Here is a 66,068-nt window from a genome sequence, read left to right as displayed (position 1 = left end):
CTTGAGAGAAAATCCTTACAGCTTGGAGGTAGCCTAAGATTTCTTATGTAGGACATCAAAAGATTGAGCCATGGGGCTGGAGAGATGGCTCAGTAGCTAGGAATACTAGCTACTCTTCCAAAAGATCTGGGTTAGATTGCCAGCACCCACGTGGTTGCTCACAACCATCTGTAACTTTAGTTCAAGGAAATCTAATGCCTTATTCTGGCCTCTAAGAGCAATTCACACATGTGGTGCACAGATAGATGTGCAGGCAGAGCACTCATATATAGACTGGAGAGATGGCTCAGTGGTTAAGAGTACTAACTGCTCTTCCAGAGGTCCTGAGTTCAAATCCCACCAACCACATGGTGGTTCACAACCGTCTGTGATGAGATCTGATGCCCTCTTCTGGTGTGTCTGAAGATAGCTATAGTGTACTCATACATAATAAGTAAATCTTTAAAAAGACACTCATATACATAAAGCAAGATATTCTTAAAAGATTGGGTCATAAAAATAGATAAATTAAATTATTTCTATGCTGGTCTGATGCTATAGTAAGCACCATAACCAAAAGCAGTTTAGGAAGGAAAGGGTTTATTTCATCTTAAGCTTTAGTTCACCATGCAGGGAAATCAGGGTAGGATTTGGAGGCAGGAACCTGGAGGCAAGAATTGAAGCAGAGGTTATGGAAGAATGCCAGTTACTGGCTAGCTCATCATGGTTTGCTGAGCCTGCTTTCTTATGAAACTCAGGACCATCTGCTCAGGGATGCCCCCACCCACAACAGGATGGATCTTCCCACATTAATTAACAAGAAAGAAAAGGCTCCAAAGACATAGTCACAGACCGGGCGGCAGGAGTCAATTCTTCAGATGACATTTTCCAGCTGTGTCAACTTGACAGCTGAAGGTAAGTATGATATTATCCAAATGAAAAAAAAAAGAATGTACTCTTTAAACAATCAAGGGCAAACTGGGAGGGGGATAATGACTGGACTACAATAAAAATATTAAAAAAATAGATAGATAGATAGATAGATAGATAGATAGATAGATAGATAGATAGATAGATAGATAAACAAAGAAACAGAGAGACATAAAGGTGTCGTATATACATGAAAAGATATTCAATACCACTCACCATCAGGAAATTTAAAGCCATGAGATCCGATTGATACCTGTCAGAATTAAGAAGAGAAAAATCACAATGGCAAATACTAACAAGGGTATGGGGTCACCAAAGCTCTGCTCTCTCTAGCTGCTATTGAGGTACAACCCACTGGAACACTGGAACTACTCTGACTATTCCGTTACACTGGAACACTGGAATTACTCTGACTATTCTGTTACACTGGAACACTGGAATTACTCTGACTATTCCATTACACTGGAACACTGGAACTGCTCTGACTATTCCGTTACACTGGAACACTGGAACTACTCTGACTATTCTGTTACACTGGAACACTGGAACTACTCTGACTATTCTGTTACACTGGAACACTGGAACTACTCTGACTATTCTGTTACACTGGAACACTGGAACTACTCTGACTATTCTGTTACACTGGAACACTGGAATTGCTCTGACTATTCCGTTACACTGGAACACTGGAACTACTCTGACTATTCCGTTACACTGGAACACTGGAATTACTCTGACTATTCCGTTACACTGGAACACTGGAATTACTCTGACTATTCCGTTACACTGGAACACTGGAATTGCTCTGACTATTCTGTTACACTGGAACACTGGAACTACTCTGACTATTCTGTTACACTGGAACACTGGAATTACTCTGACTATTCTGTTACACTGGAACACTGGAATTACTCTGACTATTCTGTTACACTGGAACACTGGAACTACTCTGACTATTCTGTTACACTGGAACACTGGAACTGCTCTGACTATTCCGTTACACTGGAACACTGGAACTACTCTGACTATTCTGTTACACTGGAACACTGGAACTACTCTGACTATTCTGTTACACTGGAACACTGGAATTACTCTGACTATTCTGTTACACTGGAACACTGGAATTACTCTGACTATTCTGTTACACTGGAACACTGGAATTACTCTGACTATTTCGTTACACTGGAACACTGGAACTACTCTGACTATTCCGTTACACTGGAACACTGGAATTGCTCTGACTATTCTGTTACACTGGAACACTGGAATTACTCTGACTATTCTGTTACACTGGAACACTGGAATTGCTCTGACAATATTCCGTTACACTGGAACACTGGAACTACTCCCGTCATTCCATTGCACTTATATTTACTAACAGAGATGAGAGGAGAACATATATCCACAAAGTAAACACATATAGTAGTTTTATTTTTTTTTTATAAATTTTATTTATTTATTTATTTATTTATTTATTTATTTATTTATTTATACGAGTACACTGTAGCTGTCTTCAGACACACCAGAAGAGGGCATCGGATCCCATTACCCATGTGGTTGCTGGGAATTGAACTCAGGACCTCTGGAAGAGCAGTCAGTGCTCTTAACCGCTGAGCCATCTCTCCAGCCCCAGTAGTTTTATTAATAAAAAAAAAAAACAGTGGAAACAACCTAAATGTCAGTCAAGAGGTGAGTAAAGAAATGGAGTCTATTGTGGAAAATTATTCAGTAGTACAAAGAAAGAAACTGCATGTACCAGCACAGACTTATCTCAGAAGGGTTGTGCTGAAGAAATGAGTCTAGCATGAAAGAACGAGAGACACTGTGAAAATCACTCAAGGCTCAGAGTTCTGTAATGATAGGAAGAAAACTGACAGAGCCAAGGAGGGTGAGTGTTAGCAATAAGAGAGGTGCTGTCAAACTGTGCTGATGTGAGCAGTGCACATCTAATGAGAGCTCACAGAAGTACTGTCAGACTGTGTGTGTCAAATGGAACAAGTATCAGAAATTACACATAAAAGCCATTGACAGAAAGAGATAGGTAGAAGGCTGGTAGGTAGGTGGTGGATATATACTGTGATGGTTTGTATATGCTTGGCCCAGGGAGGGGCACTGTTAGGTGTGGCCTTGTTGGAGTGGGTGTGTCACTGTAGATGTGGACTTTTTTTTTCTTTTTTTCGGAGCTGGGGACCGAACCCAGGGCCTTGTGCTTGCTAGGCAAGCGCTCTACCACTGAGCTAAATCCCCACCCCTAGATGTGGACTTTAAGACCATCTTCCTGGCTGCCTAGAAGCCAGTCTTCTCCTGTTTGCCTTCAGAACAAGATGTAGAACTCTCAGCTCTTCCTACATCATGCCTGCCTGGATGTTGCCATGTTCCCACCTTGATGATAATGGACTGAACCTCTGAATCTGTAAGCCAGCCCCAATTAAATGTTGTCCTCGTAAGAATTGCCTTGGTCATGGTATCTGTTCACAGCCATAGAGCCCTAAGACACATACATATGTGATAGATAGATAGATAGATAGATAGATAGATGAATAGGTGTGGATGATATAGGTAATGATTGTTGACAGATTTAATAGGTGACATGAATAAGCAGATGATAGATAATATATAGATGAGATAATGGATAAATAGATGATAAATTGATGATAGCCACCCCACATTATTAGATAGCCATTATAGTAACATTCCATCTCCAAATACCGTACTCTATATTACTATCTGGTAACTACAGAATTATGGTACAACTTGTCTCAGAAATATATTACCAACAACAGTACTGGGGGTCCTTCTCAGCGTCATGGACAAACATGGGGTTGTCAGGGAAAAGTCTATTTCCTGACACTTTCAGCTCCACATAGATGCCAGTGATCCTTGGTATGAGATTCCCATCACTTGACTCTTCGAGTCTCTCTGCTTTATCTGTACATCTTTCTCTTCCATTGGTGTCGAATCTCTTCTACTAAGGATTCACATGAGTGCAAGTGGTCCATCCAGATAACCCAAGTGATACATCCTCCCTTTACAGAGATCATACAGGCTCTAATTCCAGACAGGATAACTTTTACAGGTGCCATAATGAGGCTGTCGTGTCTAGGGACATTAATGATGCTAACAAGTGAACCTAGGGGGAAAATCCAAGCAGAGCTGCTATAGAAGAGCATGGACATGGTGCTTTCCCCCCTGAGTCACATGCAGTCAACAAATGGCAGGTGACCACAATCCGAGAGCATCTGTAAAGAAGAGACCAAAGTTAACATAAACAAGGAAGAGATCAAATTTGGAAACCTAAGGAAAATTACCAGTGCATACAGCTAGCAGAAAACAAACAAGCAAACAGGGAAATGAATACAACAAACAAAACCACATCAAGGAAATAGCCCAAAGACAAGGGAAGTGACCAAGGTCCAAGCAACACCCTGGGCAGGGATATAAAGGCCCAGGCTCAGGAGGCTCCACATCTGCACACCTTCCTCTCCACCTTCTCCTCTGACCTACTCCATTCTCAACCAAACACCAGAACCATGACCTGCTGTGGCTGCTCAGGAGGCTGTGGCTCCAGCTGTGGGGGCTGTGGCTCCAGCTGTGGGGGCTGTGGCTCCAGCTGTGGAGGCTGTGGCTCCTGCTGCTGCAAGCCTGTGTGCTGTTGTGTGCCTGTCTGTTCCTGCTCCAGCTGTGGGGGCTGCAAGGGAGGCTGTGGCTCCTGTGGGGGCTGTGGCTCCTGTGGAGGCTGCAAGGGAGGCTGTGGCTCCTGTGGGGGCTCTAAGGGAGGCTGTGGCTCCTGTGGGGGCTGCAAGGGAGGCTGTGGCTCCTGTGGGGGCTGTGGCTCCTGTGGAGGCTGTGGCTCCTGTGGAGGCTGCAAGGGAGGCTGTGGCTCCTGTGGTGGCTGCAAGGGAGGCTGTGGCTCCTGTGGGGGCTGCAAGGGAGGCTGTGGCTCCTGTGGGGGCTGTAGCTCCTGTGGGGGCTGCAAGGGAGGCTGCTGTCAGTCCAGCTGCTGCAAACCCTGCTGCTGTCAGTCCAGCTGTTGCAAGCCCTGTTGCTCTTCAGGCTGTGGGTCTTCCTGCTGTCAGTCCAGCTGCTGCAAGCCCTGCTGCTGCCAGTCCAGCTGCTGTAAGCTCTGCTGCTCCTCAGGCTGTGGGTCTTCCTGCTGTCAGTCCAGCTGCTGCAAGCCCTGCTGCTGCCAGTCCAGCTGCTGTAAGCCCTGCTGCTCCTCAGGCTGTGGGTCTTCTTGCTGTCAGTCCAGCTGCTGCAAGCCCTGCTGCTGCCAGTCCAGCTGCTGCAAGCCCTGCTGCCCCTCAGGCTGTGGGTCTTCTTGCTGTCAGTCCAGCTGCTGTGTTCCTGTGTGCTGCCAGTGCAAGATCTGAGATATCGGACAATCTAGTCATCAGCTGAGTTCTTCCATTCTCTTCATTGGGGTAGGGTGGGTTAGGGTTGGCTGTTTTCACTGTTCACAGAGCACTCCCTCGGATATCACCCCTCTGAGATGCTCTTTCTCAGAGATGTCTTCTCTACTACTCAGCCAAGGAGGTTATTGGCCACAGGGACTTTCTGACTTCCTTAACCAGAGTCCACATCTCCCAGATGTTCGACATTCATGGCCTTCAGCGCCTGGTGAAGGACACCTATGCCTGGATTCTTAACAGGAAGAAGCCACGTGCTGGTCACACCGCCACTTCCTCCTGCCAGCACAGTCCACGCTGGTTCCTCCCTCAGGTCATTTTCATACCTGTCTCCTAGAACACATTAATATTTTCCTTCAATAAAGTCATCTCTTCATGGCAAAATAATCCTGCCTTCAGTGTAATACTTTCCTGTCCTTCTCTGTGTACTGAGGGATGGCAAGTTCACTGTCAGGAGGCTCCTGTGAGACTTAGGAGAAGGTCTCTGTGGCCTCCAGGAGGGAGCAGGCTTGTTTAGCCTTTGATGCATGGAAGAGGCTCCTCACAAACAGGTAGGTGATGTGTGTGTGAAAGAACACACAGCCTTTTGCATCTCAGAGCTACTTCCAATGTGCTCCTGACAGGACTCCTCTGAGTCTCATAGCCCTGGACTCAGGTTACTCTGTACTTTGCAGAGGAAATATGTAAGGGTAGACATTATTTACTCACTCTGAGGGAGGCTGAGACCGCCTTTGGATGGTATGTCTGGGGTCCCCCAACACCCTACTTGGACCATCAAGGTTTTGTGAAACATGATCCCTGCTGCTTCCTTCCCTGGAAGTGCCAGTCAGGAAAGATTCAACTGGATGAGCCATGCTGATCACACTGGACAAGAGATACAAGAGGCCAGAGGGTAGGTTCAGATTCCCTTCTGGAATGTACAGGATAAGAGTCAGAGGCGGGCACCAGAGGAGAAAAGCGATGACCACGGTCGTTGTGGTAGATTCTGGCCAGTGACCGTTGCTGGGGGGTGGCACAGGCCAGGAAGGACCTGGATCAGATTGGACCCATACATTGTAGAACAGATCAACAGCTGATCTATCCTAGATCCTGAGTGAGGAGGGTCAGAGGCTGAGCTCTCCACCCAGTACAGAGGCCTCAAGGTATGTAAAGAAAACACCAGAACCCTGCTTAGAGCATTGACCACTGCAGATGTTCTCATGGGGCAACAGGTGGGGGAAAGGACACACAAGGAGCTCTCCATGCTCATGGCTGGCAGCAGACAGAAAGCCACTGTGTCAGAGAGGAGATTGGCTTCAGAATCACACCAGCATGCCACACCACCTCATGATGGTGTCTAGCCATGTCCTCCAGCAGGACCCAATGGTACAGAAGAGACTGAGGAAGTCAGCAGAGGATGTTAGTCAGATGTGGCCAGGCTAAGGATGTAGGTCACATAGGAGCTGCTGCAGACATAGAAACAGAGAAGCCAGCAGACTATATTGCTATCTACTTTCCCCAAAGATGGCCACCACCATCGTGAAGGGCAAGACCATTTGCTTAAACCTCAACCACTCACACCTTTGACTGTCCACCTCCATGAATCCTAGTGTTTCTGTGTCATTGTCCAAGCCTGTCTCCCAGGGGAGGGGAGGGATGAGCTCAGCCACATAGATTCCCCAGCCATCTGGGCACATCTATGAAGACAAAGGCTTGGGGCTTACCTGGCTGCTACCCTCGATCCACAGGGCTTCTAGCCCCGTCCTGAGTTTAGTGGGGACCCTTCAGGTGGAGTCCAGAAGGGGAACAGGCAGTCTTTGGGTCCCTGCTTTCCAGATCCTCAGCAGCCGTGACTGGTCTGGGTCTCTGAATATTTTTCTCTTTGATGCTCACAGCCAGTGTGTATCCCTGCAGCTAGACCCTCTTTGGGACTCACTAAAAGAAAGATTTAGAGTCCACTAAGATTTTTTCAATTGGTAGAATGCTTGAATTACAAACATGAGGACCTGAGTTCAATCTCAGAACCCATGTATAAAAGCCAGGCTGAACAGATGGCGCTGAGCGCTGGTCCTACACAAGACTGAAGTTTAGTTTCCAGCTCCCATGCAGGAGGCTCACAGCCACCTCAACCCCAGCTCCAAGGGAGCTAGCAGCCATATTCACATATAGAGCCACACGTACATGGCACACACACACACATATAAATTAAAGCCACACACATACTCACATGGCTTTCTCTCTCTCTCTCTCTCTCTCTCTCTCTCTCTCTCTCTCTCTCTCTCTCTCTGGCACACACACACACACACACACACACACACACACACACACACACAAAATAAAATATTAACTTTTAAAGTGAGGTGGCATGGTAGCATGTGCTTGTAATTCCAGAGCTAGGAAGGTTGAGAAAAAAGAGGAGCCCTGGGACTCACTGATCAGTCAGCCTAGCCTGGTCAGAGAGTTCCCTGTCTCAAAACCCAAGATGGACAACAACTCCTGAGGAATGACAGCTTAGGCCTGCAGAGAGAGAGGGGGGGGGGGAGGGAGGGAGGGGGAGGGGAGGGGGAGGGAGAGGGAGAGGGAGAGGGAGAGGGAGAGGGAGAGGGAGAGAGAACAGGACAGTGAATTCTATGATTCTTTGAGGACAAAGAGAGAAGATACAGTCAGAGGGCCAGCAAGAGAGGACTTGGAAGGTGCCAGCCCTGAAGCATCTCCATCTTGACCCTCCAGTCTCAGGTACATGGGATAATGGACTCTGATCTTAAAGCTGTGTTGGTTGCTACAGTAGCTCGAGCCAATACCATGGGTGTGAGAAGAGCTAGACAGACCCACCTGGGAGAAGTCAGAATGGTGGGGTCAACCTGGTCCTATAATGCAAAGTTGCGAGGCTGTGTTTGCAGAAGTTTCTGAAACCCTGAGCTGATTTAAAAAAAAAAACTGTTTCATTCAGGAAATTGCCACAGGTGAGCTTGGGGTCTGAAGCTTGGGTGGATTCACCTCTCAGTCGTTGAGAGCATGTCTGAGGCTGTGTATGAATCTCCTCCTTGCCTGAAATGCACGGCCCTGTAGGTCGCTGGTTCTATTGAAATGACCTAGTTTTCCCACCCTCCCCTGCAGCCTATGCCCTCTTATCTGAGATTACTGAGGGCTGCAGATCCAGCTGAGATGTAATCTGGTCACATGACCGGGCACAGGGCTGGAGACAGAGTATTCTTGGACACAATATCATCAGCGTGTCAGAACTGTGGTGGCACTGGCTGGAGAAGGTGAAATAGGACTTGACATCCCCCCAGGACACCAGGAAGGTACAGCTAGGCTGTGTCCCCTACCCCTGCAAGAAGACAGTCTCAGGGAGGAAAGGCGATGCCTCCTCCGCCGAGGTAGCCTTGATAGGTTCTCAGTCAGTCGGTCCAGACCGAAGCTCACCACGGAGTCCCACCACAGAGCTGTACTATTAGGTGGCATCTCTGTCCCCATAGAGACCCCACCCCTGGAAATGCCACTTCCCTGGTGGGATGGAACCTGGCTCTCCAAGGCAGACATAGCAGAATGAGTGCTGAGACTGAGAAGCCCTCAGTGAAGTTCGAATAGAGACTCCGTAAACAAGCAGGAAAGCTCCACCCAGACCGAGGGTTGCTCTGGACCAGACGTGAGCCTCCAACTCCCTTTTATTGTTTTCTTTTCTGAAGCAAGATCCCGAATAACCTAGGCCGGCCTTGAGCTGACTGGGTAACCGAAGAAGACCAGGAACTCTCAACCCCCACTGTATCCACCTCTCAAGTGCTAGGATTTCAGGTATGCACCACTGCACCTGCTCTATGCAGTGATGGGCTTGAACTCTGCACTTCGTACAAGGCAAGCAAGCACTCTACCAACTGAGCCATCGTCTCCCTTCATCCTTATTTGAGTGGAGACACACAGGGTATCATGGGAACAGCTCAGCCACATCCAGCACATCTCTAGTATTTTGCAGCCAACCCCCTGCAGCACCCCTAACTATTCCATCATTTCTAAACTCTACCTCTGCCAACAGCCTCTCTTCATCCTCCTGCACCCGCCATTATGCTTCCTGTCTCTGGGCTTTTCCTACTTCAGAAAGACTATGTGAGTGGAACCACAGCTGTGGCCTTCTATGCCTAGCTACTCCCACTGAGCACCGTGTAGTGGGTTTTTTTAATGGGGGATGGGGTCGTTTTGTTTTGTGTTTTAAGATAAGGTTTGGCTATGTGTCCAAGCTGGCCTTGAATTTGCAATCATCCTGCCTCAGCCTCCCAAGTGCTGGAATCCTGAGTGTCGCTTGGTTATCTTTTCAAGCCCATTACCTTACTCTTTGTGGAGAATCTCTCCACAGAGATCAGATCGTGTCCCCACTCCAATTCAGTTGCTAGGTTAAAAACTGCCTCAGCCCTTTGTAATCCAGTATAATCCAGTATAAAGGCGATACACCCCTTTTAATGCCAGCACTCAGGAGGCAGAGGCAGGAGTTCAAAATGAGCCTAGTCTACATAAGGAGCTCCTAGGACAGCAAGGACTACATTGAGAAAACTGCCTCAAAAAACAAAACAAAAAGCCTAACAGTCGTGTGGCTGGATGTAGGCATCTCAAGATTGGCCTCTAGCTTACCGTGTGGCCCAGGATAGATTTGAACTCATAACCCTTCTGCCTCTACCTTCGTAAGTACTGGAATTACAAGTATGTACTACCAAGCTCAGATTTCATGAAATTCCAGAAAAATATATCTCAAGATTGAGATAAAAAGGATAGAGAAAAGGAAGCTGGAGAGATGGCTCAGTTGATAAGGTGCATGCCTTATATGCACGAGGACCTGAGTTCAGATCCCCAGAAACTAAGCGAAAAGCTGGGCATGGGGCTCACATCTGTAATCCGAGCCCTGGAAGGACAGAGACAGAACCCAGAGCTCACCAGTCAGTCGATCTAGCTAAATCCATGCGTTCCCAGCACAGTGGAAAGCCCTGTCTCAAAAAATAAGGTACACAGACCTCTGACCTTCACAGGAATATTCACAGATACACACAGGAACCCCAACATACATGTGCATATACGTTCCCACACACCACACATGAAAAGAAAAACAAATGAATAGAATCATATCACCCTTCTACCCGGAGGACCTTGGCATCCTAGTCCTGCGGCAGCCACGGCTTTGGTGAATTCCTATCCTCATGTCAGGGGTTCCTATGGGTATTTCTGCCAGGGGTTGGGTCTTGATGCAGTCCTTGATGTCTTTGGGTCTCCCTGAGCTTCCTTGTGGGCCGCTCACAAGACAGGGTTCAGATCCTTATCGGAACCCTCACTTCTCACACTCCCTTGTCTTACTCTTAATGTCTGCATCAATGTCTCCCCAAAGCCAAGAAGGCGTTCCAGAAGACGTCTTAGTCTCTGCACAAGTACCCATCTCCCAACCTGACATCCACACCAGCCTCAGAAGCTGGAGATTTTTCAAATGGGATCAAGTATTCAGGGAGTTCAGATGGGCTGACATGCATAAAATAAAGAGTGCTTGCCTAGTCGCACAAACCCCTGGGTTTCATCTGCAGCGTGCTATAAACCTGATATATATTTTTAGCACCCATCTAGTCCAACACTTGGGGAGTGAGGACTGGAGGATCAGAAGTTTAAGGTCATCCTCAGCTCCATAACAATTTAAGACCCTCAAGAAAAAACTAAAAACTATAATCTTTAGATATTTCTGTAAGTGCACCTCCCCGCCTCCCCCAGAGTTCACTGTGTCTGGGGGATTTCTCTGGGCTCCACTGGGGCAAACTGTTGGATTTGGTCAGTCCACCCTACTTAGTTTGCACATGATCAGTGAAAGACACTGTCGTTTGTTTGTTGCTTTTTTGTTGTTTTGTTTGTTTGTTTGTTTGTTTCTTTGTTTGTTTGTTTGTTTGTTTGTTGAGACAGGGTTTCTCTCTGTAGCTGTCCTGGAATTCGCTCTATAGGTCAGCTGGCCTCGAACTCAGAGATCCACCTGCTTTGCCTCCCAAGTGCTGGACTAAAAGGTATTCGCCACCGCCACTTGGCAAAAGACAATTTTATTCCCGAGAATTTTAACCTGACAATCAGTCAGTCGATTCGTTTACTGTAATTAAGTCCCTGTCCAAATCAACAGAGAGATAAGTACGTTCAGGAATCTGGTCACTGGAAAGCATAGGGTTTTTCTCAGCACACACCGCAGCTGGAGATGGCATGCGCCACCTAGTGGAGAAGATGGGAAGCACATGCCGTCACTGCAACCCTTCCGCTGAGGAAGCAGAGATAGGGGAGGCTTTGTTTCAGCGACTTCGATCAAAGCTGTTGGCGAGAAATGTAAAGAAAATACACAGTCTCTTCTATCAGAAATGGTAGCGATGAGATGACTTGGGGAATGTATCTATTGTCTCTTGAGTATGTTCCTTGGAAAAAGCCTTTCTCCAGCATTTAAGACAAAGATCTGTCTTACATAAAGAAAGCAAGTAAGAGAATATATCTTGTTCAATCAGGTCCTCTTCCTCTGCCACTAATGAGGATTTACTCTGGAGGCTACAAGAGCAACGGTCTGAAGGAACTGGCTTGAATGACTTGGGAGTTTGAAGATGGGAGAGGAGAGCTGACAACTTTTGATTTTCATCCCAGATGTTCTGACTATTTCTATGACAGAGAGAATGAAACCAAACTGCTTTACCTCTGGGACTGAGTCTTCCCTTAATGGAGGAGTAGATTTGAAAATGCTCCCTGCAGAAGCAAATAGAAAACTGCAAAGCAAACAAAGAAACAACTACTTAAGAGGCTTGGTTTTCACAGCTTGCAGTCCAGCACACTGGGGAATCGTAAATGTGCAAATTCATGAAGACTGCTAAGTGTAGATTTCATCTTGGTTGACTTTAGGAGGAAACTGAAGCCCAGAGAGAACAACCCCCTCTAGTAGAGAGGGGCTGCCGCAGGTGTGCACCCACACCCCAAGGTTGACTTGGTTTTGCACCTCTGCCCCTGTATTTACTCAGTTATGACCTGCACAGGTTGTTAACTTGGTTATAGACCTGGACACCTGGGTATGTATTCACACCCTGAAGTGCTTCTTTAATTCAAATGAGCCTGTCCTTTTCCACTTTCATCCCCAAATTGCTTTGCATCCCTTAAAACCTAATGTCAAGGGCTGGAGAGATGGCTCAGCAGTTAAGAGCACCGACTGCTTTTCCAGAGGTCCTGAGTTCAAATCCTCAGCACCCACATGGTGGCTCACAGCCATCTGTCATGGAATCCGATGCCTTTTTCTGGTGTGTCTGAAGATAGTATATAAAACAAATGAATAAATCTTAAAACAAAACAGCCGATGTCTGTGTAGCCTCTTTGGTTTTCATCTGTCTCTTAGGAAGTTGATAATGTGATACCAGCAAGAGAGGACACTTGAAAACAATATCTGATGCTCTATGATTTAGAGCAATCTCCAGAAAGATGCCCTGAAGTCTGTTGGGTGAAGCAGCAGGCCTAAAATTCTATAGGCTGCATCCTCTTCTCTGGGCCCAGCATGAGATGATTCTATCACAGTCAGTAGAACATCTCTATTCTCCCCTCTTTGGGACTTTCTAGATGATAGCAAGCCTGCTCACCCTAGAGGTTCTGATGTCTGTCAAATCTGCTCACCTAGATATGCTTTTCTTTTCTTAAGATGTATTTATTATATATGAGTACACCATAGCATCCTCAGACACACCAGAAGAGGGCATCGGATTCCATTACAGATGGCTGGAAGCCATCATGTAGTTTCTGGGATTTGAACTCAGGACCTCTGGAAGAGAAGTCAGTGCTCTTCACCACTAAGCCATCTCTCCAGCCCTCACCTAGGTGTTCTGTGTCCACAGGATCTGAGTCTTGTGGGTTATGCCCTGATCAACTTATTTGCTTTTTGCCCCTAATACCTGACCAAATACATTTTTGTGTTTCTGATTTAATTTTTCAACCTGCTTTCCCGGGGTAGTTGTCTTGATATTTCTTCTGCTTAACGAGTTCATTGCTTGTGAATTTGACCTCATTCAAGTTTTCCAGACATAGGCATGTTCTATCCCCTTTCCTTTTTTTTTTTTTTTTTTTCTTAAAAAAGCCAAAGAGGTAGTCTAGCACTCATGAAGCCTTGGGTTTCATCTCAAGCAAAACACACACACACAGAGACACACACACACACACACACACACACACATGCACACACACATACACACACGTGCACACACATGCACACATGTGCACACACACAGAGACACACACATACACACACGTGCACACACGTGCACACGCAGAATTTGACAGAGGAACTTCAAGACAGAATAACGTCTGAAGTGTGGTTAGTGTTATAAGCTAATACTACCCCCTCCTGTCATTCAGAACTCAGAAGACTCAGGCCAGGTCACTGAGAACTGTAACTATCACAGGACACTGACAAGGGAGCCATTAGGATCTACAGCTGCTGTCACTTCAGCCCCTGCTTTTGATATTGCAAAGGTATCATGGCCCAATCTCCCCCATAGGCATGTTCTGGTGACTAATGTCATGTTATGTTATTTACAGACACATAGGTCCAAGCCCAGGCTCCACCTCCATGAAGCAGCTACACACGGTTACACTGGTACCTGAAACACAAACACAAAATGTGCTAGACTGTTCTCTATAGGAACACCATCTGTGAGCAGCTGTCTCTTGCTATGATTTCTGTTCTAGTTGCATTTCTATTGCTGGGATAAAAACACACCGAACAAAAGAAATGTGGGGGGGCTGGAGAGATGGCTCAGTGGTTAAGAGCACTGACTGCTCTTCCAAGAGGTCCTGAGTTCAAATCCCAGCAACCACATGGTGGCTCACAACCATCCATAATGGGATCTGATACTCTCTTCTGGTGTGTCTGAAGACAGCTACAGTGTACTTATATATAATAAATAAATAAATCTTTAAAAAAAAAAGAAATGTGGGAGAGGAAAGGGTTTATTCATCTTATGATTCCAGGTTACACTCTGTCATTGAGATCAAGGCAGGAACTCGAACTGCTAATTAACACTCAAGAGAAGAGAGAAACAAATGCACTGTGCTGCTTGCTTGCTTGCCTGCCTGCCTTCCTGCCTTCCTGCCTTCCTGCCTTCCTGCCTTCCTGCTAGCTAGTTTTCTTCACTCCTCATACAATTCAGGGACTACCCTAGGGAATGATGCCGCCCACAATGGGCTGAGTCTTTCTACATCAGTTAACAATCAAGACAATTCCCTATAGACACATATGCCCACAGGCCAACCAGATCTAGATAATTCCTCACTGAGCCTGTCTTGCTGTGTGATTCTAAGCTGTGTCAAGTAGACAATTAAGCTAGCCAGCACACCCACCCTGGCTTGGTTCCCATGAGAGGGCTGTGCCCACGCCTGTTGGACACCTACCAGACTGAAGGAAATGGCAACTGTACTCTAGTTTCTGGGCTTCAAAAGAAATTTCCCCTCCACTACTTCCTTCATGTGACTGTTACTAGTCCCTTCTAATCTTCCCTCTGTCCTGTCAACCACAGCCCTCTGCAGCACTGCCTTCTGGCTTGGCTCTTGCCTTCCTACACTTCATGAAGTATTTCCCCTGCCTAGTAGGTCTAAAATTCCTGGCTTCTATCAACATTGTCCCTGCATCGTCTCTCTTTTCTGGCATAGACATCCTTGCCCATATCATAGCCCCCCCCATCATCTGACTGGCCCCTGTCTGCCTATGGATGAGACTGGTTGCTAAACATTGCTTCCTGAGCTTCACCCTACGGCCGCTTTGTCTTGATACTGCTAGAGCACACAGAGGGTGATCAGTGTGACACTATGAGTGGCCCCACTGTGACACCCAACACTTCTTGTTCTCTCTCACTGTCCTTGTATTTCCTTCTCCTGTTCCTTCTCACAGGTGTTAGCATGGTTTCTACTTACACAGGGAGAACACCCATCTTGCACTGCTATGTCACTGTGAACTATTCTGTAGCTGGACCTGACCATGGTTTCCTCTGTTTAGAAACCTTATTGACATTTGCAGGCCACCAAGAATGTGGCAGCCCACAAGAAGCTCTGTGAGTTGCTCTAGGAAATTTTACAAGGAAGGTGCAAAAGAATGGATTCAGATTCTTTTTTTTAAAAAAACTTATTCATTTTTTAACTTATTCATTATATCCTGCTTACTGCCCCCTGCTGGTCACCCCTTCCATGTTCCTTCTCCCCAACCCCCCCTTTTCCTCTGAGTGACTGGGGCCCTTCCTCGGTATCCCCCCACCCTAGCACATCAAGCCTTTGAAGCTAGGTGCATCCCCTCCCACTGAGGCCAGACGAGACAGCCCAGCTAGAAGAACATATCCCAGACACAGACAACTTTTGGGATAGCCCCTGCTCCAGTTGTTTGGGGCCCACATGAAGATCAAGCAGCACATCTGCTACACATGTGCTGGGAGGCCTAGGTCCAGCCTGTGTGTATGTTCTTTGGTTGGTGGTTCAGTCCCTGAGAGCCCCAAAGGATGGATTCAGACTTTGAGGAAGGCTATGGCCCGCCATCCTCAGCTGAAAACTGGACATCTGACCTCTCCCTGAGTATCCTGTGGCCCTTGACATATCTCAGCAGAGGAATGAAGGATGCTTCATCCCCTGTCCAAGTCTCCAGGGCTTTGGAAGTCACTGTGAGCTGGCATTGATAATGAAACTAAATATCCTACCATGGAGCCAAAATTGCCAGGAAGACCTCAGGATGCCCAAGAAGAAAACACTCACAGGTCCAAGTATCAGTGAACTTTAGTTTCTGGAAGACAATAAACAGATGAAGTTTTGGAGAAGTGGAGGACGTTTCATAAACAAGGGAGGACAGTGAGTGAGGTAGCACAGTAGGTCACCATGGATGGTCACCATGGTTCAAAGTTCATAGGCTGCACCAAGAACACTTAACACCAAGAACAGTCTCACTCCTGCTGACCTGGAGACCACCAGCTTAGTGAGACAGAAGAATAGACCACAGCTGTGAGCAGAGTGCCAGCAGCTTCAAAATGTGAAGCTTCTCCAATGAAGAACGGGCTGGAATAAAGCATCAGGACAATGCAAATCAAGCCCAGAAGGCTGAGACAGAAGGATTGTTAGAAGTTCAAAGTCATCTTGAGCTACATCATGTATTTTAGGCCCATCAGAGTTACCTGTCTCAAAAAATAATCAAAAAGAAAGCATTGGCTGGGAGTGTGGCACAGGCAGGAAAATGCTTGCCTCACAGCATGAGTTGGATTCCCGGCACCCATATGAAAGCCAGGTACAGTGATGTGCACCTGTAACTCAAAGCTAGAGAAGCAGAAACAAGGTGCTTGGAGCTTGCTGGCTAGCCAGACTGGCCAACTGGTGAGCTTCAGTGAGAGACCCTTTCTTAATAAGATGGGGCTTGATTGAGAAAGACACCTGATATCAACCTCTGGCCTCCACATATATATACAAGCATGCATGTGCATAAGTACATATGTGCATGTGTGCATGTTATAGACAGAGGGAGAAAAATATCAAAACAACACCCACACCTATACCCCATACCTGTACCCCACATCTGTACCCCACACCTGCCTAATCAGTTTTGGCAAGAAGATGAGAACCAGGAACTGGGTCACTGCCAGTAGGAATTTGAGAAAATACTATAGGGGCAGTTCTGATTCTAAGGTCCTGTTCCCCAATTGGTTCTTGATTTGTCAGTAAAGAAAGCCACGGGTCAATTGCTGGGTGGAAGGTATAGGCAGGACTTCTGGGTCCCTGGAAGAAAAGGAGACAGATGCAAGGGAGGAGAAGAGAGTTTGCCATGCTTTGAAAAGAGAATCATGTGAGGTCTCGAGGAGTGGTGGCCACTCCTATAGGTGGGAGGTCAGAGATGTTTATCAGGGACTAGGTTCAACTGACCAACTAAAGTTAGTGGGAGGAGTGGAGCTAAGAGTAATGATAAGGGTGCGTTTTCCAGGCAAGAGATAGTAGTGCCCAGAAATTATGCCAAGAAGGCAAGTTTAAATTGAATAACTGTATGACTGTGTCTTTTACCTATGGATTCAAGGGAAGCTGGGTAGAGGCTGGTAGCATGGCCCATTCCCAGAGTGAAAAGCTACATGCAACATGCAATGTGGTACTTAGGTACAATGAAAGTCCTATATGATATTTCTTCACTTATGAAAATCTTCCTTGCTCATGGCATGTTAGGACCATGTTAGGACCATTCACAACAGTCAAGAAGTGGAAACAGCCTCAGTATCCACCAAACATAAATGGATAAAGAAGATACAGTCTATGCATACAGGAAAATGAACTTACACCTCAAATATCCTGTCCTGTATGTGACACTGAGAATGGGCCTAGAGAATGCTGTGCCAAATGTGGTAGCCCATATCTCCAAAGGTTTCGAGGTTGGAACATGTCAGTTTTATACCTCCAGAACAGGTTATCAGAGGGGCATAAACTACAAAGAATGGAGAAAATCCCACTCACCATTCTTTAGGCTGGGAAGCCCCAGATGCCACAGCTGGAATCCTATGGCTGGGCTGAGCGACTCCAGTCTCAACTACTCAGGAGATTAAGATAAGAGGATCCTTTGAGGGCAGGAGGTTGAGGCAAGTCAGGGCAACATTGCAAGACTCTGATGAAAGAGAGCGGTTTAGAGGGGGATGCATGCTTCAGGTAAGAGTCACCACTGGTGCCACAATGGTATGGATATGGTCATGGGGTAACCAACTGCTATCTGATTAGATTAAAGGCCTGCCTCACAGAGGGAGTTTAACCTTGATGCAATAAACCTGGCCAGAAGTCCACGGCGAGGGATAGGCCAAAGTTGGGGAGCTTATTACTGTTGTTTTGGTAAATGAATATGTTGTTAAACTGTCTGCCAAATATTGTGTTCATACACATAGACTAGTGCAACTCTCAACCTTGGCTAGAGAATTTTCTTCCTGTGATGGGTAGTGGTTAATGCAGACACTCTTAACTAGTCAAAGTTTTGAGAATAAGTGACTGTTAAATAATCAGCCCTAAAAGGGAAATCTATATCAAACCTCCCCCCCTCCATGAGATACAGGGACCATCACAGAAGAGGGGACAGAAAGAACCTCAGAGCAGGAGGAAGGGAGGAGTGCTGAGAAACTGCCTTCTGGACAAAGCAGGGATGTTGTACTAATGAACTCATGGCAGCTATAGTTCCCTGGACAAGATCTGTGGGGCAAGTGGACCATGCCACCAGACAGAGGAGCTGCTAAGGTTGAGTGAGCTTGGACCCAGGAATCTCAGAGGCTTTAGATCAGCAGGAGTTGAGATACTCCCTACCCATTTCTCTACCAGCTCTGGAACTGCCTTCTGGACATGTAACCATGACACACCCCTGAGAGGATCATGGGCAATCAGTCACGACTAAGGAAACGCCTAGAGTCCTTCCCCATGCAAATAGAGCCTCACTAACTTCTCAAACTGAGCCAATAGAAAACACCCACCCCTGAATCTCACCCCACTCTCCAATGTTTGTACAGTCCCTGTTCACAAGGAATAAAGCACACAAGCTATTTCACTGAGGTTCGTTTGAGAGTGGCCGTTTTTACTGAGTTATAACACTTGACAAAGAGTTCTCTCTCCCGGAAGCATCCGTTGCTGGATCTTGGACCTGGCTGGCTGGCTAGGTTTATGCTGCCGCTGCCAGCCCTGCGGCTTGTGCTGCTGCTGCCCTATAACATGGTAACAGAGGAGAGACTCAGGACCTCAGCTACCTGCCCAGTGCAAGCCACCCAAACCTCCTCACTTCTTTTCTGGGAGTTAACATTTCCAGCATTCCCAGCCAGAACCAAGCCTTGTGGAACTTATTCCTCCTGACAGGACTGTAGGTTGATATCAAGGCGATACATGATTGGGGCGATACAGTAGAGAGTGGGGCAGGGACAAGGGTTTTATAAGGGGGGAGAGAGGAGGAAGGGAGGAGATCAAGATGGAGTCTATGGAGTAGGATGGCTCAGATTTAGGTGAACTACATCAATTTTATCTCGTCTAGGTGGGTGGTTTATATCTTTATCAATTGACTGAATTTATTGTGTGGATGAATTATGGATTGAGAATTTAACATGTAAATCTAATTGCGAAATTACAAGTTTCTGGAACTTTGATTTTACCGGGCTGAGAGACAGTTGGAGCGTGTGGTTCTGGTTCTGTTGCCCTCGAGGAGTGAGAATGTGCAGAACTAGGGGGTCATAGGAGAGAGGAAGACAGCCGGGAGAGGGCAGCTTGCGGACCATGTGGCAGAGAAGCAACCAGAATGAGTGGATCCGGCTCACAGAAACTGATAGAAAACGGTCCTTTTTAAATTTTTACTGCAACAGAGGATGACAAAGATTCACACAATATAGAATCTGTCAGCATTCCAACGCAAATAGGGGACGGGCACATGGGGTTTCCCCCTATAGCTGCAGTGCAGCTTGAAGGCTGACGGAGATGGAATGTCATTTTTCTGCAGGAATATAGAACCTCTGGTGAGTTGTCCATGATTCGGTAAACAAATTCATACTCACATTCATGCAAGTAAACCTATTTAAAGCTCATGGATTATTACAAATAAATAAATAAGGGCCAGTGACACGGCTTAAGGAGTAAAAGCACTTGCTACCAAGCGTGACAACCTGAAATCAATCCCCAGTATCTACATAGGGGAAGGAGATAACTCTTACTAGACATCCACTAACCTACACACACACACACACACACACACACACACACACACACACACAGAGAGAGAGAGAGAGAGAGAGACACACACAGACACACATATACACACATACACACACACATAGACACATATACACATATACACAGACACATACATACAATAGGCACACACACACACATATACACATACCCACAGGCACACACAGCACACACATAGATACACACATATACACATACATACACACATAGGCACACACACATAGACACATAGGCACACACACATATACACATACACACACATACATACACATATACACATATACACACATACACATAGGCACACACATAGATACACACATATACACATACATACACACATAGGCACACACACATAGACACATAGGCACACACACATATACACATACACACACATACATACACATATACACATATACACACATACACATAGGCACACATGTAGACACACACAGATATACACATAGGCACACATACACACACATACACACACATATAGACACATATACACATACACACAGACACATACTTACAATAGGCGCACACACACACATATACACATACCCACAGGCACACACAGACACACACATAGATACAGACATATACACACACATACACACTAGGCACACACACATAGACACATAGGCACACACACATATACACATACACACACATACATACACATATACACATATACACACATACACATAGGCACACACGTAGACACACACAGATATACACATAGGCACACACACATAGACACACACACACACACACAAACACACACACACACACGAAAATAAATAACTATAAGGAAATGCAGAGACATGTTGGGATGAAGAATTCCAGAGAGAATGGGAGGGAGTAAAAGCATTATATACATGGATGACATTGTCCACAAAAAAAAAAAAAAAAAAAACCAGAACAAAAAAAAAAAAACCCACCAACAACTTTTTATTACTTTTACAAAGTAAAAAGAAAGCCACCCACATCAGGAGGGGCCCCTTTGGCTGTTTCTTCTCACGATAGGAAGGCAGACACTCCAGCACCATTCCTGCTAGCCCTCTTCACAGCAACAAGGATCCAAACCCCCCCCCCGGGGGGGGACCGTCTCAGCACGACTGCACTGGAGTAGTTTCCAGCACCCGAATTTGGAGACACAGTCAGTTTTCAGCAGAAAGGACCTCGGCCTCATAAAACCCAGTCGAGCACAGAGGCAGACTCTGACTGGCAGCAGCCCCAGAGGAGTGGGCACAGAGCAGCGGAGAAGTGAGAAAATGCTAGTGACTGAGTGTGCACACTCACATTGTAGGTGTGAGAATGGAGTGAGTTTGCACTCACAGGAGACTACTGGAAAGGCCACCCCAAGAGGCTGACAGAGGCATGAAGAACCTGAGGCAGAATAGGCCCAGGAATATCTACTCAACCTGTGTATGCCATGCTTACAGAGAGCAACCAAGTAGCACCCCTAGGACCAAGGCAATGACTCATTTGCTTTCTTCTTTAGTGTTTCCAGTAAAACACCATGGGGGACTTGAAAATTAGAATATAAAATAAATGTCGCCAGGGAACAGTCAACAGTGAAAGTATGTACATGTGATCTAAAGGGTGTTCTTATGGGTCACAAAGTCAACAGTGACAGTAGATGACCTCTTGGGGACATCCCTAACTACCTGGGGCCCAGGCTCCAACAGGGAGGAGGGGACAAAAAAAGAAAAAAAACAGGAACAGCAATATAAAACAAACAAACAAATAAACAAAGAGAGGGAAACTCAGCTGAGCCAGCAGGAAGCCATTCCAAGGGGAAAACATGAAAATATGGAGGACCACAGAAATAGTCACAAGGAAGTGACTGCAGACAGACTTGCACCTGACCCTGAACAGGGATATAAAAGCCCCAGGCTCAGGAGGCTCCACATCTGCACACCTTCCTCTCCACCTTCTCCTCTGACATACTCCATCCTCAACCAAACACCAGAACCATGACCTGCTGTGGCTGCTCAGGAGGCTGTGGCTCCAGCTGTGGGGGCTGTGGCTCCTGCTGTGGGGGCTGTGGCTCCAGCTGTGGGGGCTGTGGCTCCTGCTGCTGCAAGCCTGTGTGCTGCTGTGTGCCTGTCTGTTCCTGCTCCAGCTGTGGGGGCAGCAAGGGAGGCTGTGGCTCCTGTGGTGGCTGCAAGGGAGGCTGTGGCTCCTGTGGTGGCTGCAAGGGAGGCTGTGGCTCCTGTGGTGGCTGCAAGGGAGGCTGTGGTTCCTGTGGTGGCTGCAAGGGAGGTTGTGGCTCCTGTGGGGGTTGCAAGGGAGGTTGTGGCTCCTGTGGGGGCTGTGGCTCCTGTGGGGGTTGCAAGGGAAGCTGTGGCTCCTGTGGGGGCTGCAAGGGAGGCTGCTGTCAGTCGAGCTGCTGCAAGCCCTGCTGCTGTCAGTCCAGCTGCTGCAAGCCCTGCTGCTGCCAGTCCAGCTGCTGCAAGCCCTGCTGCTGTCAGTCCAGCTGCTGCAAGCCCTGCTGCTGTCAGTCCAGCTGCTGCAAGCCCTGCTGCTGCCAGTCCAGCTGCTGCAAGCCCTGCTGCTGCCAGTCCAGCTGCTGCCAGTCCAGCTGCTGCAAGCCCTGCTGCCAGTCCAGCTGCTGTGCCCCTGTGTGCTGCCAGTGCAAGATCTAAACTTCTGACCTTAGGCCTTCAGTTCTCTTAATGCTCCATGCCTTATCTAGTATTCCTGGATTACTTCCTCTCCACAGGCTCTCCTCTCAATACTTGTAATTCAACCCCTCCTTTCAGTCACATCCTTATCTCCTTCCCTGATACAACCCTCCAACGGGTCCTATCTCCATCCTCTCTCTGGAATAAGCCCTGGAAATGGCCCCATGTAAAGGTAGCTACTCATCTAATGGCCACAGTGTGTCACTGTCTGCCCTTTGAGGATGCTGAGATCCAGGGTTTGACCCACACAGCCTGTGCTTCTGATTGCTGAGGGACTGTTTTTAGTGGGTTCTTAACCTTTCAGACCCTGAGTCCTCCAAGGAATTTCTCCCTCCCCCCCCACCCCCACTCCCCGCCATGACTTATTTTCTAAGAACTTCCTGTTGCCTCCTACTTCACCTACTTAAATAAATAAAGTGATAAACAATTCCTCTTGTGTGTGAGTGTACATGTTTAGAAAGGCGGTGTGTTCGGATATGCGTAAGTATGTGGATTTGTGGAAGCCACAAGTCAATCTTGGTTGCCATTCCTCAGCGGCCATTGTGGTAATTAGTTGTCAGCTTGACAGAATTTGGAATCCCTTAGAAGCCATGCCTCCAGGCACACTCATGAGGGATTATCCGGATTGTGGTTAACCTCTGAAAACCTCTGTGAGGGCTTGCCTTTAACTCTAATTGATGTGGGAAGACATACCTTAATTGTGGGAGGGCTACACTCTGTGCAGGGTATTCTGGACTATATAAAATGGAGAAGATGAGCCCAGCACTACCATTCCTTCATCCACCCTCTCTGCTTCCTGGAAGTTAAGGGGTGTGACCAGGGGCTCCCTTGGCTTCCCTGCTGTGATGGAGTACACTCTTGATCTGTAAGCCCAAATAAACCCTTTCTCCCCAAGCTGGTTTTGCTGGGACATTTTGTCACTGTGGCAGGAAACACAGCCATTCACCTTGTTTTTGGAGGCAGGGTTTCTACTGACTGGGACCTGGAACTCTCTGATTAGGCTAGATTATCTGGTCACTGAGCTCCAAGAGGTCTCCTGTCTCTACCTGATCGAAAAATGACCAAATGCAAATGGTTAGTTAGAACACAAAGAAGTTCTCAGTGTTATTTGAATGTGAATAAAGCAGATGAGCACAAAGTGCTTTTATTGGCCTTGCATTCTCATTGAAGCAAAGCAATCCTGTGCACAGCTTCCAACACAGACTCCATCTTGGGTACAGTAGCCACTAGAAACAAGTGGCTCATCACCATGCATGGTGTGGTGACAAAGAACTCCCAGCAGAGTGACAGGATTTGACTGAAGAGGTGACTGTAAAGTGGAATGCTTGTCCTCAGTTAGAAACACCCCAGTCTTTCCCCAGAACAATATAGATAAATCTCAAAGACACCAACGTTGCTAAAAGAGAAACAGAACAAGAAGTAGAATCACCGTGGATGTGGATGAGCACACTGGGGAGGTGGAGCCAGGCAGACCTGGGGGCTTGCTGTCCAGACCAATGAGAGACACTGTCCAACAAACAAGCTAGAAAGAACTAGATAAATGAAAGCCAAGCTGTCTGCTGGCCTCAACACACACACACACACACACACACACACACACACACACACACACACACACACACCACTAGAGAGCTCAGAAAACTTAAAACTGCAATGGTATATATAACAGATCTGGCACATTTGGGGGAGTGTAGACTGAGAGCCTCTGAAAAGTCTTGTCAAAATTGGCAAATTAATTGCAGCCTAAAAGAGACTGAAGGTGAGTCAAAACTAAACTAAGACTCAGTCTTGAGAGAATGAGACGGTGACTGAGACAGCGGTTGAGATGTCTGCAGACAGCCACAGGTCATTCAGAGAGGCCACATAGCTGACAAATCTGGTCAAGGATACATACAGCCACATAGAAAACGTGGGTACCAGCATGTAGCCATTTTCCTTAAACAAAACAAACTGGAAAGACCCCCAAATGTTTATCAACCAGCGAATGAAATGCAATATGGAGGACCCAAATGACTATCACTGGGCAATAAAGAAGGAATACTGACTGGTCAGCTCCAATGGAACCATTCCTTAGGCAAGGAGTCCTGAATTGAGTAAGAGTAGAGAAAAGGAGCCAAGAGCAAGCACACATTCATAGCCTTCTGCTCTTGACTGTGAATGTGTTATGACCGGCTGTTTGCCGTTCCTGCCTTGAATTCTCAACAATGATGGACTGTAACCTGAAGCTGTCAGCTGAAAATAAAACCTTCTATGTTCTAAGTTGTATTTTTTTTTTCAGGGTAATTCATCATAATAACAGAAACAAAACTAGAGTAGGCAGATACAATGGGACACTGTTTTGGGGAGAATATACAAGAACCCCAAATTCAAGAGGCACTGTGAATCAATACACAGAGACTCAGAACAAACACAGAAGGGCACATGGCCTCCCCAGGGAACAATTCAACTGACCCCCCAAAAGAGCAAACTCTCAGGACAATGCTTGGAAACTCTAAGGAAAACAACCATTCCTGTGGAGAGGTATCCTCAGCCAGAACACCATTCTACTTCCCTACACAGCTGGGACATTTCCTAGCAGGTTCTGGGATCAAGCACATGATGCAGGAAAAAAGGAAGCTAAGCCCCAGGGAAAGGCCCGGCAGTGTGGAAGCTACAGGAGTGGAGTCCTTGGGAGCATGTGGGTGAGTCATTACACAAGGATCTTAAAGTGTAGGAAAACAGGAGGGAAACACCCTTATCACATGGGTGGCTGGGCTGGGCTAGAGCACCTTCCAACTCTGACCACGCCCTCAGGTGGGAGAGCTAGAGATAGTAGACATTGCATAGTTCGTGTTTTACAAGTATGCAGGGCTGCCAATGAGGGGGGACTGTGGGCTAGGGTGTGGCTCAGGATACAGCACTGGATTCCATAGCAAACATGGTAAAGTAAAATGGGAGAGGAAGAGGAAACTCTGTGTGTGTGTGTGTGTGTGTGTGTGTGTGCGCGCGCGCTCTCGTAACTTCTGAATGAATCACAAAAAAACAAGACCTCCCCTGAAAAAAGTAAAATCTCACCAGATATGGTGGTGCACGCCTCTATTCCCACCACTCTCGGGAGGCAAAGGCAGTGATCTATGAATTAAGGCCAGCCAGGCTACACAGAGAAACCCTGCTTCAAGAAAAAAAAAAAATGGACTCTGAAAATTCCATCTAAGATCTAAGAGAGTGGGACATAGGCGTTTAAAGCCACCCTGGGCTACAGGGCAAGAAGACTCTGTCTCTAAAAACACAGAAAGGGGGTGGAGATTCTGAAGAAATGGCTCAATGAGTAAGAGTGCCTACTGCTTTTCCCACAGAACCCAGGTTTGGTTTAGCACCCACCCTGAGCAGCTCACAATTGCCTGTAACTGTGAGAGAACAAACTGCTTCAGACTCCATCCTAGAGACCCTGACCTAAGGTTGAACTCAAGTTAACCAACAGGCCAGTACCTAGCACCAGTTTCCAGGCTACCCCCACCCCTAAATAAGACCTGTGTCTAGCACCAGTTTGCAGGTTATTCCCCCAACAAATCTGCACCCCCAGGTTACAAGCCCACCCCTGACATTTCACTTCCTAACAATCACCAATCAGGAGGAAGCAGAAGTTAAGTTTATGGTTTGGCACCCAGCACCAGCCAATTATGTTAAAGGCCATAATGCTTCCCCCAATCAGATGTACATCTGTCTAGATACCCCCCGTATTGCTTCTATAAATGCTTGCCTAAAACTAGGCTCAGCTCCACCTTCCTGCTGTGACAGAGTTGGCCAGGAGCCCAAGATCAAGGTTGATTACAGAGGCTCTAATGTGGTTGCATTGGAATTGGTTCCTTGGTGGTCTTTTAGGGGTTCACAAACATTTCCTGGCACAACAACTGCAGTTCTATGAGATCTGATAATAGCCCGGTGGGTAGAGGGTTGGCTCCACGTGCACGAAGCTCAGGGTTCAATCCCCAGTACCTCATTAACTGGGTCAAGGTCATCCTCCACCACACAGAAAGGCCAAAGCCTGGGACAAATTACATCCAGAAGAGAGACTGGAAAGATTGGGGGAGGGGAGGACAAAGGAGGGGTAAGGAAAGAAAACAGAGGGGTTGATATTGAAATAAGACAGTTAATGCAAACGACTGTAAGAACTAATTTGAATAACTCAGTTCTTCCAGCAAATAGCAGAGGCCTAAGAGTAGGGGTGGGGGAGTGGGGGTGGATTTTGCACAGCAACTCAGCCTGGGTCAGCTGGGGAGAAACAAAGGCACAGGAAGGAGGATGAGGGGGATGGGCCATTCTGTCACAGCTTGACAGAATGCATCTCCCCATCAGGGCAGCTCCTGGAAGGAGGTGCGAATAAAGGGACAGGGATCCCTTGAAAGGAGGATTATACTGTTTATGCGCACCTATAAATAGAGCCTTAAATTCCAGAATTAAAAATAATTTTTGTTCATTTTGTAAAACATGGTCTTGCTGTGTGCTTCAGGCAAGCCTTGAACATATTCTCTTCTGACTGCAGCCTCTCTCTCTCTCTCTCTCTCTCTCTCTCTCTCTCTCTCTCTTGCTCTCTTTCAAGATTTATTTCATTTATCTGAGTATACTGTTACTGTCTTTAGACACATCAGAAGAGGGCATCAGATCCCATTACAGATGGTTGTGAGCCACCATGTGGTTGGTGGGAATTGAACTCAGGACCTCAGGAAGAGCAGTCAGTGCTCTTAACTGCTGAGCCATTTCTCTAGCCCTCTCTTTCTCTTTTAAAAAGATATATTATATTTATTATATTATATTATATTATATTATATTATATTATATTATATTAATGTGCACACACACACATAGGTGCAATTGCCTTTGGTGGCCAGAAGGTGTCAAAGCCCCTAGAGCTAGAATTACAGGCATTACTGACATTGGTGGGGGAAATTGAACTCCAGTCCTCTGCAAGAGCACAAGTGTGGGGTTTTTTGTTTGTTTGTTTGCTGTTATTTATTTTCTATTTGATTTGGTCTGGTTGTTCAAGAACAGGTTTCTCTCTGTAGCTCTGGCTATCATGGAACTAGTTCTGTAGACCAGGCTGGCCTCAACCTCACAGAGATCTGCCTGCCTCTGCCTCCTGAGTTCAAGATTAAAGGTGTGAATCACCACCGCCTTACTGCAGCAAGTTCACTTAAAAAAATGAGTCATCTCTCCAGGTCTGAGCTCTCTCTCTCTCTCTCTCTCTCTCTCTCTCTCTCTCTCTCTCTTCTTTCTTTCCCATCTTTATTAAATTGGGTATTTCTTATTTACATTTCAAATGTTATTCCCTTTCCCGGTTTCCAGGCCAACATCCCCCTAACTCCTCCCCCTCCCCTTCTATATGGGTGTTCCCCTCCCCATCCTCCCCCCATTACCACCCTCCCCCCAAGAATCCCATTCACTGGGGGTCCAGCCTTGGCAGGACCAAAGGCTTCCCCTTCCACTGGTGCTCTTACTAGGCTATTCATTGCTACCTATGAGGTTGGAGTCCATGTATAGACTTTGGGTAGTGGCTTAGTCCCTGGAAGCTCTGGTGGTTGGCATTGTTGTTCATATGGGGTCTCGAGCCCCTTCAGTTCTTTCAGTCCTTTCTCAGATTCCTTCAACGGGGGTCCCATTCTCAGTTCAGTGGTTTGCTGCTGGCATTCGCCTATGTATTTGCCATATTCTGGCTGTGTCTCTCAGGAGAGATCCATATACGGTTCCTGTCAGCCAGCACCTCTTTGCTTCATCTATATTATCTAGTTTGGTGGCTGTATATGTATGGGCCACATGTGGGGCAGGCTCTGAATTGGCGTTCCTTCAGTCTCTGTTCTAAACTTTGCCTCCCTATTTCCTCCCAAGGGTATTCTTGTTCCCCTTTAAAGAAGGAGTGAAGCATCCTCATTTTTGTCATCCTTCTTGAGTTTCATGTGTTCTGTGCATCTTGGGTAATTCGAGCATTTGGACTAATAGCCACTTAACAATGAGTGCATACCATGTGTGTTTTTCTGTGATTGGGTTACCTCATTCAGGATGATATTTTCCAGTTCCATCCATTTGCCTATGAATTTCGTAAAGGTATCTGTTTCTTACTGTTGCTGTAACAAGTAATCACCAACTCCCTGCAAATTGTTCCTCCCACCCCTCCACATAATGTGCTGTGGTACCTGTGTGCACACACAGATACACACACACACACAGAGAGAGAGAGAGAGAGAGAGAGAGAGAGAGAGAGAGAGAGAGAGAGAAATAAAAATAGGAAAAGAAAGAAAATTAAAACAAATAGTATTTCATCTTTAAAAGAAATAGATCAGGGCTTGCAGAGATGGCTCAGAAGTTAAGAACACTTGCTGCTCTTGCAGAGGACCCAGCTCAGTTCCCAGAACCCACGTGATAGATGACAATTATCCCTAACTCCAGATCCAGGAGATCATCTACCCTCTGCTGAGGTCTGCAGGCACAAGTCATACTCACCGTACACATACACACATGCAGGCTGCAATGGCTCTTCTCGGTTGTCTACCTGACTACATCAGGAATGAACTAAGACCCAAGCGATCAGGTACATTTGTGAGGGAGTTTTCTTGGGTGAATCATTTGAGGTGGGAAGGCCCACCCTAAATCTAGATGTTTTGGGCAGCAAGATCCAAGTTAAATCTGGGAACACATCTGCTGGTGGTAGCCTATAAAAGGACATGGGGGAAGGAAGCATTTGTTCTTTGTCTCTCAGTCCTTACTCTCAATGGCAAGTCCACTCCTTCCCTGGTACTGGAGCCTACCTCTCCAGGATTCTGACATACTAAAGGCCAGCTGAGACAGTCAGCCTTGTGAACTGAGCAAATACCAGATTCCTGGACTTCTTGTCAGGAGACAGCCATTGCTGGAATAGTCAAACTATACATAGATTCATTCCATCAGTTCTGTGTTTCTAGAAAACCCTGACTAATACACAGGCAAAACAGCCATACACATAAAATAGATGATATTTCACAACAAAACTTTAAAAGAGAAAAGAGGAAAGAAACCGAGGAGGGGAGATGACTTAGTAATTGGTAAGTACTCGGTGCACAACAAACATGAGGAGCTGAGTTTTATTTCCAGAAACCACACACAAAAGACAAGCACACACTATGTCCCTGCAATCCTGCTGCTGGGGGGTCGCAGATGGGTGGGTCCCTGGAGCTCACTGGCCAGCCAGCCTAGCCTAATCCAGCCCCAAGCCTGTGAGAGACCCTGTCTCAAAAAACCAAAAAGGGTCAGGCTGTAGTGACCCACACCTTTAATCCCAACACTTGGGAGGCAAAGGCAGGAGGATCTCTGTGAGTTCGAGGACAGAATGGTCTACAGAGCAAATTCCAGGAACTGTAAATAGACTTTAAAATGTGAATGACCCTCGTCCTATTGAGGTCATAATACTGAGGCTAGTGTTAAGGAAAAAAAAAACAATAAAAGGTAGGTGGTACAATGCCTAAGCTTGTCCTCTGGCCTCCACAGGTACATGTGCACACATGTGTACCAGAGAGAGACAGAGTCAGGAACAAAAGAAGAAAGGATTTCCTACTAAAAGTTACTGGAGGGGCTGGAGAGATGGCTCAGTGGTTAAGAGCACTGACTGCTCTGCCAGAGGTCCTGAGTTCAATTCCCAGCAACCACATAGTGGCTCACAACCATCTGTAATGGGATCCGATGCCCTCTTCTGGTGTGTCTGAAGACAGTGACAATGTACTCATATACATAAAATAAATAAATCTTTTAAAAAAAAAGTTACTGGAAAGTGTCCCCCCCACCATAAGCACTGCTATACTCAACACCCAAGAGCAAGTTCCCCAAAACAACCCAGGACTGAGTAATTTCTGCCTCATTCAAACTTTTCCAGAAGCAGACAGTTTGAGAGGGGTCCATCTTCTTATGTGGCTGGGGACTGTGTCTGGACCCTGCAAGTGACAGGAACAGCAGGAGGGAGCAGAGCCACAGAGCAGTCTGATGTAGTCTGCTGTTCAAAAGCTATATGTCAGCAAAGCCAGCTTGAAATGTATGAAGCACAACAAAACCCCTCAAGTGGGATGTGGTGCACACACGTTTGAAACAAACCTGAGCTTCTTAGGGAGATCCTATGTTAAACCCCCAAAAAAGTTATTTATGGGCCAGTAATGCAATGAAAATTATTCTTCATTCCATGTGCTTCAGGAGGACAAGAATTATCCACATTTTAGAAAGTTTATTATATATGAGCACACTGTAGCTGTCCAGACACCAGAAAAGGACATCGGATCCCATTACAGATGGCTGTGAGCCACCATGTGGTTGCTGGGACTTGAACTCAGGACCTCTGGAAGAGTAGTCAGTGCTCTTAACCACTGAGCCACCTCTCCAGCCCAATTATCCACATTTCAAAGTCAATAGTTCACCATACCAAGTAAAAGGGGATCCCAGTGTACAGAAAAACCACACAGTGAAGTTCTCACCCTTTGAAGACAAAGGAAAATGGTCAGCAAGTTAGAGACCGAGGGGTCCTTCCTTAAACTGATAAAATGGCCTACTCAGAAGGTATAATACCCTTTTCACCTCATAAATGTTAGGCATGCTACCTGGGAAATCAGGAAGAAGGCAAAGCTGCCATTGTGCCTGTGGAACACTGTACAGGTCAACCACCAACAAATGCCACAAAGATTAAAGGGGAAGGAGTGCTTCCAAAGTTTCACTTAAAAATAAGTGTCAATGGGAAAACGAAAAGACTCTACAGGCAACTGTTAGAATTAAAAATAGAACTTGGGGTTTTAGAGATTAGTCTATTGGTGAAGTGCTCACCCCACAGTCACGAGGACCCAAGTTTATTCCCCCCAAACCACCCTAAAAGCCTGGAATGGTGACATGTAATGACAGCACTGGAGAGGTGGAGGCAGCAAGAGCTCATTCAGCTGGCCTAACCTAATAGGAGGTCCCAGGCAGTGAGAGACCCTGCCTCAAAAACAAGGTGGACAGCTCCTGAATGATGCCCAGGTTGACCACTGACTTCCGTGTGTGTGTGTGTGTGTGTGTGTGTGTGTGTGTGTGTGTGTGTGAGAGAGAGAGAGAGAGAGAGAGAGAGAGAGAGAGAGAGAGAGAACTTGGCAGGGTGAGCACAGCAGTCCACCTACAATCTAGCATGCCAGAGGCACACAGAGAATGTCCAACAAGCTGTCTAGATGCATTAGCCAGCATAGTAAGCCCTGGTTGCTTCAGGAAAGATTGTCTCAATATATGCAGTAGTGTAATTGTGAAAGACACCTGTGTGTAGCCTCTGGCCACCAGAAGCATGCACACAACTGAATGCATTCCCACACATGTATACATACATACATACATACATACATACATACATACATACATACACACACATACATACATACATACACACACACATTGCATGCACATACACAAGCAGAAAAAATAATTTCTTAAATACAGACAAATATCAGTCTGTATTTTATTGAAATGACCTGAACCTTTGAGGGCCTTGATCCACTCTAGACACAAATTCAGCACCAGAGTTGAACTTGGCAGGCAACAAAGAGCCAAAGAGGGGATGATTACTGCAGGAAAATAAGGGAAAGTGGCCCTAACAATGGCACAAACAGGAACTAGGAAGTGATCACATGTCAGCCTCCCACCTGACCTGGGCAGGGATATAAAGGCCCGAGGCTCAGGAGGCTCCACATCTGCACACCTTCCTCTCCACCTTCTCCTCTGATCTACTCCATCCTCAACCAAACACCAGAACCATGACCGGCTGTGGCTGCTCAGGAGGCTGTGGCTCCAGCTGTGGGGGCTGTGGCTCCAGCTGCTGCAAACCTGTTTGCTGCTGTAAGCCAGTGTGCTGCTGTGTACCCACCTGTTCCTGCTCCAGCTGTGGGGGCTGTGGCTCGAGCTGTGGGGGCTGTGGCTCCAGCTGTGGGGGCTGTGGCTCCAGCTGCTGCAAGCCTGTGTGCTGCTGTGTGCCTGTCTGTAACTGCTCCAGCTGTGGGGGCTGTGGCTCCAGCTGCTGCAAACCTGTTTGCTGCTGTAAGCCAGTGTGCTGCTGTGTACCCACTTGTTCCTGCTCCAGCTGTGGGGGGTGTGGTTCCAGCTGTGGAAACTGTGGCTCCAGCTGTGGGAGCTGTGGCTCAAGCTGCTGCAAGCCTGTGTGCTGCTGTGTGCCTGTATGTTCATGCTCCAGCTGTGGGGGCTGCAAGCCCTGCTGCTGTCAGTCCAGCTGCTGCAAACCCTGCTGCTGTCAGTCCAGCTGCTGTAAGCCCTGCTGCTGTCAGTCCAGCTGCTGCAAACCCTGCTGCTGTCAGTCCAGCTGCTGCAAACCCTGCTGCTGTCAGTCCAGCTGCTGCAAACCCTGCTGCTGTCAGTCCAGCTGTTGTAAGCCCTGCTCTTGCCAGTCCAGCTGTTAAAAACCCTGCTTCTGTCAGTCTAGCTGCTGTCAGTCTAGCTGCTGTCAGTCCAGCTGCTGCAAACCCTGGTGCTGCCAGTCCAGATATTGCAAACCATGCTGTTGCCAATCTAGCTGCTATGCCCTAGTGTGATGTCAATACAAGATGTAATTTTTGACTTTGCAAGGCTATTACCAGATAGGCACGGCCCCTGTTAGGAAATCTAGCCTAGGCTTTGCTTGTGTTTCCTAGCACACTAAGCCAGTCTACTCCACTAGTTCCGTCTCTCCCATCGTTCTTCCTTCCCAAGCACCAACATTTTCTTTTGGCTTCTTGTTGGCCCATCTGCTCTTATCAGGGCAACCTGGCCAGCTCTTGCAAGTCTAGTTGCTATGAGCATTGGGGCCAAGAAGAACAACTTCCAGGGCTCCCCTGCCACCTCTGTAAATCATCCACCCTGGCCATTTCTACAAGTAACAGTCTCACCCTTAACACAGGGCTATATCCCTGGAGTAAGGGCCCTCCTCAACCTACCTACTCACTCTGCAGCCACTAGGAACTTTGATCTCTGCCTTTTAGACATCTAATAAAGCCACTACCCAGAACCCTATTGCTGCGTTTTGTCTGCTTTCCTTTGTTTGGGGGAGGGTGCACTAGGATAGTACCTAGGGCCACACTGCATTTTCAGTAGATCATAGGCCAATGGACAGAGCACCCTACTTGGCACAGCTCCACCACACACTACGGCTGACAGGCAGAAGTGTCACTCAGCCCTTACTGTGCAACTCCTCCATGCATCTGAGGAAAGCAGAGAAAATTATGGGAGCACATCACCATCTTCTTTGCTGATCGGCTCAGGTAAGGTTGCTATCACAAAACGCCACAGAGGCAGAGGCTTGTCAACGGTAGAAGCAATTCTTCTCAAATATGGAGGGTAGTTCAAATGTGGCAGAATTAGTGCTCTTAGGTCTGTCTGTCTTTGAGGGGTGTGTGTGTGTGTGTGTGTGTGTGTGTGTGTGTGTGTGTGTGTCCCACATGCACCTGACTACAGGTGCACATGCAGGCGTATGTATATGCAGAGGCCAGAGGCCATTGCTAGGTGTCTTCCTTGATTTTTTCTTCTATTTATCTCTCCCTGAGTCTGGAGCTCACCAATTTTAATAGGCTGGCCAGTGAGCCCCAGAGATCCACATCCACTGTCTTAGTTAGGGTTTCTATTTCTGTGAAGAGATACCATGACCATGGCAACACTTATAAAGAAAAACATTTAAACAGAGCTAGCTTATAGTTCAGAGGTTTAGTCCATTATCACATGGTGGGTTGTAAAACTGACATGATGCTGGAGAAAATGCTGAGAGTTCTACATTTGGATCAGCAGGTAACAGGAAGAGAGAATGAAACTGGGTCTGGGTTTTCTGAAATCATGAGCCTAAATAAATCTCTCCCTTCTTAAGTCGTTTCGGCTAGGCATTTTGCCACAGCATGGAGAAAAGTAACTAACACCATCTACCTGCCCTTCCTGCAAGCCTCAGCTCCGGGGCCCAGGGAAGTCCCAACCTCACAGTCAGCCTCCTGCCGCCCCAGCCTCACCCATTGTTGCAGGCTGGACAACTGGCTACCACTCATCTTGGTTCCAGTCTCCACTTTCTGCCCTCTGGGTACATCAGGCTCAATCTTGCTTCTGCAGTCTGGTTCCCCAAGAAATTCCTTTTCCCAAGGTCAGGCATTTACCCAAAGCCACCATCCCCTCAGGGGCTCGAAGAAAACTCCTGCTTGCTAAAAAACAAAACAAACAAACAAACGAAAAAACCAGAGTCATTCCGCTTATCTCTGGCAAGAGGAACATATGCCTCTAAACATATGACTGTATTGTCTTTAAATTTTTTATTTATTTTATGTACATGACTGCACTGTCACTGTCTTCAGGCACACCAGAAGAGGGAATCGAATCCCATTACAGATGCTTGTGAGCCACCACATGGTTGCTGGGAATTAAACTCAACACCTGGGGAGGTAGGGGGCGGTCAGGTCAGCGCTCTTAACTGCCGAACCATCTCCCCACTGCTAGCCCATAGACTTTCTCGTCCCCTCTCCCTCCTCTCAAAAGCCTCATCCCAGCTCACAAACCTCCTTTCTCCCATTCCCATTTAACCCTAGAAATCTTCCCCCTGTAGCTTCTCTTTGATTTCCTGGGTGGCAGCCTGGGCAGTGTAGAATAACCTTTCCTTTTTCACCTACAGATTGGCTATTTTGGTTTCCCTACTAAGCCTATTATCATTCACTAACAGCCACTAGCCCAAGATTATTTCAACCTACAAGTACTTAGGGCTACTGAAATCAGGTTTTTCTGGAGGTCAACTTCAGAAATACGCTGTCCCCCAGGAGTCTGGTTTTGTTTTTGTTTTGTGAGACAGGGTCTCACAAATGTAGTCTAGGCAGGGCTGGAATACAAAGAAATCTGACTCCTGAGTGCTGTGATCAAAAGCATAGCAGGCTAACTACCAGGGTTTTTGCTTGCTTGTTTGTTTGTTTAAAGATTTATTTATTTTATGTATATGAGTACACTATAGCTGTATTCAGACACACCAGAAGAGGGCATCGGATCCCATTACAGATGGTTGTGAGCTACCATGTGGTTGGTGGGAATTGAACTCAGGACGTCTGGAAGAGCAGACAGTGCTCTTAACCTCTAAGCCATATCTCCAGCTTTCTTTGTTTGTCTTTTAATTGAAGTCTGGTGTGGTAGCACATGCCTTTAATACCAGCACTCAAGGTGGCAGAGGTAGGTGGATCTCTAAGTTGGTTTTATAGATTGAGTTCCAGGATAGCATAGGCTCTACAAAGAAAGCCTGTCTCAAGAATAAGTGAATGAATAAATAAATAAATGCAAATGGCTGAGTCTAATGACAGTTTAGGCATGGAAGATGTTAACAAATCGGGCAATTCTCTTTTATCTCATTTGTCATCGTAACTGGCTAATGCTTGCCATCCACACAATGTCAAGACTTAAACAGAACTGATGCCATCTTGAGCCCTTTTATTTTGACCACGATTTACTTCGAATAGAGGCTTTATTTCCAAAAACAAAATATTTCATGTGAATTGTCTAAAAATAAAGAGTATTAAGCAATAGAAAAGAAAATACCTTATTTAGGCAGTGGTGACTCATGCCCTTAATCCCAGCACTTGGGAGGCAGAAGCAGGCAGATCTCAGAGTTCAAAGACCTGCCTAGAGCAATAAGACAAGCTGGAGAAGTATAAGAAGTCAGGCTACCCCTGTTTGTCAACAGCATGATTCTTAAAGACTTTACAAGGAAACTCTCGGCTCTGAGAAATAATTTCAGCAGAGTGTCAACGTACAAAAATCTGTAACTCCCTGCATACCAATAATAAATAGGTTGAGAATGAAGTCAGGCAAAATTCCACTCACAGTAGCTTCAAAATATGAAACAAAAATACCTAGCAAGACCCAACCTCTCCACCCCACCAGATCCGCCATACCCTTCTCCAGGGAACGCTAAACAAGGAACCCAATGATCTGGAAAGAGGGATGGGGAAGATGGGGGGGATCCTAATTAAGGCGGGGAAGAAGATGAATACAGAAGGAAGGAGAGTAAAACAAGAATAAGGATGCCTGAAAAAGTCATATGGAGCCATGCTATTAGCTATGTACTAAAACTACCTGTAATGCACATAATTCAGTGTATACATATACAGTTTAAGTGAAATTTTTTATCTGGGTTGACATCGTCCCACCAAGAGCCATAGACCATTAAAAAAAAAAAACTTCAGCACCAGGCTTGAGGAGCCCTCTTGTGTTGTTGGTGTCAGGGTTGTCCAAGAGACTCCCAAAACATTATAGGCCGTTGCTATTACCTTTGATGGTAATAGCATCCATGGGTGGAAAAGTAAGTCCCTATTGCTGAAAACACCATGCACTTTGGACAATGGGCCCAGAAGCTTCTTAGCTGGAGTTGACCTGAGACCCTCCTCCCTAAGGACTAGTTTTTATGGTAGATACCAGGAGGCAACTTCCAAAGGAGAGAAGCAGCCAATAATAGTTCTACCCAGCTATGACACCTATGAACTACACTGACCAACATGTCAGGGTAATCATAAGGATACAGTAGTGCCATTCATTACTTCGTAGCAACCAACAGCCAGGTGAACTTCAGACTCACTTCACAAAAGGGAAATGGTGCCTGGCACTGGAAACCCACTCAACTTACCTAGAGCTAGTGAAGATATGAGCCTTGAAGACAAATTATGACCACCAACTTACTAAACCAACATAATGCCTAACTCCAATCTAAGTATCTGTCTTTATACCAACAGAAAAGCATCGTCCTTAGCCCCCATCAGGGAAACATCTCTTTGCAACAGATGGAAACCACAGTATTGAATTATCTCATTATTGAAAACCACAACCGATCAAAATGCAGAGTTGTGGGGTCCAGTCCCAACTGATACATCTGCAATGTAACCCGGTACCTAAGACTCCAGGATCATTGAGGAAAGGGGGAAGTAAAAGTGTAAGGCCAGAGTTTACTGTGAAATTGTGTCCCCTAGAAATCTAAGAAGCCACACCCATGAAGTCTCACCAATAAGGCTGCCCAAACTTGACCCAAATAAGGACAACATGACCCAAATAAGGATGACACCAACAGAAAAGCTAACATGGACAGTGAAAAGCTTACAAGGCCCGAACCCTGGACAAAGACAAAGAACTACCGGCAACTACGAAACACTGAGAGTGGGACAGTGTTCCTTGGGGAAGAGCCCAACCATTGGTTATCCAACATCAAATGCTTGGCCTTGAAAACATACGTACAAGTAACATTGTACAGAATGAGCAGGTTGCATTTATGTATTTAGGAAAATATACATATATGTGCCGTGAATCTGAAAGAGAATAAGGGGAAAGCATAGGAGGGTTTGTATAGAGGAAAGGGAAGGGAGACTAATATAATTACATTGTGTCCCAGTCAGGGTTACTATTGCAGTGATGAAATCCATGACCAAAGCAGCTTGGGAAGGAAGGGTTTGCTTATTTGGCTTATACTTCATCACCATTGTTCATCATTGAAGGAAGTCAAGACAGGAACTCAAAACAGGGCAGGAACCTGGATGCAAACCCTGATGCGGGGAGCCTATGGAGGGATGTTACTGATTGGCTTTCTCCATGGCTTGTCCAGCCTACTTTCTTATAGAACCCAGGACTATCAAGCCAGAGCTAGTCCTACCCACACATGGACTAAGTCCTGCCCTATTAGTCATTAGTTAAGGAAATGCCTACAGCTTAATATTATGGAGGTATTTTCTCAATTAAGGCTTCTTCCTCTCAGATGACTCTAGCTTGTGTCAAGTTGACATGAAACTAGCCAGCACGATTGACCCCTTATCGGCGTGACACACAAACACGTCACTGTTAAACCATAATTTTTTCTGCTTGCTCATCCACAAGATTGTATACTAACCTCAATATTATAATATAGGCATTCCAAGTACTAAAAGTCCCACAGTCTTTAAAAATTCAAACACATAAATTTTGTATCTTTAAAATCCAAAGTCTTTACACAATTTCAAAGGAATAGTAGAAAGGGGACTGCCATAGTTTGCTTTATGTAGATGTGGTAAAACACTGACAACACCCAACTTGGTGTAGGGTAGAGGCATTTGGTTTGTTTGTTTTCAATGAGCTAAATTAATGATGAAAAGCAAGACAAAGATTTATTCAATGTAGCTTACAGCTTACATTCCACAAGGAAAGGAAGTCAAGGCAGGAAGTCAGAGCAGGAATCTTGAGGTAGAAACTGAAGCAGAAGCTATGGAAGAATGCTGTTTACCAGCTTTTCTTGACTTGCTAAGCTTGCCTTCTTTTATAGCCTGAGATCACCATCCCAGGTCTGGACCACCCATAGAGGGCTGAGCATCAGTCCTTAATCTAGACAATACCTGACAGACATCCCACAGACCAATCCTATAGAGGCAGATCTTCAACTGCGGTTCCTCTTCAAGGGACTCTCTCTAGTCTGTGCCGAGCTGGCAAGACTGACCAGTACAGGAACTGTGGGAAGAGAGAACAGAAGAGAGTAATAGACAACACATCACAAGAAAGGAGGAGAGGAAGAGAGGACCAGTTAGAGGGGATGAGGAAGACTGGGGAAGAGTTTGCGACTAAGAACACAGTATAATGATCCATGTGTGTGAAAAATGTCACAGTGAACTTCAGCATTCTTTGTTATACATAACCTCCCCCTCATTCTAGGATTCCAAAGATGCATTCGGTAGTCATTGGATTTCTTTATCTGTCTTTCCAATGTGGCCATAATGGATAAATCTTTGTCCTGCTTTTTACTATTAGTCTAAAGAGATAGATAGATAGATAGATAGATAGATAGATAGATAGATAGATGATAGATAGATAGATAGATAGATAGATAGATAGATAGATAATTTCTGTGCATTTGAGGCCAGCTTGATCTACAGAGTGAGGTGTATACCTGTGTACTACATGTGTGCAGTGCCCAAGGAGGCCAGAAGAGGATGCTGGGAATAGAACCCAGGTCCTAGAAGAGTAGCTAGTGCTCTTAACCACTATCTCCCCATCTCTGGCCTTCAAAAAAAGATTAATTTTTATGTGTATGTGTCTATGTGTGTGCCTGCCACATGTGTTTGGGAACTCACAGAGGCTAAAGGAGGGTGATCAGACCTCCTGGAGCTGGAGTTACAGATGGTTATGAGCTGTCTGACCTGGGCGCTGGCTGCAGCGTGAGCCATTCCTCCAGCCCCTAATTTGGCTCTTTAAATTGGCTTATTAAGGATGAGTGAACAAGCCTGGTTTGTTGGAGATGCCAGAGCACAGGCTCTGTTTTAAATAATTCTAGGAACAAAGCCATCCAAGTGTCCACTGACACGAGAAGAAAGAATGCATGTGTTAGACCATGGATGGATCTTGAAGACACCATGCTGTGTGAAACAAGCTGGACGAAAATGGACAAGTGCTTTGCAACTGTACTGGTAGGAGGTCCCTATACTCATCAGCCCCATAGAGACAGAAGACAGGGTAGGGAGGCCAAGGGGAGTGGGCATTTGGTGAGGATGGCAGAGCTTCCGTTTGGAAACATGAGAAAGGTCTGGAGGTGGACGGTGGGGATCAACATGGATGTACTTTGTGCTGCTGAGCTGTGTGCACTTGGAAATGAATAAGATGGAGATGTTTAGAATTGCAAAATGGTTTGGCAGGTAAAGCCACATCCCTTGGAGACTCAGTACTAACTGGGCAGGCAGTTCAGTGTTTATGAGGCTGTGGGGTTCATCCTGAGTACTACCAGACTAAAATAAGAATAGTGATAATAAAGTTTGGGTCAGTAAGATAGTTTAGTGTGTGTGTGTGTGTGTGTGTGTGTGTGTGTGTGTGTGTCTGTGTCTGTGTCTGTGTCTGTGTCTGTGTGTGTGTGTGTCTGTGTCTGTGTGTGTGTGTGTGTGTGTGTGTGTGTGTGTGTGTGTGTGTGTGTGTGTGTGGTGAGGGGTACTGGAGAGATGGCTCAGTGGTTAAGAGCACTGACTGCTCTTTCAGAGGTCCTAAGTTCAATTCCCAGCAACCACATGGTGACTCATAACCATTTATAATGACATCTGATGCCCTCTTCTGGGCTGAAGATAGTTACTGTGTACAGTATACATAAGGCAAATAAATAATTTTTAAAAAAGATAGTTTGGTGGGTAAAGACACCTGCTGCTGACAAGTCTGATGTCCTGAGTTTAATCCCTAAGACTACATTGGGGAAGGAGAGAACCAGCACCATTGTGTTTGTGTTCTGACCTTCTCCAGCACACAATGGCAAGAGAGCACAAAAACACGTATGTGCACATATACACTTTTATATTATACATATTTTAACCACAAATTTTAAATACCAGCAGTGAAGTTTACTATATAGTAATGTTAAAAATTAAAGAGAAGTATGCAAAAGTGAAAATAAAATATTGAACATGTGCATACATATGGTCTTGCTAAAATATAGATCTTTGCTTGCAGGATCCAAGCAATAGAAGACAGGTAGCCGGGGAACAGGAGATTGTCTATGAAAGCTAAGTATCCATCAGTGGCCACGTGAACAGAATCATGCAGCATCGTGTTTCCTTGGTGACTGGTTTGTATCATCGTGTTATAGAGGTTCACCCATGATGCTTTTCTAAAGGGAACCCTACACAGAGGAAGGAACCAGACTCATATCAACAGCAACTCACAGACCAGAAGAAAAAGGTAAAAGCAAGGGGCCTAAGAACAGAGACAAGCCTTATCTGTGAACATTTGTGACTAGGGATGTGGCTCAAAGACAGAGTGCATAGGCAGCATGGGTGAGGCCACAGGTTCTAGCCTCAGTGTTGCCAAAGAACTGGAGGTGTGATTGGCCTAGCATCATGGCTCTACGGATAAAAGCAGCGGAGGGCAAGCTTGACATCCAGAGTTCAATACCCAGGACTCACACAGTGAAAGGTGAGAACTGACTCCTATTCTTCCTCCGACCTCCACACATGCACCGAGGCATATGCCAGAACCTCCCATCCACACACATCCACACAAAATAAATAAAAATGTAATTTTAAGAACTGTTAAGATTTATTTTTATGGGCTGGAGAGATGGCTCAGTGGTTAAGAGCACCGACTGCTCTTCCCAAGGTCCTGAGTTCAAATCCCAGCAACCACATGGTGGCTCACAACCATCTGAAATGAGTTTGATGCCCTCTTCTGGTGTGTCTAAAGATAGCGACAGTGTAATCATAATATATAATAAATAAATAAAATATTTAAAAAGATTTATTTTTATTTTATATGCGTGAATATTTTACCTGTATGTGTACTGTGTATGTGCCTGGGATTTACAGAGGCAAGAAGAAGGCACTGGGTCTCCTAGGAACTGAAGTATTGGATGGCTATAAGCTGCCAATATGAGGTGCTAGGAACTGAACCCAGGTCCTCTGGAGGAGTAGCCAGTGCTCCAAAATGCTCTAAAATGACTGGCCATCTCTCCAGTCATCAATTTCAAGAAAGTTTAACTCCAACGCATACAACAATGAAACTACCTTTACATAGGGACCTACAGATGCTGTGAAACTGCACACATGATGCAGGAAGACGCTCGCAAACCTGGTACTCTAGTTCCTTCTCTGTTGGTGTGACAAATACCACAGACAACCTGATCAAAAACATCTTTAAGGGAGAAAAGGTTTACTTGGATTACAATTTCGGGTCACTGTTCACCATCAAGAAAAGTTAAGGCAGGAACCTGAGGCAAGAATTTGAGCATAGGTCTGCTTTCTATTCTACACAGCATTATCTCTGAGGCAGGAACTCACTCTACAGTCAAAGAATCATGGCAAGATCGTAGAGGAATAGCTTGCTGGCTAGCAGGCAGGCAGGTTCATGCTTCCTAGCTTTTTTATAAAGTTCAGGACCACAGACCAAGGGACGGTTTCACTGAACAGTGGGCAGGGCTTTCCTACATTAATAAACAATCAAAATAATCCCTCCCACCCATGCCCATAGACCAGTCCGGTCTGGGCAGTTCTTCAGTTGAGGCTTTCTTCTCAGATGATGACTCTAGGCTGTATCAAGTTGACCGGTAAAGCTCACCAGGACACATAGGTAGCAACTGCCACTGGACACAGTAGCCTGGAGTAATGTGCAGTAGTGGGAATGGGGTGCTTCCTGTTGCTATTCTAATCTGAAACAAGGGCAAAACCGGACAGTGTTGAAACTGCTGCATGTGGCAGCTAGAGACTTGTTATATTATGCCCCCACCATGTTTCTTTGTAAGTTCAATTGTGTCATAACCTAAAAGTAAAATAGTCTGAAATGTATACTAAGGGCACATGAAAGAAAGAACAAGAACAACACCGCACCAGGCTGTTTATACCAGCCAAAGTATGAAAATAATCATATATATATATATATATATATATATATATATATAGAGAGAGAGAGAGAGAGAGAGAGAGAGACAGACAGACAGACAGACAGACAGACAGACAGACAGACACAGAGAGACAGAGTGTATGTCTGGGGGGTGGGTAGCTCAGTAGGTAAATTGCTTGCTGTACAAACCTGCGGACCTGAGTTTGAATCCCCAGCATCTACATAAATGCAAGGCAGGCTTGTAAACCCACCACTCAGGATAAAGAGACAAGAGATCCCTGGAATGAGCCAGTTGGTTAAACTAGCCAAGACAGTGAGCTTTGTGTTCAAATGAGAGACCCTGGCCTAATATAAGTTGGCAAACTATTAAAGAAGACACCAGATAATGACCTCTAGTTTCCACACACTTTTATGCACACCCATACATACACGTGCCTGCAGCTATAGACATTCAAACATGTATACACCTGTACTAAGAAAAAACAATTTTTAAAATAGATGACGCAGAATTGTAAGTCAAATAAACCCTTTCTCCCCCAAAGTTGTTTTTGGGTATTTGTCACATCAGCAGGAACTAAAGCACCAGGTTCGTGGGTGGCCTCCTACACTGTATTTGTAGTCTACACCCGTAAGTTCCTATTTGTAGTACCCATGGTGTCAGAAACCTGTAATTCCAGCACCCAGGAGGCTGAGGCAGTGGGATTACCAGGAACTCCAATCCACACTGAACTATATAGTGAGTTCAAGGCCAGTGGGTTACAGAGCAACAGCTTGTCTCAGGAAAGAGCTAGCGGTGGGATAAATGCTGGTTGAAATAGCACTGCAAGCCTCCTGGAAATACAGCAACACAGAGATGTGCTTGTGGGAGAACAACAATAAGAAAGCATTTCCCCAGCTTGGAGAAGCACAACAGCAGAGTATCTACCTCTTTTCCACATCTGTGTCTGAGTACTGACAGCGTCATCCATCAGAACAAGTGAAGGGGCCAGGCTCAAAGAGAGTCTATTTTCTTAAATGTATGCAGTTGTCAACCCATCATCTTCCACAGTGGCCACACCAGTCAACATCCCTGCCAGCAGAGAAGAGGCTTCCCTCCTAGCCCCCCACCCCCACCCCCACCCCCCACAATCTCATCAGCATCTGTTGCTTTTGTTCTCTTGATTCTGACTGGGGTGAGATGGAATTTCAAACTGGTTTTAATTAACATTTCCCTGACGTACACATGTTTTTCAAGCAAATAAAAATAGAAATACCACATAACCCAACTACCAGTAGCACTCGGGGCCATAGACCCAATAGACTAGGACCACATTCCACAGAGATACTAGCACACCTGAATTTGCTGCTGCACTAGTCAGGAAAGGGGATGACCTTAGATGTCCATCAACAGATGAATGGCTAGAGAAAAATACACACAAAATCAGACACAACTACAACACTAATTGAAACTCATCAAGATTCAGAAAGACAAATACAATGTGTTTTCTCAGAAAAAGAATGTAGACATTTTTGGTGGTGGTGGTAGTGGTGGCGATGGGTACAGAATATGAATCTAGAAGTAAAAGCTGGGGAGATGGCTCAGGTGTTAAGAGAGCTACCTGCCCAAGCCTGAGAACCAGCTTTGGATCAAAGCACCAATGTAACAAGGTCTCAGAGATACTCCTGACCCTTGCTGGCTTTTAGCATGGCTAGAAAAGTAGAGGCTCTAGGTTCAGGGAAAGACCCTGCCTCAAAGGAAAAAGGCAAAAATCGATAGCGGAAGATATACTCTACTCATGCACAAATGCACATAAAGTACACACATGTGCATGTGAGAGTACACACACATTTACAAGCAAACTAAAAAGAGAACAATAAGAAGGGATGCTAAGGGATGTGGAAGAGCGAAAGAGGAAAATGGAATGTGTGTGAGGGAGGCAGGGGGAGCTATTGGGGGGAAAGAAAAGTTGCCAGAAGGAGAGGCATGGGGATGGAGGAGTGCTGTGTGTGTGTGTGTGTGTGTGTGTGTGTGTGTGAAATATCATAATGAAGCCTATAACTTGCATGCTAAGTCTATATTTTAAAGGGATGGATAGTAACCCCTTAACTCCTCTCTAGTTGAAGACTAGAGAGAAGTTAAGAATAGTAGTTCAGAACACTTGCTGCTCTTTACAGAGGACCCAGGTTCCGTTCCCAACACCTACATGTTATTCACGACAGTCTGCAAGCCCAGTCCCAGGGCATCTGACACCCTCTTCTGGCTTCTGAGGGCACTGTGGGCACATGGTGCTCATCCACACATGCGGGCAATGTTTATATGCATTAAACATAAGTAAATAAAAGCCAGCTCATCTGTTTAAAATAATAAAGTGTAAGAATAAACATCACCTTTTTTAAAAGTTAAAAAAAATCAGTTTGAACGGTGGTACATGGGGCTGAAGAAGATAAATTCTAGCAGGGACCAGTGCTCCGTTCTGTAGGAAGACAAAGTCCTGCAGATGAATGGTGGTGGCAGTATACAGCGACCAGAATGTCCTCAAGGCTTCTGGGTTTTACTCTTCAACGTTGAAAGTGTAGATGTGTATTTGACTATAAAATATGATTTAAAAATAAAGATTGAGGGTGTGGCTCTGTGACAATGTAATTGCCTAGTATCCATGAGGCACTGGGTTGGATCCCTGGCATTGCCGCACTGGGGAATATAATGGTAAAAATTTTTTTAAAAATCAGGAAAGGGCCATCTGCTACATTTTATCTACTGTGCCTTAAAAGTCAGGCAGGGCAGCCCAAGGGCATGGGTGGTTCTCGTGCCTCACAAGCTGAAGCGGAGAGCTGAACATTCTCTTCTCCAGCTGTACTTCAGGCGGCCAGCCCGCGCAGCGTGCTGTTGTGAGCGGCAGAGGGCGCACGTGGACAGAGCAGACAGCCAAGCTCGCTGCACCTGCTAGACCCAGAGTGAACATCTAGTCTCCGCACTCCGTAGCAGCCAGTACTGTCTCAGTCTGGGCGAGCCTCTAGCACTGGTAAGGTTCTGTCAACACAAAAGACTCCAATAGGCGTACTCAGGTCTGGGGCCGGTACGGTGCAGAAAGGCTGCCAGAGGATGGATCCTGTTCCCCCCTTGGCATAGATGCCGCTGACTGAATTCAGCTCAGAAGAAACCAGCATCCTGAGACTGCTTCGCCAGCTCCAAACCCTTCTCATCAGCTCTACAGACTGCCTCGCTCCTTGGGGTGCGGGGGAACACGGTCTGTAATGCTGGAATGGGCCATAACTAGCATCATCTATATGGTAGAGCCTAGCATGTCCACCCACAAATTGTATGTGTATAATCATAAGAGTGTCCTAACACAAAACTATAAGCTTACTTGAAATACTTTGGGGTTTTTGGTAATTTTTTTGTTTTGTTTTTGCCTTTTTTGTTTTTGTTTTTGTTTTGTTTTGTTTTTGTTTGGTTTTTTTGTTGTTGCAACAGGATTATATCAAATACAACATTGTATTACAATCTTAAAAGTGTGGGAACAGACTACTGGCTAAGCCCACCCACCTGGGTTTCCAGAATGACCTCCAGGTCACCTGTACCCTGCTGCTCAAACCTGGCAAGAATCCGCCCCAGCATAACCAAGATCTATTTGGGCAACTCCCAGAGAATCAGACCATATCCTGTCACACTCTTCCTCACCTGGGTAGTCCCCATTGGGCTCCTCTTGAACCTGGTAGAGCGAAAAACAAAGCATGCCCCACACACACACTCATTCTCCCCCCCCCACACACACACACACTTGTACCTGACAACTCCTTTGTCAGCCTCCATATCTCAGGCTCCAGTCCCTTTCAGAGCTGCTGCTGCCTCCTCCAGAATCCTACATGACCTGATTGCCTGGACCCGTCCAGGTCTCAGCTTGCGTTACTCCCCCTTCCCAGGCCCCAAACTCCCCATTTTGGGGTCTCAGAGTGGGCAGGAAGCCAGCACATCAGCCACCCCAACACTGACCTGAACAAGTATCCAGTAGAGCTGGCCATCTTCGGCCTCAAGAGCTACCTTCAGCGGGAGGCCTCCATTCAGGGCCCAGCCTGAGTCAGGGAGACAAAGGTCTGAACCCAGAGCCAACCCCAAACATCCCTGGGGCTCCCCATGCTTCCTTCCTGGCAGCACTCCCAAGTTGTTTGTTTATTTTGTGCTATTTCTGAGCCAGAGACATCTCTTCCCTCCAACCTGCATTAGTCCCAGGCTAGACTTGCAGTCTCCCCTTGGGCTACATAGAGAGGTTTCTGCAAGCCGTTTCTAAACACTCATAACAACCAAGCCAAGCAGGATACAGTAGGAGAAGGTCCCTGCAGAGCCTTGCCCAATACCTACTGTGATTCGTAGTATTCCTGTGCAACCTGGGATAGCTAGCATAGGAGTGCTTCTTTGTGTCTGCTTCACTTTCTGTGACCCTTCCTTCAACCAGTCATCTCCTAAATTCTGTCCTTAACCTAGTGAGAAGGACACTAGGGGAAGTTTAGGATACTCCCTCCCTTAGCGCACGCACACACACACACACACACACACACACACACACACGCACACACAGAAAACTCATGCTATCTGGCCCCCACCCCCTTCACCCACCTGCCTAGTCAGGTCCTTTTTTTTTTTTTTTTTTTTTTTTTTTTGAAGTGTCTGGCATCATGGTGGGTGCTTGTAATCTCAGCACTAAGAAGGCTAAGACCGGTCTGAGATACAATAAAGAATTTTCGGCCAACCTGGGTTGTAGAGTGTGTTCTCGAGGAGGGGGAAAACTAAGGGAAACGTGGCTTATGTTTGCAGGTAGACCACTTTGGCAAAAGACTCTCCTTCCTCTCAGATCTGCCTGACCCCTGTGTATTTCTGCCCTAGTTGTAATTACCCATGTTTTGTTCTGCGTGCTCACGTGGTTGTGTTCGCACAGTGGGATGGGGCCGACAGTCCCCAGCGGGTAGGGGAGACGTCGGGGTGGGAGTAGAGGTCTGTTTCCAGGCGGCTTTTCATTGGAAGCATCAAGAGCTGGATGTCATAGGTTGGGGGGGGGGGCGACAGCGCCGCCCTGGGGAGCAAACCGGTGGGTCTGGAGCCCCGCCCCCCGAGTTCCCGGGATGAGTGACCTGAGGCAAACCATATCACCTAGGAGCTTCTCCCGCAAAGTGGAGAGCTGGACTTCCACCTCCAGGGGTCGTGGAGAGGACAAACGTGGACGCCGCAGGTAAGGCCTTTTGCCGGGACGGGTGTCCGAGACGCTGTACCGGGGCCTCACTGGGGCAGGGGAGGCGCACTCTGGGAGGGCGTCCACACGCGAACAAAGGCTAAGGGAAGGAGAGAAACCCGCGACATCTCTAGTCCAGGAGGGCCTAGAAAGGAGGACCCTTGCATACTGGGTCAATAGGCGCGGGTTAGAGGGCCGCGATGCTAAGGGTTCTTGGGGAATACCAGGAGCCCTGGGCTGGGAAGGCTTCCTGGAGGTGGGGAGCCCCAGTGTGCGTGGTCCCTTTAAGAACCGATGCCCGAGAAGCTTGGGGCGCGGGGGACGGAGGGCGGTGGCAGAGAGACCCACGGCCGCCGCCAGGGCTCCGCACCCAGCGCCCGCTCCGCTGACGTCACCTGCCCCCGAGCGGCTCACTCTGATTGGCTGCAGGTGACGTCAGGGGCTTTTTCGCTCGGCATGACCTCATCCCCACCGGCAGCCCCGCCCTCCGCCCCGGGCCTGTCACTCGCGGCTCCCGCGGTGGCCGAGCCGGCTCCGCGGACCCCCGCCCCACCCGGACGCCGGACGCCGGACGCTGAGCCGGGCCGGAGCCGCCGGCCGCGCCCGCCAAGTCGCGGGCTGGGATGCGCGCCGTGAGCGCGCGTGCCCGACCGCAGTACGCGCGCTCCGTCCCGAGCGAGCGCTCCCCGCGGTGGCGGCGACGACGACGGCGGCGGCGGCGACGCGCCCCGCGCGCCTCTCCGGCCCTTGCCCCGGCTACGCGGGCCCCCGACGGGCCCATGGGTGGCGGAACGGAGCGGGCGCCCTGAGCGCGGCACCGACGTCGGGGGCAACCCCAGGGCAAGCGAGAGCCAGGTGAGCCAGGCGCTGACACCGGTCGGGTCCAAAGCCGGGTGTGGGCCCCGGGGAGTATGGAGGTTTCTGCGGGTTTGCGTCCTGAAGGAAGCTCTTTGGAGCACGGAGGAATAGGTGGCTCTACCCCGCGAGCAGCGCGCGCTGCAGATCCGCGCCCGCAGTGAGCTGTCTTTCTCTGCATATTCCTTCTTATCTGGAGGGCTAAGAGACCTAGGGATTTGCGGGGGAGGGCTGAGATCCAGCACATATCGGTGAGAGTCCCTGCGAGGCGCCCCCGCTGGCAGCCAGATTTGGAGAAGGTCGTCCACGGTTGCAGTGGGCAGGGGCAGAAAAACCTCCGACGCCAGAGGGTCGGCTCTCTGCGGTAGGCTCCTTATCTGGAGGGGAAGCTCTAGGACCCCCCACTCTTCGGCTTGCATGGCTGTCCCGTCACCCCCACTTCATGGTGCTCCACTCGCCTCTGCGGATAAAGAACATCTTTACCCAACGCAGAGGCAGTAGGCGCGATGCTGGGGGAGGGGCCGGCACGGCTGCCTCCTGCAGCCTGTCTCCCTGGCCTATCTGCCTACCTTGGGAGGGAGCAGCCAGTCAGCTGCCGCGGGTACCCGTGTGCCAAACCTTGCAGGTGGAGGAGCAAGAACAGCTCAGCTTCCACTAGATCAGACGTCTTGGAATAAATTTGCCTCTGACTCCTTGTTGACAGGGTGTGCTGCGTCTGCAGCAGGAAGATTGGGGGCCTTGGTGGTGCAGTGATGGGGGTGGGGGACCAGTGTGGCATCTGCAATGCTCTGTTGTGCAGCATGGGGTGGGGATGGAGGTGCTTCAGGTCAGGGGCACGGCTTCTTTCACGGTATGAATGAATTCAAAATGGAAATTCAATGACCTGTAGACCCATTCCCTATTGGCTTGCCTCTAGGGTAGCTGGGTGGGTGAGGGTAGTTTACAGTGCCAGGCTCTGCCCTGGGAGGTCAGAGTCCCCGTGCATTCACTCCTTGGTTAACAGGCACCTGCTACAGAGGAGCGAATCACGTGACCAGGAGCTGTAGGTTCATCTTTATGTCTGACTGCTGCAGTAAGCTTAGGGACCTCAAGAGAGTTGCTGGGCAGGTTCTCTTTTCCTCCTGCCCTGTGCCCTTGGGGACACTTGAGGGTGCCTCTGGGGACTTAGCACTGAACACAAATGCAAAAGGATGCTTCAAGTCGATGTGTATAGGATTCCTGCCAACATCTTTCTTCTTGGGCTGATATTGAGAAGTTTCAACTGGACAGTGGCTCGGCGTGGTACCTCTGTGGGTGGGTTTGGAGAGAGTCTGTTAGGCAGTTTACAGAGGAAGCAGGGACAGAGGCTGAACCCACAGCAAGAGAGATCCTTGTGCTGTGATCCTAAGAAATGTGTGAGCCAAAGAACCTGACTGGATCTCTCAGGACCACAGCTCTCTCGGGCCTCCACTGTCTCTTTTTGGCCATTTGCCTGACTGAGAAAATGTTTCTGTCCCCTCTCCAGGGACAAGGGTGCAGAACAGCCTGGTCAGAGAAGCCAAGGCCTCAACTGCCATGCAGGGACATTTGAGCCCCTCCCTCTAGGAGATGATCCCTGCCAGTCTTCAGAAGTGCCCAGTGTGACAGTAAGCTGGTGTCTCAGCATCTTGGGCTCCTAATTTCTGACTCTTTCCTGAGAGCCTGCCTGGCTGTGAGCAGGGATGACCAGGTCAGACCGTTGTGAGAAGCGACCCAGTCTTGCAGTGGCTAATGGTCCTGGCAGCCATTTCTAGAAGTAGAGAGTTTCTTGTTGCTAGGCACTGAGAGGAGTAGATTAGTGACCCAGGACTTGAGCTTCTGTTGGTCACATAAGGGCTCAGGAGTCAGAACATGTCGTGTGGGAACCCCAGTGTGAAAGGTAGTGGACTGGCACTTGGTATGTGGGCACCAGGGGCTTTGGTATGCAGAAGGCAGAAGGCAAGGGTGTGTGTGCAACTGTGTGATGCACTCCAGGCGATTGTAATGTCTTGTGTATGTGTAGATGGACATGTGTGTAATTGCACTCAGGGACAAGACGGATTGTCAATAAGGCGTGCATCTGCCAGTGTACAGAGGGGAGTGTTCCTGTGCCCAGGGAACAGTGCCACAAGGGCTGTACTGTGGACCTTGCCTTCAGCAAAGGGGGGCTGTCTGGGACCTCCCTGAGGGGTGTGGCCTGGGAAAGCTTCCTCTTGACTTTGAATTTAGGAATGCTTGTCTCCTGGCTCAAGATCCTTTGGTGAAGGCCTACAGCCTCTGCATAAGGGGTCTTGACCACCCTGCAACCCCATTCAAGGCTCCCGAAGAACAGGCTGATAGCTGTTCTCTCTGGGAAGGAGTGGGCAGGGAGTGCTTAGGAACATATGCTTTGCTAAGATTTTGCATGGTCTGTCTCTGCCCTGCCTGACCCTCTCAAAACCGTCCCTACGTATCTATTTCAAACCCCAATGAATTCTATCCAGTGCTAGGCCTGATGCCCAGCATTGAGGAAGCCAGGGGTGAGCGTACAAAGAGGTGCTGTTAGGATGGGCTACTGAAGACCAGCATAATGCAGGATTTTCTACATGAGGGGGCTCAAAGGAGTGAGCAGTGCAGTATACAGATGGCCTCAGAGCAATGGGGAGCCAGTGAGAGGCAGTGTGGGGCTGGGTCCTGAGAAGTAGGGCATGGTTGGAGTAAGGGGGCTTCATTGCTGTCTTTGAGTTATAGGTCAGAGCTACTGGGCACCTGCCATGGAGGAATGGGAGCATAGAGGAGGGAGACCTGCCTAATCTGCAGAGCAGCTTGCTTCATGGCTGCTGCAGTAGGAGCAGCCGTTGCCTGGCACCTCTGCTGTTGCCATGGCAACATTGGAGGTGCTAACTTGCTAATGAGTCCCCCTCCGCTGCAAATAACAATACTGTAACGGTTAATAGGGCCCAGCTCCAGTTCTCAGGGTTCCCTCGGAGGTAGAAGAAGGGACAGGTATCAGGACTGAGTATTGCTGCCACCCCACCCCCACCCCCATTCCACCTGCCACCAACCTGCTCTCTTCTGCCCTCCCCTCTGGGACTCCCTTTCCTGCCATCCTCTGCTACAGCCCCTTGTGGGGTTGTGATGAGGGTCTTCAGATGGGGCAACCCTAGCAAAACTACCCTCAGGGTAGTTCAAGGGCTGCTGCAGAGGGGGTGGGGCTGTGCCTTCCAGCTCCCTATACTGGTAGCTCTCTGCTTCCCTCGATGCAGTTAACCCATCTTGCTCACCTGGGAAGGGGTGGACACTGCTGGGTGACAGGACCAAGGGACTCAGAAAAGGCCGTTCTGCACCCCAGCATCCTGTGCTCTAACCCTCTCAGAGACCTGGGCTTTTAGTCCCATTGTCCAGCTCTGCTAGTAGGAAAGCCCACTCCTTCCTCTGGCCTAACCACTAGCCTGTTGTTCCCTCATGCAAGATTCTAGTTAGAGCGCAGGGAAATGTCCCTGAACATTTAAAATAAGCATTTGATCAGAATGTTTTCAGCAGACGGAGGACCCTAGTCTGTTGCTGTTGAGATTACTCAGTGTGACTGGCCCAGGCCTGACTCCCCAGGGAAGGACTTGTAGAGAGGCCCAAGACACACAGAGATGTCAGGGATTGGCACCCCAAAGCCCTCCACCCCAGACTGTACACTGGCAAGGTTTGGAAGTTGTGCCCTTGTACCAGCATGGTAGCTCCACGTAGGCGCCTACATGACTGCAGAAGAGGAGTGGGAATGGGCCAGGCCTGGAAGGGGCTCAAGTGAGTGTCTAGAGAGCCAAGGTCCTTCCTACCCCACTACATTTGTAAGGCTAGATGAAGGGAATATTGTACCTGCCCTGCTATTTTACCCTCCACTACCTCATGCCTCATTGTCCTGACACTGCATTCATGGCGGGGGGGGGGGTGTTCCAGGGGAGACAGCACCTGACAAATGAGAGTCATCAAGCCTAAAACACAAGGCTTCTAGGTCCCCTGATGCTAGCCATTTTCATTCTCTCCACATATTCTTCAGCCCAAGAGCTTCTGGGGCCATGCAGAAGGTCCAGCAGCTCCAAGCATCCTAGGTACCACAACCTTCATCCTAGGGCTGACAAACCCCCGTCCCTTTGTACAATGCGTAGAGTGCACCAACCTCACGCTGAGGCATACATCAGGAACAGTAAAACAGGAGCTCCCTAGTACCTGGCCTTCAGCTTCCAGAGCCCATGAGCAGGGGTGGGGTCGGGGTGGGTGGTCATGCTGGTCCTTCTCTTCTCTCTACCAGCATCAAGATTATGAGCTTAGAGAACCTTTTCTGGAGATGGATTCTGGGAATTGGCCATGCAGCACTGTGTCAAGGAAGGGAGGTCTGAGAGGCCTGGGAAAAGAACAAAGCCAAGCTTTGTACCCTAGGGTCCCCAGAAGAGGAAAATGCAGAGCTCAGCAGGACAGAAGTTGAGGAAGGCACAGGTACAGCTGCACCCCAGAGCCCATAATAAGGACCGTACGTTTGGGTCCTCATTTGTCATCTGCCTTATGCTAAACCCCAGGCAGAGCAGGGGGTGATCAGGGTCTCTTCTCTGCACTCACCCCACCGGGTAAGGCATTGGCTCATCCATCCAGGAGGAAGGGTTCAAAGGATGTGCCAGGTGCCAAACACAGGGCCTGCCTGGGAGCCAGCTGTGGCCGCCCAGATCCCATCATCTGCTGACCATCCACCTTTCCCTCAGGTCTGGGACCATGCACTAGGGTACCCAGAACACTGCAAGGCCACGCCCTCCTCACTTCAGGGGTCACTCTCCCCACTGCTACCACCCCACCATGGCTGGGGATCGGCTCCCGAGGAAGGTGATGGATGCAAAGAAACTGGCCAGCCTGCTGCGCGGCGGGCCCGGGGGCCCTTTGGTCATCGACAGTCGGTCCTTCGTGGAGTATAACAGCTGCCACGTGCTGAGCTCTGTGAACATCTGCTGTTCCAAGCTGGTGAAGAGGCGCCTTCAGCAGGGAAAAGTGACCATTGCTGAGCTCATCCAGCCTGCTGCGCGAAGCCAGGTACCTGGGGTCCACCTAGCATATGTCTCCAGGACTGACCATTCCTGAGCAAGCATGCGTTCTGTCACCTCTGAAACAGACAGAGGAACTCCTAGGCCTGGTGCCAAGAGCCCTCTGATCAAGCATTTCCCCTTTCCTGTCTCTCAATTCCAAATTGGGTTCCTTGGGGTTACAGCTGGGAGTGCTGTAGGCCAGTCCTCTCTAGTGAGGCCTTCCTCTAGAAGTCTGGGAAGCCCCTTTGTCTCCCCATATACAAGGCAGACAAGGGAAGTGGGGTTTGCATGGAGGGTACAGCAGGGTAGATGCAGCGGGATGGTACACGCTGAGGACAAGGACAGCTGGGTCTGGCCACTCTGACTGTGGTAAGGCCAGGAGGAGAAGACTAAGGGGATTATAGTCGTCAGATCACCTCACTATCCTCCCCATCCCTCTTCCTGGAGTCTTCTGTGACCCAGAATGTTCCCCAGGAAGGAAAATCGTTTCATGGACAGATTTCTTCCCCAAGACTATCCAGTGCAGCAGCTGGGGAGGGACTAGCATTGGTAGCCTTCGCCAGGCTACCAAGTACCAACTTCTCCCACCTCTTTTGGGCTAGAGGGGGCGTGCCAACAAACTAGGGCCTTTAGAAGGATTTCAATTTCTGAACTGCCCGACTTCAAGCTGAGATGTCAGAGAACCCAGGTGGGAATCCGCTTGTCGGGAGTCCCCCACTCCAAGGCCAGAACCAGCTCCCTGCGGGGCCAATGAAGGGAATCCAGTGATTAATCACCCCCATCGAGGACTCCAGCCAGAGCGCAATTCTATTGGCTGCTGATGACATCATCCAGCCTGGGGTTGACAGCTCAGCTGGCTTAAAGACTGAGTGTGCTTGGGAGGCGGGGACATCAGTCTGTCTGAGCAAAAGCCCCTCAACATCTGGCCCTAAGGCCACCACAATGGGGAACAGGGCAGGAGGAACCCCAGCTTCCAGCTTCACCTCCTAGCCTGGTGGTGTTTGGGAAGGGGAGTCCTACTGCAACCTCAGTTTCTCCATTAGGAGCTGGGGGAGAATGAATAAGAAGAGAGGTCCTGGCCTTCGAGGAAGCCTACAAACCAGCTCAGACTGTGTGTGTGTGTGGGGTGTGTGTGTGTGTGTGTGTGTGTGTGTGCGCGCGCGCGCGCTCCCTGAGACTCCATTAATCTCGCCTATGCCTCCTTAACACTTCTGGTTCTGGTGCTTTTGCCAATGAAGGCCAACTCAAGCCATCCCCACCCCTAGTCCCTGCCTGGTGCAAAGCCTGTTAGTGCGGGGGAGGATGACAGCAGACCCTGTCTCTTCTCTCCTATTGCTCTTCTAAGCAGCCTAAGTTCTGCCCTTATGGTCCCCTAGGTGGATGCCACAGAACCACAGGATGTGGTGGTGTATGACCAGAGCACACGAGATGCCAGTGTGCTGGCAGCAGACAGCTTCCTGTCCATCCTGCTCAGCAAGCTGGACGGCTGCTTCGACAGTGTGGCCATCCTCACAGGTGAACTCCTGGGATGGGCCAGGGCTGTGGGATACCTTCTGTTCTAAGCACCCCTCCCCATGCACTTGGCTAGGACTAGGAGTGTCAGAGGAAAAGTTATGTCCTGCAACTGTTGGTCCAGAAGGGGGATCCCAGTACCTCTGGACTTCTCAAAGCCCACTTCTACTTACATCAGCAGGAGAGGTGGACAAGTAGGAGCTCTCCAAGCCGTTTTTTGGTAGAGAGGGTGCCAGGGACCCAGGCAACAAACTGTCTCTGCCTCAAGGGGAGGAAATAAAGGTTTTTCCTCAGTCTATCCCAGAGCTGGTAACACATCAGGGGCCTTGCCCAGAGAAGGTACCAGCAGGCCACAGATTATCTTTCAGCAGCCTACTCCATCATGGCCTCTACCTGAGGGACCAGTAAGTATCTCTCTGGACTACCTGTGCTGGACAGCCTGGACAGCTGGCCTCCGAGCCCTACTCAGAGTCAGTCACACCCAGACACACACACACACACATACACACACACACACACACACACACACACACACACAGAGAGAGAGAGAGAGAGAGAGACAGAGACAGACGGAGACACAGAGACAGACAGACAGACAGAGACAGACAGAGACACAGACAGACAGACATTCTCATGGCTCATACTCCCACTCTCTACCATGCTAGGCACATTCACCCTCAGGCTGTGACTGAAAGGGCTTTTGTAGACTCTACCTCCTAGGAGGCAGAATAGCTGCTAGAGTGGGTTTATTCTAGGATGCCTGCCTGCTCTGCATGGCTGGAATCTGGGGCCTTTTCTGATGCCCTCTGCCCATGCTGGTAGCCTCTGCATAGCACGTAGCTGTTGGAATGGCCTCCACACCCACTACATATGGAGTGGAATAAGTGAGTGGGTGGCCAGGCCAGTTCAATGGCACCAGAATCCCATAAGTACCATGGCGTAAAGCCCAACCTGAGAGGAAGGCTGGGAGGGCCTGGACTGCTTTTAGTTAAACTGCTAGGTAGATGCCAGGGAGATGAACCCCGTCTGAGGCACTCTGGCTTCTCTAACTGGTTTGGAGACTCAGTATCACGTGTAGGGCTAGTGTCTTTGTGTACATTTGGATATGTCCCACCACACTCTGGGCCAGTATGATCCAAGCACATCTGTGTGCCCTGAGCCTCTGGTATCTGCCACACGCATATGTGCATGCACCCCGCCTCTGATATTTGTACAGATGCTGAGCCTGTCTGGGTGGGACTCATGACATTGTGCATGTGTGAATTCTTGGAACCAGAAGCCACATAGCTATACCCTAGCTCCAGCCTCCGGGCTTAGTTTGGGAGAGAGAGAGGAATTTGGGCCTTTTTTTTTTTTAAAAAAATACTTTATTACTTTATTTATTTAGTATGTATGAGTACGTTGTAGCTGTCTTCAGATACACCAGAATCTGTTATAGATGGTTGTGAGCCACCATGTGGTTGCTGGGAATTGAACTCAAGACCTCTGGGAGAGCAGTCAGTGCTCTTAACCACTGAGCCATCTCTCCAGCCCAAATTTGGGCCTTTTTACAAGCCCACTCAGCCTATAGGAATCCCTCCAGGGCCCAACTCACCACCCTAGTCATGAATGGAAGAACAAGGTTCTTCTGAAAATACAGAGGGCTCCAGAGCTGCACCCTTCCTGGTCCTAGAAGGACAAACCCAAACCTGACAGTGCCTGTCTCTTAGGGGTAAGGGGCAAGGGGTAAGGGGCAAGGGGTAAGGGGCAAGGGGCAAGGGGTAAGGGGAAAGGGGCAAGGGGTAAGGGGCAAGGGGTAAGGGGCAAGGGGTAAGGGGCAAGGACATATGGAGACTAGGGTAGCCTTAGGCTGGGCTCCCAGAGGATTCATTTGGACCTGGTTGTGCTCTAGCTAGCTCCCTGCAGTTATAGGTGTCTGCCCTGTCAAGTTTGAGTTCTTGTCCTCCTTTGTTCAAATACTGAGCTAGGGAGTCAGTGCAGTGTCAGTGCAGTGTGAGACAGGCTCAGAGTGCTACCATAATGATCTAGCTAGTGCACAATCAGAAGCAGACACTGATCAGGGGCTGGGGACGGTTTCACGGCACACACAGAGCTCCTTGGCCAAACACAACAGAGGCCAGGCCTTTACATATCATCCTCTGGCTGGTGTTCACAGGAAGCTCAAGCAACTGGGGATGGCCAGTGAAGGGAATCAGGAGAGGGAACTCAAGCAGTGCTCCCACAGTCAGGTTTGCAGGGAAGGTAATGAACTTAGTCCCCCTTTTCCCCTAGGTTGGAGTTTATTAAGAAAGAGCTTTAAGCTTGATGTCATTATGCCTTGGCTACATTTCTGCTGCTGTGATTAAATGCCAAGTCAAATGCCACTTCCAGGAGGAAGGGTTTATCTGGATCACAGATAAGGGTGCAACCATCATGGTGGGGCAATTAGGATGGCAGGAGCCTGAAGTAGCTGATCACATGACATCCACAATCAGGAACAGAAGAGTGCATGTGGGCGGGCTGGTGGCCAACTCAGTTTCTGCAGTTTGTACTATCCGGGATCCCCTGCCCAGGAATGGTTCTGTCCACAGTTAGGATGGGTCTTTCCATATCAATTAGCATACTTAAGATAATTTCCCATAGGCAAGTGGTTTTAGATTCTGTCCAGTCGACAACCCTAACCGTCACAGTGTGCATCAGTATAGAAAAGGGGAGGGAAGGCGGGCTTTAGCTCTTTGAACAGCAGGCAGGCACACCTTTAGCCAGGAGTGCGTGCAGCTTGTGGGTTGTACTGTCTCCATGGAATGTGGGCCAGTGATGCCACAGCTGTGAGACAGTCTCTGCAGTCCAACCAACAGGCTTGGAGATGCTGATGGGCCCCAGACCCTTGTGGTTAGGTGGCTGTAGTGAGAACAGAGCAAGCCTGGCAATCAGTAACCTGAGCTGGACCAAGGCCATTGCACAAACAAATGTATGTTTCTGTATATGTCTCCTTATAAACATTGTAGTAAGGGCACTGTCTCTGGCCTCCCAGACACAGGATATGGGTAGTGTATGAGAATTTCTATAGGAGAATGAGCTTCAAAGATGGCCAGAGAGTTTCCTAGGCCTCAAAGATACTTAACAACTAGCCAAGGCTCACTCACTCAACCTTGGTGTCCCCATTTCCACCCACCCCAAAGCCTTGGATAGCGCCCCCTCCCAAATCCCTGGGTCCTTGGTACCTACCTGCCTTTCTCCAAACCAGGGGGAGAGCAGCGATTGCCTGTGGGGGATATGATTGAGACCAGAAACTGAGGCCACTTGTTTGTCACAACTTGTCATTGTGGAATATAGCAAGGTTCATTCTACTGAGTTCGTCTCACCATGCTGAGAGCTGGTGGGCACCAGATAGATGCTGCTCAGTTTCTAGATGAACCCCAGCCAGGCTAGATGTGGCTGGCTCAATTTTCACATCTTTATAATTGTTTTATTTGAGCTTCTCAACAATGCCGTGTGGCAAGAAAATAAGGAAACTGAGGCCCATGGTCACTGAGTCAGACATACCAGAGGAGCCAGCTTAGGTATCTCAAACTGGTGGAAGGTTTCTTTTCCCAGACTAGAGTTCCGATCTTGGATGTATCTAGACAAGGACCACAGGGAGCAGGCTGTGTGTGCCCTGCATGCAGGCTCTACCCTACTTCTCTGTCATCTGCTGGGTGGACTGGAGCCATGACCCAACCACAAATGCCCTGTGGGCTATGGCAATTCCAGTGGGTGATGTCATGTCCAAAGAGGCCCCACCTCAGAAGCCCTTTCCTCCCAGACCTGGCACTTGAGCCCAGGCCTGTGGCTTCCAGCCAGCTGGAGTCGGGGAAGGATTGCATCAGCAAGGAGAGAGGCTAAATGCCAGCCTGGCCCCAGGCCAGGGGCTGGAGAAGGACTTACCATGTCATACCTGGGGAATAAGAGACCACTGATGAGGTCTAAGCCACCCCCTGCCTGGGTCCCATGTGCCACGCTGACAGGCCACCTTGACCCTACATTTATGGGCATCAAAGCAATGCCCCTGAGCCAGTCCCTAATTAGCTTGAGGAGGAATGTGGGCGTAGGTGCCTGCTCTAAATGAGCAGCAGCACACCCCCCAGTGCTGCACAGAAGAGCAGGTAGCCTACCAGCAGGAGTCCAGGTGCTAGGCCAGAAGCAGGCTGGGCTTGGGGTCTGCAAGGTGTGGCTAAGTCCAGAGGAATTCTCTCCTGCCCCAGCTGGCCAGCCTCCTCAAGAGCCTTGTGTCTCCTTCCACAGGAGGTTTTGCCACGTTCTCCTCCTGCTTCCCTGGCCTCTGTGAGGGCAAACCTGCCACCCTACCATCCATGAGCCTCTCTCAGCCCTGCCTGCCTGTGCCCAGTGTCGGCCTGACCCGAATCCTGCCTCACCTCTACCTGGGCTCTCAGAAAGACGTCTTGAACAAGGTGAGTACACAGGGGGTCACTGCCAATGGGAGAAAGGGGTGGGTGGATCTGGAATTAGGTCCTCGGGTGGTCCGAGAGGAAGATAGAATGAATATGAGCTCAGAGCACAGGAGGACCCAGAGCCTCCCAACCCACTGGCCTACAGCATGGCCCAGGCAGGAACACAGCAGGGCTGATGGAAAAGCAGACTCCCAGTCTCTTCTGTGGTGGGGCTGGAAGCCTGCATGCCAAACTGCTTCTGTCACTGGGCCCCCGGCCAGCTCTGAAAGAATCCCGTGTTTTAAAAATGGTGAGGAGGGAAAAGGATGAAGGCACCGCCCAGGCAACCATAAAATTCCTGGGAGCCCAATGCTGGCCATGGGTGTGGCTTGCAGAAGCCATCCTTCCTGTACCCATGCTGTGGGCTCCAGGGTTGAGATGAGAAGGGGTTTCAAAACCCAGTCTTTTCCTGTATGGCAAGATCTTGAGCAAAATCTGAGGCTCGGGGGCATCACAAGACTTTAGAGTCCTGTTCTACAGAGAGAGGAGGGGTGGGGGTTGGAGGGACAGACAGAAGGGGGTTGGTTCTAATCCCACTAGGGGGCTTTGCTTTTCTCTGCTGCCCAATTCTGACCCATCTTCCTATTCCACCAGGATCTGATGACCCAAAATGGAATAAGCTATGTCCTCAATGCCAGCAACTCCTGCCCTAAACCGGACTTCATCTGTGAGAGCCGTTTCATGCGTATCCCCATCAATGACAACTACTGTGAAAAGCTGCTGCCCTGGCTGGACAAGTCCATTGAGTTTATTGGTGAGGGGAAGGGAGAGCATGTGTGTCTCTATAGGGTGGAAGAGGAGGCTCGCTAGAGGAAGACTAGACAGAGGCAGAGGGGAGAACTGGGAGGGCCCACCCAGCTCTGAGAAGTCACCAGCACTGTTAGGGGCTGCCTTGGGTAGGGAGGAACAGTGCAATCTCAGCCCTCACCTGATCTCCCACCATCCACCTGCCCCCAGATAAAGCCAAGCTGTCCAGCTGCCAAGTCATCGTTCACTGTCTGGCTGGCATTTCTCGCTCTGCCACCATCGCCATCGCGTACATCATGAAAACCATGGGCATGTCTTCTGACGACGCATACAGGTATTCTCCTCCTGGGCCCTAGGGAACTCCACAACCAATGGCTAACAGCTTTGTCCTCCCTTTCCTCTCCCCACCCACTTGGATTTTACAAATTACTAGCCTGGCAGGGAGGGAAAACCTAAGCCCAACACAGAGCGTGGGTACTTAAAGGTTTGCCACGGGTGCTGCACAGGAGGAAAAAAAAAAAAAGATCAGTGACAAGGTCGTTCTGACAGAAATGCCTCTTGCTTGCTTAGGTTTGTGAAGGATCGGCGCCCCTCCATCTCGCCCAACTTCAACTTCCTGGGCCAGTTGCTGGAGTATGAGAGGAGTCTGAAGCTGCTGGCTGCCCTGCAGAGTGATGGACCTCACTTGGGGACCCCTGAGCCCCTCATGGGCCCGGCAGCAGGCATCCCACTGCCCCGGCTGCCACCATCTACCTCAGAGAGCGCTGCCACCGGGAGCGAGGCAGCCACTGCAGCCAAGGAGGGCAGCCCTAGTGCTGGAGGGGATGCTCTGATCCCCAGCACAGCTCCAGCGACCAGTGCACTGCAACAGGGCCTGCGTGGCCTGCACCTCTCCTCTGACCGCCTCCAGGACACCAACCGCCTCAAGCGCTCCTTCTCCCTGGACATCAAGTCGGCCTATGCACCCAGCAGGAGGCCCGACTTTCCCGGCCCACCCGACCCCGGTGAAGCCCCAAAGCTCTGCAAGCTGGACAGCCCGTCTGGGGGCACACTGGGCCTGCCCTCGCCCAGCCCCGACAGCCCGGACTCCGTTCCAGAGTGCCGCCCACGACCCCGCCGGCGACGTCCCCCGGTCAGTTCGCCGGCCCGCTCCCCCGCTCATGGCCTGGCCCTAAACTTTGGAGACACGGCCCGGCAGACTCCGCGGCACGGCCTCTCGGCCCTGTCGGCGCCCGGGCTGCCTGGCCCTGGTCAGCCGTCTGGCCCTGGGGGCTGGGTGCCGCCACTGGACTCCCCAGGCACACCGTCACCCGACGGACCCTGGTGCTTCAGCCCCGAGGGCGCGCAGGGTCCAGGCGCTGTGTTCTCCGCCTTTGGCCGGGCGAGCGCAGGCGCACCTGGACCCGGTAGTGGCAGCAGCGGTGGCGGCGGCGGCAGCAGCAGCAGTAGCAGTAGTAGCAGCAGCGGCGACCTGCGGCGGCGGGATGTGCGGACCAGCTGGCCCGAGGAGCCTGCTGCAGATGCACAGTTCAAGAGGCGCAGCTGCCAGATGGAGTTCGAAGAGGGCATGGTGGAGGGGCGGGCACGTGGCGAGGAGCTGGCAGCCCTGGGCAAGCAAACCAGCTTCTCTGGCAGCGTGGAGGTCATCGAAGTATCGTGACCCTTCAGGAGTCCCTGTGCCCTTGCTCCAGCCAGGCCAGGTATAAATATATATTATATATAAAACACACAGAAAAGGTAAATGGTTTTACTGCAATTTTTATCAAGAAGTAAATATTTCGATTTTTTTATTTATTTAAGCTAGTGATCTGGCAACTGTGCGGGGCGGCCCTAAAGCTCTGTTTTTACTGTCTGGTATTTAAACTGAAACAGGTTTCTAAGCAATATGAGGCCACCTTCAATCCCAAGCTGGGTTGACAGGCCTGGGCCCCTCCTGGCCCCTCCCCTCTGGAAACATTACTGACCTTTCAAAGAGCTGCCCAGCTTTCCTGCACTTTTTACATAAGAAAGGGGGGAGGGATGAAAAAAAAACAGAAAACAAACAAACAAAAAAAAATCAAAACACAAAAACCCAAACCCTTACTTGCCACAAACTGAGCCGCAGACCCCTTCCATTCCTTTCTCTCCTCTCCTGGTCTCTCCTCTCCTGTTTCTCCTGTCTTGGGCTCTGCAGCAAAGCCATAGGTAAGGGGATGGACGGGGAAACCCTAGTGTCCCTGCAGAAGGCCCCACCAGCAGTGTCCCCACACCTCAGATTGCCAAGTCTTACTGGCATAAGGATATCTTCTCTGCCCTTCACCCCAGGGCTGTTCCCTGGCAGGTGTTGGTAGGCACTGGGCCAATGGACCAGAGATTTCAAGGAGACTTGGACAAGTGGGTTCCTGAAAGCCAGATGAGGTAGCTCCCAAGGCAAGGATGGAGGACCTCACTCCTGTGAGAGTGAGACCGAGTTTCTTAGAAGGGCCCTGGAGGCCATTCAGAGGAAGCACTTCTCTTTCCTTTGCAGGTGCTCCTGCCCATTGGGAACCCCAGTAGACTTCCCCAGCATGTACTGGGGCAGTGCCCAGTGCTAGTAGGAGGAGCTAAGCTAGCTGGGGCTGGCAGGGGCTATCTCTGCTGGTCAGAGGGGAGCTCTGGGCCCAGTAGGAATGGGGGTAGATTCAAGCTCTCATCATGGGCTCTTCCTGCCACAGGTAGGGCCTGGAATTCGAGTGCACCTGCGGGTTGAGTGCCTCTGAAGCAGGTGGAGTAAAGCACCCACCAAGCGCTTAGGCTTCTAGGAAGTGGAAATCCTCAGCTTTAGGAGAACTGTCTCCAAGCAGAGAAAGACCCCACCTAAGGACAGATGCTTGGAAAGTCCCCATGACTGCCCCATCCCCACAAGGGCTTCTCAGGAGAGAGTCCCCTATGATCCCCTTCCTAGGGTACTTTCCCCAGGGTCTTCAAGATGATATGCTAGCATCCACCCAAGGTGGCTTTTTCTAGGCTCAGAGCCAATCTAGGAGAAGGACAAGGAGAAAAGTGCCAGCCACCCTTGCTGAATATCCTCTTGGACTATTGGGGACCTAAAGTTTTGAGGCAGAATAGAGGTTCTTGCCCTCACATGTCTTCAAGTCTTGGAGTGGGTCTGTCCTTTGAGGAAGAAACCAGGGCTTGTTAACAGGTAGCTGGGGCAGGACAGAGTCTTGGAAAAGACCTAGGGTGGGCCCTTTCTACCCCACCTCTCTTGCTGTGTCCTCCTGTCTCTTCTTCTTTTGACCTGCTCCCTATGTTCCTGTCACCCTTCTTCTTAAACAAAAGTCCTGCCCCAGTTCTCTTGATTCCCACCTATCCTGATCCCTGAGAAAATAAGCTATTGTTGTATTTGCAATCTATGGATTAGAGGTTTAAGTATTTATTATTATTGGTTAATTATTATTATAATTATTATTAATTATGTAAATTTGCCTCCTGTCTGTCATTGAATTTCTGAGGTGACCCTGGGTGTGGAGGGTGCACTGGCTTCCCCCTCCATGCCCCCACTCTACTGCTGTCCAGGAGACAGTGGTATGGGGCCACCAGTTGGACCCTAAAGCTCCCCCTGGGGTCTGGTCCCTCCCCTCTCTTGATGGAGATATGGCATCTATCCTGGACACTTGGGGCCCATCAGCCTCAGTCTGTCTCTGTTCTCACTTACGCATGACTCTGGTCTCCCCAAAGTGAGCAGAAAGATGGAGGAGGTCTCAGCTCCCCCCTCCTTTGTGTTGGGGGAGGTGGAGCACAGGCTTTCCCTGGTGGCTTTTCACCCACTGTCCACGGTGTGGAGAGTATATGGTTCTCTCTTGCTCTCCCACCCCTCTTATCTGGTCACTGCCGGCACTGGAATGGCCCAGAATGCACCTGGCCGCCTCCTGTTGTTCAGTACAGGAGAGGTCCCTTGCCCAAGGCTTCCGGTCCCTGAGGACCAGGGTGCCAGCTTCCCCCTTGGGACCTTGCCCCATGAGGCCGCACTTTCCTGTCCCTCCTTTTGTATTTAAAACAATGTGTTGTAATAAATCATGAGAAGGATGTTTTCCTCAGGCCTCTGCTGACTCTTTCTTAGGGTTGGTTGTGGGAGAGGTTGGGCACTAGGGGGCACTCTGGAAGCTTCCTGAGACAAGGGTCTGGTAGGTTGTACCTGCAAAGTCTTCTTAAATGGGCAGAGGGAAGAATCTGAGGCTTACTGATAGACCAGGTATAGAGGAGGGGCACAGGATCTGATATGTACTCCTAGGGTGTAAAATACCCATTTCCTTATCTACTATTAAAATAACTGAAAACTAGATAGCTTTACATATCAGTTTGCAGGCTGGGGAGACACTCTGGTCAATATTTGCTGGGCAAGTGTGAGTACCTGAGGTGGATCACCAGAACCCAGGTATGGTGTCATACACTTGTAATCCCAGTGCCAGGAGACAAACACAGAAGGATATTGATGCTTATGGCCAGCCAGCCCAGCCTACTTGATGCCCAGGCCAACTTGTATGTGTCTCAAAACAAGTTTGATGGTGTTTTAGTCAGGGTTTCCACTGCTGTGAAGAGAAATCATGACCAAGGCAACTCTTATAAAGGAAAACATTCAATTGGGACTAGATTATACTTTCAGAGGTTAGTCTATTATCATCATGGTAGGAAGCATGGCAACGTGCAGGCAGACATGGTGCTGGAGGAGCCGAGAGTTCATCTTCATCCAACTGCAGCCAGGAGAGACTGTCTCATAGGCAACTAGGAGGAGGGTCTCAAAGCCCACACCCACAGTGACCCACTTCCGCCAACAAGGCCACACTTACTCCTACGAGGCCACACCTCCTAATAGTGCTACTCCCTGGGCTAAGCATATTCAAACCACCACAGGCAGCTTCTGAGGAAATGACACCTGAGGTTGATCTCTGGCCTCTACACACATGCACGAGCACGTTGCATACACAAGTGCACACATAAAAGCTCGGTTCACTTGTCAACTCCCCTCATAACACAATGCAACCGTTAACACAGTTCATTCCTCCAGACTGGTCTTTGCACATATACACACCTCTCCACTGTCTTTCCAACAGATGCAGGATTTAGATATATTCTTTTATGCAGCACAAGGACCAAAAATATACCATAGGGGCTGGCTTCTGCAGCACATATACTGAAACTGGGACAGTATGGAGAATGTTAGCATGACTCTCGTGCAAGGATGACA

General features: G+C 48.6%; 1 protein-coding gene across 4 annotated transcripts; it reads left to right on the top strand.

Moving 5' to 3' along the window:
- Positions 1 to 48,099: 48,099 nt before the first annotated feature.
- On the top strand, positions 48,100 to 64,916 carry Dusp8 (dual specificity phosphatase 8). 4 transcript variants are annotated; one of them, XM_039083507.2, is made up of 8 exons: positions 48,956 to 49,095; positions 53,375 to 53,559; positions 53,820 to 54,141; positions 55,511 to 55,649; positions 59,910 to 60,076; positions 60,710 to 60,869; positions 61,073 to 61,196; positions 61,433 to 64,916. In XM_039083507.2, the coding sequence occupies exons 3-8, from the start codon at positions 53,911 to 53,913 to the stop codon at positions 62,520 to 62,522; spliced, it is 1,911 nt and encodes a 636-aa protein (XP_038939435.1). In that variant the 5' UTR covers positions 48,956 to 49,095; positions 53,375 to 53,559; positions 53,820 to 53,910; the 3' UTR covers positions 62,523 to 64,916. The 4 variants fall into 4 exon arrangements, with proteins under 4 accessions (XP_038939443.1, XP_038939435.1, XP_038939432.1 ...); XM_039083515.2 differs by lacking the exons at positions 48,956 to 49,095; positions 53,375 to 53,559 and adding an exon at positions 48,100 to 48,240; XM_039083504.1 differs by lacking the exon at positions 53,375 to 53,559 and having other exon boundaries at positions 48,959 to 49,095.
- Positions 64,917 to 66,068: the final 1,152 nt, after the last annotated feature.

This window comes from Rattus norvegicus, chromosome 1 (assembly GCF_036323735.1).
Source record: "Rattus norvegicus strain BN/NHsdMcwi chromosome 1, GRCr8, whole genome shotgun sequence".
Taxonomy (NCBI): Eukaryota; Metazoa; Chordata; class Mammalia; order Rodentia; family Muridae; genus Rattus; species Rattus norvegicus.
The sequence above is the reverse complement of the archived record's forward strand: the minus strand, read 5'-3'. Positions and strand labels throughout refer to the sequence as shown.

What these genes read in the sequence shown, in the direction of transcription:
- Dusp8 (XM_039083515.2), top strand. Translation starts at nt 53,911, where the DNA reads ATGGCTGGGGATCGGCTCCCGAGGAAGGTGATGGATGCAAAGAAACTG. An exon ending in CAGTGTGGCCATCCTCACAG is followed by an intron (nt 55,650 to 59,909) that starts GTGAACTCCTGG and finishes CTCCTTCCACAG; the next exon opens with GAGGTTTTGCCACGTTCTCC. An exon ending in AGAAAGACGTCTTGAACAAG is followed by an intron (nt 60,077 to 60,709) that starts GTGAGTACACAG and finishes CTATTCCACCAG; the next exon opens with GATCTGATGACCCAAAATGG.